Here is a 71,842-nt window from a genome sequence, read left to right as displayed (position 1 = left end):
GTCACCGCAGGAGAGCTTTTCCATTTTGGATCCGGACAAAAGAAACCTGGGAGACTTCGGAGAAAGGTCTTGATGCATGCTCAATCATCCAGGTAATTAAATCTCCAAAAGTTGATTCTGTTCATCTGGACGTAGCGTTTTCAGTGGGAGAAACGTTTCGTCACTCATCTGAGTGACTTCTTCAGTCTCAGCTGACTGCAGGTTTCCCCAAATCTTATAAACAGTAAATTTGCATAATGACTGAAACCAGCCCACTGAGGGAACATTGGCCTTGGAGGTCAGTTCATCATGATCATGCAAATTGTCATGACCATTGATCAGTGGTCAAGAGCACCATTCACAGAGAGTTGGGGAATGGCTGCAATCACAGCATTGTAAGATGGCGAAACATGTACACTTAGACCCTGTTACGTGCCTGTGTTGGTGGGTTATCTGTTTCTTAATGTGTGTATGCAAATTCACCTGTGCAGGGGCTCGACTGTGATTGGTGGACCTAAGGAGCGGCCTGATGTAACTGGTTCCTGCTGTGGACATGGACTATAAAAGGGCGACCGAACAGCTGCGGCGCGGGGGGTGTGGCAGACTTCCCTTTCACTTGCCTCAGGTCCAGACGGAGCAGCCGTAGCAATAGCTATTTGGTTAAAAGGTCGGGCATGTGTGTGAAGTGCGGAGCAAGTAGGGGTGAGCTGCCGATTATTTTGGGAAGCCTTCTTTTCTCCTGTGTTTGTAGACCAGGGAGGTCAGACTGTGTTGTTTCTTTCTTTTCTTTTCCATAAACAGGTCAGAGGGGAACCGAAGATTAGGTTGAGTTTTGTTTGTTGTGTTGGCCTTAGCTCACCCCGAAATTATACACTCCCACTACTGTGAGTGCCATTGTTGTCAATAAACTATTGTTAAAAGTCCGATGCTGTGGCTGTGTCTGTTTTTTTTTTTTTTTTTCTGCCTGTCCCATTTGGTTCTTTAGCCATCAGAATTGTTGTCTGAAGACCAACAAGGATACCCAATGGATTTACTTTGCCAAATGGATCTTCGTGGCTTTGCCGTATTGGTCCATTTGGTCGATCTTTGTTTTTATTATTTATTATATTTTATTTTCAGATTTTACAGACGGGACAGACATGAGTGAGAGATAGGAAAGGGAGAAAGAAAGAGGAAGGAAAGGAAAAACAGAAGGGGAGAGGGACAGTGAGAAAGGGGGGGAGAAAAAAAATAAAAAATCTCCTGGATCACCTGTTGAGAGAAGAATAGAAAACAAGCAAAAAAAACAAAAAAAACAAAGCAACATACTAAACACAACACCATCACATTAATCTAGCTAAGTGTAAACAGCAGTAAATACTAAATATTCAATGTTGTTGTGCAGCACGCAGGACAGATGTGCTTCGAAGTAGCAGCCAAGAAAGGTGTAATTTAAGTCTACGAGCAGTGAACACCCGTGTGCATACCTGTGTGGATCAGCGCGCTTGTATTCCAAAGGTTGGCTGTTTGGGCGTGGGAAGTTACGGGACACCCCGCTCTTGTTACGGTCATTTTGAGCTGGGTCGTAACATGATTTGGGGGCTCGTCCTTGTTGTCTTGTTTTTGTGGTATGTGGTTTGTTCGGTCTGCTTTTCTTTTGTGTGTGGGGAAGAGTGAGGTGCGTGGGAGGATGGAGTTTTCTTTAGATGACTTTGTTACCTCGCCTTCTTGGGATAAGATAGAGTTGTGTAGAAAGGCGGATTTGCTTATTATAGCAAGTTTTTTTGATATCAAAGTGTCCTATAATGCCCGTAAAGCGGAGGTGAGGGATGCTTTGTGTGTAGGCTTGGTGGAGCGGGGCATTCTCCCTTCCCCGACGGCAGCTGTAAAGCGGCCTGGTAGGGGCGGCGTGGAGGTGGCTCCGGAGGCTGAGCTGGAGCCAGATGCCAAAGGACCCGTTGGCATGTTGGCTGAGGTGGAGCCTGATGCGGATGAGGCGGGGTCGGATGTGGCAGAGGTGGGGTCTGGGGCGGCTGAGGAGCCTCAGGCAGTAGGGTCTACGGAGGACCTCTGTTTGACCCTCCGTATAAGGGAGGTAGAGGTTCGCGCTAAAGAGCTTGAGGTGCAAGCTATGCACCTCCGGGTCAGAGCGTTGGAGTTGGAGCGTAAGCCCGCCGCTGTCTCGACACCTGTTTCCGCTGCCTCCACACCTACCTCGAGTCGCCCTGACACATCCACAGTTGCTTCACCAAGTTTTGACATCACCAAACATGTTAAACTAGTACCTCCGTTTCGGGAGTCCGAGGTTGATTCCTATTTTAACGCTTTTGAGCGTATAGCAGCTGCATTGAGTTGGCCTAAGGAGTTCTGGGCGCTGCTACTCCAGTGTAAGTTAATCGGCAAGGCTCAGGAAGTATGTACTAGCCTTTCCGTTAACGAAAGCCTCCAATATGATATCGTAAAAAAAATCTATTCTGCACGCGTATGAATTAGTTCCTGAAGCTTACTGTCAGAAATTTCGTAAAAGTAAAAAGACCGCTGAACAAACCTTTGTGGAGTTTGCCCGTGAGAAACATCACTTGTTTGAACGCTGGATGCAAGCCAGCAAAGTGAAGGATATTGAGGGATTGAAGGAGTTGGTTCTTTTAGAAGAATTTAAAAAGTCTCTCCCAGATCAGTTGGTAGTTTATCTAAATGAGCAGAAGGTGATGTCCCTGGCAAAAGCAGCAGTTTTAGCAGATGAATTCACCCTCACACATAAAATCATTTTCTTTTTTTTTTTTTTTTTTTTTTTTTCTTTAAATGACATCAGAAACAGCAGTATGCGACATTACGTGATGGCAGAGCTTCAGTTCATCCTTTGTCATTTTTTTTATTTTTTATTTTTTTTATTTTATAAATAGGACAGGGGGAATGAATGAGAGAAAGAGGGGGAGAGAAAGAAAGAAAACCAAAGGGGAGAAGAGACGGTGAGAAGGGGGGGGGAAGAGAGAGAGAAAAAAAAAAAAGAACTCCTGGGTCACCTGTATGGAGAAAAAAAAAAACAAACAAAAAAAAAACTAACAGAGGAGACAGCAAACAACAAAGAGTAACATAATAATAGAGAAAACAAAGCACCATCACAATAAACTAGCTAGTCATAGATATCAATATTTACTAAATAATAAACGATATTGTGCAGCACGCAAGATAGACAGCGCACAGTGTGCTTTGAGGCAGCAGCCAAGAAAGCTTTAGTCCGCGTCTGTGAATACCCATGTGTGCATACCTGTGTGGATCAGCATGCTTGCATTCCAAAGGTTTCTCCATGTAATGATCTGCTAGGGAGTGTGGGGGGGCCACAGCCCCGTCCTCCAGGGTGTGAAGCGGGTATGGAGGAGATCAAAACTCCAGACATCCAGAGGCCCCCAGAACACAAAAGACCATGGAAGACCAACAGAGGGGCAGCCGCGCCACTGTCCCAGAAAGAGCTGAGGAGAGTCCCAGATGAGGGCTCGCCCAGCAGCCGCGGAGCAGAAGTCAGGGGGAGTTGCAGTGACGCGCCCGTGAGCTCCGCCGGCCCCCAGCTGTGCCTGAGTGACCGAGCCCCAGGCCGAGAGGCCGGGGGCACCCCACCTCCAAAGGGGCCCGAGCGAGCCCCAGGCCCCAGGCCCCGACAAGCGGCCGCCAAGGAGTGAGCCGGTGTGTACCCGGACGCCCACCCCCAGACACAAAGAACCACCAACACACCGACACCTGAGGGAGTCCGCCACCGGCAGGGGAAGTGGTGGTGGGTGGAGATAGGCCTCCAAACCTTGGAGGGCCTGAGATGTCCCCAGAGAGGTGGCGTCTGATACCCAACCTGACATATAGACACAGACATACACCCACAGACACAAACATCCATTCCCACCCTCATACTCTCATATGCACTTACTCCACACTCAACCAACGTGGAGACAGACATAAAGAGACGCTGTACACACAATCACACTCCCCAAGCGTACTCTACAAACCGGGTCTAGGTACCCTTGCCCCCGGAGGGGGGAATTGCACCCAGACCCAGGTGGTGTTACCCTTTTCCATTTTCAACCGGGGCAGGACGAGAAGTGAGGGGAGAGCAGGAGAAGAGACAAAAATCTCCTAAACAGACCCAAAGGGCGATACAGGAGGAAACCGAAAGGCGGGAATGTTTTTATTGCCGTGAGTCTGGTCACCTGATCGCCAGTTGTCCTGCGCTGTGGAAGAAAGAGCAGCGCAGAGGGTCTAAGGGACCCGTGGGGCTCATTAAAGTAGTTTCCCCACCTATCGGTCCTGATCAGACGCAGGGGTGTGACCCAGAGATGGAGGTAGAGTCCCCACTCCATGCTGCATTAACTCACCTGGAAGAGCATGGTAGCTATGTGCGGATGCTCTTCGTGGATTACTGCTCAGCTTTTAACACCATCCTTCCACACAAACTGGTGGCCAAGCTACAAGACCTGGGGCTTCCATACAGCACCTGCATGTGGATCAACAGCTTCCTCTCGGGCCGTAGACAGAGAGTCAGAGTTGGCCATCACACATCCTCAGCCCTGAGTCTCAGCACTGGCTCACCCCAGGGCTGTGTGCTCAGTCCACTGCTCTACTCTCTCTACACACACGACTGCACTCCTCGCCACCACAGCAACATCTTTGTGAAATTTGCAGATGACACCACAGTGGTGGGGCTCATTTCCAAGGGAGACGAGTCTACGTACAGAGACGAGGTGGAGCAGCTGACGTCATGGTGTAAGGCCAATAACCTCCTCCTCAACACTTCAAAAACCAAAGAACTCATAATAGACTTCAGAAGGAAAAAGGCAGAGATCCAACCACTATTCATAAATGGGGACTGTGTAGAAAGGGTGGCAAGCTTCCGCTTCCTGGGAGTCAATAAAGAGGAGAACCTTTCCTGGAGTGTGAACACCTCCGAGCTGCTGAAAAAGGCCCAACAGAGACTGTACTTCCTGAGAATTCTCAGGAGGAATAACATCACACAGAGACTGCTGGTGTCCTTCTACAGAGCCACCATTGAGAGTGTTCTAACTTACTGCATATGTATTTGGTACACTAGCTGCACAGGGGCTCAGAGGAAAGCACTCCAAGGGATCATTAACACCGCCCAAAAGATCACTGGCTGCCCTCTCCCCACACTGGAAGTTCTACACAACGCCCACTGTTTTAAAAAGGCCCAAAACATCATAAAAGACACCTCACATCCTGGCCACTCCCTGTTCGAACTGTTGCCCTCAGGCAGACGGTACAGGGCAATCAGAGCAAGGACTAATAGACTCAAACACAGCTGTTATCCAACTGCAATAACACATCTGAATACTACAAAAAAATGTCCATCACGCCACTCTTGTGTTAATCTATGCACGGTCTGAAGCATGTGTGTGGGAATGTATGTGAATGTTTTACTGTTATATCTTATTAGTATTTTAAGTATTCTATCTATTTTATTTATTGAATTTTATTGTTTTATTTATATTTTGATATTGCTAGGGATGATGCAATGATCGGGGACCATTCTTAATTTCGTTGTTCTCATGACAATGACAATAAAGTGTCATGGTCCTGGGCCATGTGGGCCCAGTATTCTTAGTTTTCATGTATTTTCGTATTTTGTTCTTTATTTAGGCCATGCTTCCTGGGTTGATCTGTTACGTTGTTCCTTATGTGTTTTCCCTTCGTGACTCTTACCCCCTGTGTGCCCCTCTGTGTATTTATGAGCCCTCGTCTCTCTTCGTGCCTTATTCTATGTTTTCCCCAGCCCGTTATGTCTGCGTTCTTCCCGTGCTCTCTCTCCTCCTGTCTGAACCTCTGTGCCTGTACCCGTCAGCGTTATGTTCACCCCGCCCTGTCTCGTTATGGTTATTTGTGTCACCTGTGTTCCCCGTGTGTTCCCACTTTCCTCGTTAACCCTCTGTGTATTTCTGTCTGCGTCTTCCTCTGTTCGGCGTCGCGTTCTCCCTCATGTTGTGTGGATCTTCCTGTGTCTTCCCGCGAGTGTTAGTTTACTTTTCCCAGTTAGTTCTGTATGTCCTGTATTCTACCGTGCCAGCATTAAAGCTGTGTTCTTTAAGTTTATCCCCGTGTCTGTGAGTCTGCATCTTGGGTCCTTCTCCTGCCTGCCACACAACGAACCATGACATAAAGTTTCTGATTCTGATTCTGATTCTGATTCTTTTAAACCTTTCCTTTCCCAAGGCTTCGTTTCGGTGGCAGGAGAAGAGAAGAACAGGGTTCCTATCACCATTCTCCGAGACACCGGGGCACATCAATCTTTTATGTTAGATGATGTGTTGCCACTGACGGATAAAACCGCCTGCCACACGGATGTGTTGGTGTGGGGAATTGAAATGAGTGTTCTTCAGGCGCCCCTTCACAGAGTATATCTACACTCACCTATCACAACTGGACCTGTGAAGGTCGCCATAAGACGACAGTTGCCGTTCAAAGGTGTGTCGTTTATCTTGGGCAACGATTTGGCCGGGGGGAAAGTGTTTCCACCGCCTGAAGTGATGGATACACCTGTTGCAGCTGATCCAAAAGCGACAGTTTTTCCCGTTTGCGCTGTTACGCGGGCGCAAGCGTGTAAATTTGCTGATGTGGTTAGTATCTCAGATACATTTGTGGCTGGGGAGCAAAAACCTTCTGTACGGGAGAAAGACAGTGTGGGGGATGCTAAGGTTCAAAAATTGAGGAAGGAGAGTACAAACAACCATGGTCCAAGAGCTTGGTCAAACAATTGATTTTAATGAATACACGCGTGGGAAGACCACTCTGTACGCAGACAGGGATTGATCTTCGACTTAATCAAAGCATACACAGATTTTTATAGCATCAGGGTTTGAATTAATGATGCCCCTTCATACGTCACAGACAGAATATATACATACGTCAAATCAAAACCACAATGACTTTTAACACAGTTTAAAAAAACATCATCTTCTATTTTCATGGCCGATTCCTCCAGTCAACCTTTTGACTTCCTGTTCAGCCACTCATCGTGCAAGACCTCGTTCCTTATTTTCAGAGACAACAAGGAACGGTTCCTCTTTTACCGAGACAATTTCGTAGTTACAACCAGACATGACTAACCTCTCACCTATAAATAAATCTAACTAATGTGTGTGTATATGTGTTGACCTCACTCAGCCTCTATGTCACCTCTCGCCTACTAACTGTCTGTGTCTCGTCCTTAAATGCTCTCTCATCTCACCCGTTGCACTTCTGACCTTTCACCAGAACAGAGGCTCCTCCTTATGTACAATAACCTAACTGAAACTACATGTACTATGTTGAATAAATGTTTTAATCAAGAACCTCTAATGAAAGCTTAATAAAAGAATATAAAAGTATAACAGACAATTTGAATAACCTAGTAATTCAAATAGCCTCGTCTAGCCAGCTCCTCAGAATAACTTAGACTCTGCTTTCACTTCTGCAAACTCTCTGCAAGCCTGCAGCTTCCTGTCAGCCTGTGACTTTAGTCTTTCTGAAAGACACACTGTTTAAACCTCTGAATGCAATATACTAAAAGCTTAATATAAAAATGACCTGATATAAGTGTTTTGTAAGCATGTATTGCAATTCCTTCTATGTTCTAATTTCCCTCAGCATGTATCACCTGGACAGTCATGCCAGTGAAGCTTAAGACCCTTAATGAACCGAACATCAACTCAAAATAAGCACAGATATGCAATATGTATAAAATAGTTAAAACTGCATCTGGAATACAAGGTTAATATGATAACCGTATGCATAAACATCTTAAGGCCATCTTAAAGCTATCTGTTACATTGTTAAAGCAATGATCATACTACAGATTATATTATTAATGCAATGGTAATGATGATGATTATTTAACAATAGCAGTAAAATAATTTCCCTGCTCCACAGGGATAAATACAGTGTGCTAAACTTAATACCGGCATTGAGCGGCGATGTGAATAGAGACGCTTTGGTAAGCGCTCAGGAAAACGACAAGTCTTTGAGTTCCTGTTTTGCAGCCGTTGTCACGGCTGGGGAAAGCACCCTTCCCCGTTTTTTCCTGCAGGATGGCGTGTTAATGAGGTGGTGGTCTTCTGATCAGAGTGGAACATCAAGTGTTACACAGGTGCTGGTACCATCTCAGCATCGTGATCAGGTGCTAAGCTTAGCACATGATGCCGGCATGGCTGGGCACCTCAGAATAAATAAAACTTATTACCGAGTGCTGTGCAATTTCTTTTGGCCTGGCTTAAAAAAACATGTAGCTGCTTACTGTCGATCTTGTGCCACCTGCCAGTTGGTGGGCAAACCCAATAAGCCCATTCCACCTGCGCCATTAACTCCTATTCCAATAATGAGTGAACCTTTTGAAAAGGTAATACTAGACTGTGTGGGACCGTTGCCGAGAACAAAAGCCGGTCATCAGTATATTCTTACTGTAATGTGCTCAGCAACGAGATTTCCGGAAGCCATTCCGCTGCGTACGGTGAAAGCCAAAGCAGTAATTAAAGCTTTGATTAAATTCTTTTCTGTGTTTGGGCTGCCGAAAATCATTCAAACGGACCAAGCCACCAACTTCATGTGCAGAATCTTTGCACAGGTTGTTAAAGAACTACATGCTAAGCATGTTACATCCAGTCCATATCACCCTGAAAGTCAAGGTGCTTTGGAAAGGTTCCACCAAACTCTCAAAGTTATGTTACGTAAGTTCTGTTTGGAGTCTGGTAAAGAGTGGGATGAGGGGTTGCCCCTATTGTTGTTTGTCATTAGGGAGGCTAAACAGGAGTCGCTGGGATTTAGCCCCGCGCAGTTGGTTTTCGGACACGTGGTCCGAGGCCCTCTCCGACTTTTGAGGGAAAAATGGCTGTCGGAGGCCCCAGAGGAGCCGTGTAGTGTACATGACTATGTGAGTCAGCTTCGAGATAGGCTTCGCCTAGCGTGGAAAATAGCCGGGGGAAACTTAAAGCAAGTGCAAACTAAAATGAAGGCTCGTTTTGACAAAAAAGCTGTGGATAGAAGTTTTCAACCAGGGGAGAAGGTGTTGATGTTACTGCCTGTGGTAGGGTCCAGTTTACTAACACAGTTTGCTGGTCCTTACAGTATGGAATATAAACTTGACAATAACCATTATGTGATTCGCACTCCAGATCGGCGGCGAAAAACCAGGGTTTGTCATGTGAATACGTTGAAACTGTTCTATCCCCGTAAGCAAAATACAACAGCGCCCCCGGTGTGCGCTGTTGCCATCCTCCCCGCCTACGAACTGTCGGATGACGGATTATCTGGGAGGGATGATGCTGCATTAGGTAGTGGGCTGAAAAATTCAGTAATTTTAAATGATCTTGAATCACTTGTTGCTGATTTACCTGAAACTGCTCAAACTGATATCATTACTCTGATAAAAAACAACTTGTCACTTTTCTCTGATCACCCACGCCAAATGACTGTCTTAAGTCATGACATTGATGTGGAGGGGCATAAGCCAATTAAACAACATGCGTACCGGGTGAATCCAGTAAAAAGGGAAATAATGCAGAGAGAAGTCAATTACCTCCTTGAGCATGGCTTAGCCGTTCCAAGTGCTAGTGCATGGAGCTCCCCATGTGTGTTAGTGCCCAAATCTGACAATACTCCTCGATTCTGCACGGATTATCGAAAGGTGAATGTGGCCACTAAAGCAGACTCTTTCCCATTACCTAGGATGGATGACTGTGTTGATCGGGTGGGATCCGCTACTTATGTGACCAAATTGGATTTATTAAAGGGATATTGGCAGGTCCTTTTAACTGCAAGAGCGTCTGAGATCTTTGGGGGGGTGTTACGTGCCTGTGTTGGTGGGTTATCTGTTTCTTAATGTGTGTATGCAAATTCACCTGTGCAGGGGCTCGACTGTGATTGGTGGACCTAAGGAGCGGCCTGATGTAACTGGTTCCTGCTGTGGACATGGACTATAAAAGGGCGACCGAACAGCTGCGGCGCGGGGGGTGTGGCAGACTTCCCTTTCACTTGCCTCAGGTCCAGACGGAGCAGCCGTAGCAATAGCTATTTGGTTAAAAGGTCGGGCATGTGTGTGAAGTGCGGAGCAAGTAGGGGTGAGCTGCCGATTATTTTGGGAAGCCTTCTTTTCTCCTGTGTTTGTAGACCAGGGAGGTCAGACTGTGTTGTTTCTTTCTTTTCTTTTCCATAAACAGGTCAGAGGGGAACCGAAGATTAGGTTGAGTTTTGTTTGTTGTGTTGGCCTTAGCTCACCCCGAAATTATACACTCCCACTACTGTGAGTGCCATTGTTGTCAATAAACTATTGTTAAAAGTCCGATGCTGTGGCTGTGTCTGTTTGGGCGTGGGAAGTCACGGGACACCCCGCTCTTGTTACGGTCATTTCGAGCCGGGTCGTAACAGACCCCTTCCTCGATTCAAAGGAGGGGGCCTATATTACAAAAATATTTCCCATCAGTGTTAAATGAATTAATATTACTGCTGCATATGTTTAAGGTAGATCTAATTTTAAATACATTCTGTTTAATATCCAGCATCATATTCTATAAATCACATGTTTGTAATAGCTGCCCTGTGAGGACCAGATAGAAGACCTGAGCTCAGAAACACAGGGTTACATCTGGATTTTTAAAAAAACATTTAAAATATTTGAATGACAAAAAAATCGGCTGAATTAAAAGTCTGGAGCAGTGTGTGACATCGATAACTATATGAAAAGAATGAATGATCAGTGATGAATTATGGTCTTTGATCAGTGGTTGTTGATCAATGGTCATGAGAATTATGATGAAAGAACTGACCTCCCAGCCCATTGTTCCTTCAGTGGGTGTCACGGTTGTTAAAGAGTGGACTCAGGCGCGGAGCTCAGAAATGAAGACAGTGCGTTTATTTACAGTGCAGCAAGGTGACAGCAGTGACAACAGATTCTGGGCTGGTTTCAGTCATTATGAAAATGTACTGTTTATAAGACTGGGAAAACCTGTAGTCAGCTGAGACTGAAGAAGTCACTCGGATGAGTGACGAAATGTTTCTCCCACTGAAAACGCTACGTCCAGATGAAGAGAATCAACTTTTGGAGACTGTCGAGAAAGGCTCCCCACCACAAAGGTAACAAACTCACCCCAGCCACATAAGTACCACACACAAGCATGCACACAGTAAAAAGTGGAGATGCAACAATCACCAGTTTCACATCTGCACAGCTGATTTATAGTTAAGCTGGTCTGTAGAGTTCACATGGAGCCGGTGTGGGTGAGGGGACTCGCCCAGCTCTAATGACCAAAGTCCAGGTGTTGTCCCTCTGTCCACTGACAAGAAACAAAGAGCTGAGTAGCCTTGCAGGTCAAATCCTACCAGTCCCCTCAGTATGACAGCTCCCCCCTAGATCGTGGAACTTGTTAGTAACAGGGTTGATGTCAGAGGCCTGAACAGTCAGTCCCAAGAGAGAGTTTGTGGTGGGGCGTGGTCTGCGGTGCCGTGCGGACGCACCTGCACGGCATCCGCAATCATGCCCGCCGTGTTAAAACACGGGGACTCAGGGGTTGGTGTGTGTGTGGTGTGACGTGAATTAAATAAAGTTGGCTCTGAACGTTGCTCCGTGGTCCCGCCGTGCCTTATTCACGCCACAGAGTTATATTTAAAGGCCCGGAGTAACCTCTAAGAACTGTTTATAATAAAATGATTAATATTCTTATATTAGTTTTGCTATTTCACAAAGGTTTAAAAAGGGTATGTCCACAATTTAGACTGTAATTACAGGATATTTTACTTTATTTGGCAGGAGAGAAGCAGAGGCAGAATTAAATGATAATAACAGTCACAGAATAATAAGAAAATCACATCAATCATAATTATCTCATTAACCTACTCTGAGCTAATGCTGATTTTAAAGGATGAGAGAGGTTGGAGGAGAGAATGAGCAGATCTTGTGCTGAATTTTGTTTCATCTCAGTGTTTTGTGCTAATGGAAACAATCCAACAGGAAAGCAGGAATCCTTGAATATTCGATACTTCAGGAAAACAGCGAGACCCCAAATCTTCTCAGTGTTGGGAGAAGCTGCAATCCACCAGGAAAATGATGGGAGTCCAAACCGTTAGAATTATAATCCAACAGAGCAAAGATGATGATGATGATGATGATGATGATGATGATGATGATGAGCAGAGATGGAGCCAAATCCATGATGAATTTGTAAGTCCATTGTCTGGGCAGCTGCTTGATGTCTCTGGTGTCTCTGCCAGAATTTCCAAAGGTGAATTTCTGGTATCCGATCATCTGAACTGCTCATCACACAGAACTGCTGGAAACAGAACCTGAACATCTCTGAGGCTCCAATTTATGCTCTGACAAGTGCTCACTCACCCCACCTCTCCTCCCTCTGGCAGGTCGTCACCAATCACTGTGTTTACAGAAGATCAGCAGTTATTTTACTTACTACATTTATTATTTAACATATTGATCAGGATCATACTTTGATTATAACTTTGATGAAAAATAAAGATGATTTACTACGAGCACATGGGGAAAAAGCTCTTTTCTTACAGTGATGCCACAAATCTGGGTCTAACACATGAGGCTGGATGTTAAATCCTTTTACCCCCTCAAAGATGTGATGACAGGGGAAAGTACTTCAGCCTCTCTGTCTCACTTCTTCCATCAGAAACTTTTTGTTTTTTTATTGAGCTGAGATCAGATTTGTGACGGTCACTCTGATAACTGGATGTTGTTTAAACCATTTTGCCACAGTTTCTGTACAACTGTGTGTTTAAACTTCAAGTTCGTCTCTTGAAGCTCTTCAGCTGCTCATGTTGCAGATCCACTGTGAGCTGAACTTCCAATGAAGCTGTTAGAAAAATCAAAGTGATGTTTCAGATCAGTCAATGAGCTCATTAGTTAATAACTGTGTAAGATGGTGTTATGGTCCCCTGATCCTCTGCTGCCTACCCACCATCGATCTTTCCTCCCTGTTTTCTATCTTTGTCTCTCTGTGAGTGTGGCATTTGTGGTGTGTGTGATGTGTGTCGGTGGGGTTTGGCAGTTCTGCTGGTTCCTGCTCCTCCTCGGCTGGAGCACCTGCAGTAACTGATAATCAGTCCAGCACATCAGTTTGGAAGAATTTGACTCCATTTTTGACACAGAGCAGCTTTAATTCTGACATGTTGGATTTTCTCACATGAACTGCTCGCTTCCAGCTCTTTCACACCATTTCTGTTGGACTCTGTTGGACTCGGTTGTTGCAAAGCTCTATTTTTAACAGCAGGCATGGACGCTGTGTGTTCCTACGAGGCTGCTGGAGCTGATTGAGGCCACTCAGTACAACTCTGATGATTCCAGCAGACATGCCACAGCACATTTCAGAAGCATCCCTGAAGCATCTCTTTGCTCTGCACCGCTAAAAATAACTCTGGATCTATTTTGTACAGAAGCTCCATCAAGCTGCAGAAAACAGAGGAAAATGTGCAGGACAGAAGAAACAGCAAAGGAAATCCTGTCAGTGTTGAAAATAGAAGAGCCTGTGCAGACCAACATGTTTCTCTTCTAAAATACACCAGGTGTGGTTTGAAGGACGCAACAAAACCACATCAGAAAGACATCAGAGACTCATCACATCACTCGCTGGATTCACTGGATTCTTTTTCTGTCACCATTATTTGGAACAAAGAGAACAAACGTGACTGGTTTGTGTCATTGTGGTGCTGCATGGCCCACTTTCTCCTGAGATTCAGTTCACAGACAGATGTTCTGATAGTTTTCTTTACAATTTGCTGCTAGAATTCAAAATTGATTGTGTGATTAATGATGGTGAGCCAGATGGGCCAAACCATGATCCTATCAGCAGCATGTTTCATTGTAGTGGTGCATCATTGATGGGATACATGGACTGGTGCTTATATAGTGATTTTCTGTTTTCACGTGGACTAAAGTAGTGGACTGACCAACAGACTGACATTAACATCAGAGCCGTGCTGCTAGTGTGGCTAAAAGAAAAGAGAAGAAGAGACAGTCATGTTGATATGAACATTAGAGAAACACATCATGGAGCTGAAATATGATCCTGCTTCCTCATTTGGACTCATTCACCTCAGCTGACACGTTCAGCAGCAGACAGGTTTTTGTATTACTCTTTCTCACTGTGGGAGGGTACACATACAGCCACCTCATCTTTGGCTCTGGAACTAAACTGTCTGTAACAGGTAAGAACAAACATTTCTTTTCCTTCAGTTGTTTTATTGTAGAAGCTGAAAATGTGTTTAAAGTCAGTTTGTGCTGCTTCAGGCTTTACATGTTAGTTTTTCATCATTACAACAACAACAATCTTTATTTATAGAGCACATTTAAAAGCCTTGGGCATACCAAAGTGCTTTACATAAAACAATAAAAAATAAAACAGTTCACACATTAACATCAAATTCATAAAAATAACGGATTATGTTCACAGATAAAAGCCACCAATAAGACTAAACTGCAGCACATAGGTTATAGCAAGGTAAGACTGTACCACCATGATAAAAGACACCAATAATGGAAAGATAGCAGAGAATTTAATACAATAGGTCACTGCAAACAAGCCAGCATTTAACTGGTAGAAAAGGCAAGTTTAAAAAGATTTAGTAGAGAATTCATCTGCAGCCATTGTTACATAAGAAAAGCTCAATAATCTCTGAAAACATGTTGAAATCTCACTGAACAACTAAAGTTATTCTTTATTTCTGCAAATATTAGTGATGTTACAAATATTTAGGATTTGATCCTCTCAGTGATTCTGCTGGTTTTCAACACAAGATCATATTTGATGTTAGAAGTAATGTCGAAGCAGTAAATTTGTAAATATAAATAATGCTGAAGTGAAAATGTAGACATGGTTTATGATAATTGTCAAAGAGACATTTTCCTGGTTCAATCAGTCTTTTTTTAAAAAAATATATATATATATATATATATGAATATGTTAATTGTCATAAAAACTGAGACATTTAAAATTTGTGTAAAATGTGATTAAAAAATGCAGGATAAAATATGAGATTGTTACAATCTTTCAGTATTTCTTGCTTGTTTGATTTGTCTTAATTGCAAAATTCAAAGATTTTGGCAGAAAACACAACTTTGTAAAATAATTTCACATTCTTTAGATATTATATCATAAACACGGATTAATAAATTTGTTTTACTCTACTATAAATTTCATATTAATTGCATTTAAATGTGTGCAGTGATACATTCACATATTTTTAAAAAGTATAGCAAAAACAAATAACTAATGTTCTGCTCTTGTTATCATTGTAATAAAATAGTTCAGAATCATTCACTTTGTAAAACAAGTATGTTATTTATTATAATATGTTTTATATATCATTTCAGTTGTATTAGAAAAATTTATATTTATTGCCCAATAATATATAATATATATGAAATCACACCGAGAAAAAGTTGAAGAAATGTCAGTTTGGTTCAGCCGTGTCTCGCTCTTGTGTGCAGTTTCCTTATTTCCCTATATGTATTTATAGTGTGTTTTCTTGAGTTCGTCACTGGTCCGTCTGTGTTACCTCGATGTGTTATTCTGTGTTTCACCCTAGCATTATCCCGCACATCATCCTGCGCGTCATGCTGTCAGGTTTTTGTAGTTAGTTCCTGTCCTTGTGTTACTCTGCATTTTCACCCAGTGTCAATAAAGTGCACTCTTCTCATCTGAGTCAGCGCCTACATCTTTGGGTTCTTCTCTCACTCCACACGGCTCGCCTTAGCTGTAACTCATTTATCAAAGTAGTTTTCTTCATATTTTTGAACTAAAAGAAATAAAGAAAAAACAACATATGGTCTTTAAAATAAATTGTATTATACATGACAAGAATGTGAATTTTCTTGGATGAATTGAATTATGTGGAATTACTTTTTATTTCCTTGTTAGTGCGATATATTATGAATTAAGATTATTGCATTTTTATACAGAAGAGGATCTCTGTTAGAAATCCTGTAAGGGCTAATATGGAAAATACATTTTCACTTGTATCAAGACAAATGGATATATTTTAAAATTGGACTGAACTAAATTTCTATAAAACAATAAAAAGCAAACACATGACGAATTAAACTGAATTTAATTTTAATATAAAAATCATGCTGAGTGTTCCTCATGTGAGCCATGATGACATGAGGTGATGACTGTGTTTGATATGAAGCTGAATCCAGTGTATGTAGTGAACTTTGTGCTGATGAGTAGTTTAGTGATCAGAGTCCATGTAGTTTCCAGGATCAGACTGAATGCAGTGCAGTGCTGGAAGCTGCTGCTGACTGTGTGAATGTGTGTCTGTGCTGCTTGTTGCTGCTGTCAAACTTCAGATGAGCAGGTAGTGAAGCCCGTGGTGAGCGTGTACCCAGCAGCATCCAGAGCCCACCTGGAGGGGAACAGCTCCCTGCTGTGTGTGGCCTCAGCCATGTTTCCTCCTCTGGTCCAGTTCTCCTGGAAAAGACAGAAGAAGAACGGCGGAGAAGCGGAGGAGCTGCCCCCTGCTGAGGGAGAGCAGCTGGAGCTCAGAGAGGCGGGACGCACCATTGCCATCAGGATGGTTGATGGGAGCCATTCTGACACATATAAATACAGCTGCTGGGTGAAGCACGAGGGGGGCACAGTGGAGGCCCGAACACAACAAGGTAATGAAGGCTTGGTGACTGTGTTCAGCAGTGATTCAGCTTCATGTGGAGATGCTGTCAAAGAGAGCAGAGCAGCAGAGGACTGACATTTCTCACTGCAGCTCCAAACATTTGACTCCTTTTCTGTTTCAGAGCTTCCAGCTCCAGCAGCCTCCTGTCCTCCAGAGAGAGAGCCAGCAGACCTGCCAGCTCTGCAGCCAGCTGACTGTAAGATCACCTGCTGCCTCTCTGCATGGACAGCTCCAATGTCCAATGAGGCAGCTGGAACAAGTTTAGGCTCTTAAAGTTGCACTAATTGATCAAATCTTCATCCAACAAGCTCTGATAAAGCCACTGTACACTAGCTGCTCAGCACCAAACAGCAGACAGACCATAATATGTCAGAGATCAGTTTGTTAGCTGCTTGTGGAGTTCTTCTGCCCCCAAGTGGACACAAACACTACATCAATTCATCCACTTGAAGAAGAAGCTGTGACTGTTTCTATTTGGACTTTTTCTCCTTGATCTGAGAGGAATAACCCGACTGTCTGTCTGTCTCTTTGTGTCTGTCTGTCCTTCAGTGTCCTTCCAGTCTCAGTGCAGGGTGAAGCTGCTCTGCCTGCTGTACACAGTGCTGATAGTGAAGAGTCTGGTGTACTGCTGTGGACTCTCTCTGCTGATGATGCTCACAAACAAGGGAGCGTCCACCAACTGCACACATGCTGACTGACTGTTTCCTGCTCGCCTTTTCTCACCATCACATCTCATCAATTCATCTCATTCATCACTTTGATCACAAATGTTAGTTATGATGTGTTGAGCTTATTTTGCCTTTTTCTTCAACAGTTAGAAGATCGTCTGAAATAAATACATCTTTACATGTATTGTTGCTCTGAGTTAGAATTCTTTTTGTGCTTATTGTGACTTTTATTGTAGTAACAAAAACCATCAGGAATATTTTTATCACAAGTTTTTGTTTGATTTTCAAATGTCAAACAGTGTAGTTGTGTTTGTGTGAACAATAAAGATTTGAAGATGAAGAGTTTGATTCTACTTTCATTGTGTGATCAACAACAACCCGTGTGAGTGAAGCACAAACTGACTGTATCCAAACTTGCTCTCCTGCAGCAGACGGGCTGTGTGGGTTTCTGCTCTGCAGCCTCCACACCGTTAGCTGTGGCTTTCACTTTAATAACACAATGACAGTTACAAGCAGGAACTCTGCTTCAAGAATGATTCCAGGAAGGATCTGTGTTCTTCACCTGTGAGAGAAACAGCTCAAATCCTCAACTCACAGCTGACAAATGAACTTTAATGGAATCAAAGGAGAGACCATGAAGCCCCTGCAGTCTGCTCAGCTCCCATTTTATTACCTGAGCTGAGTTTTTCATTCTGGATATCACACACGTAAGAACAGATCAAGTCTGAACAGCAAATGTTGGAGAATCATTTTGAAGTCTTGCTAAATGTCGTTATTATTACAAAAACTACTGAATGATTCAGAAAATCCTTTCCAACAAGCAGAAATATGCAAACAAAGTAGAAACAAGGCAACATGAGTCATTCAGATGCAGATAACATATTCTCCTTATTGTGAAGAACACAGTCATGAAATCTTTCTGTGTGTCATTCATTGAGTTGAAGTGCCTAATAGAAGAGGAAGAGCAGCAATAATCAATGATAGCTGAGACATTGAGAACATGGCTGTATGCCTGCTATCATAACAGCAAACAAAGCACACAAACAGCAAACACACAATAATGTGCTCGCAGCTTGTTGTGTGTTGTGTCATTTTTGACATTTCATGAAGTCACAAAAATGTGTGCGACTCATTAAAGGAGTGTGTACGTGTCAGTCAGTGCTCTGTATTCATGTGTTCACCTCATTAAAGTCACTCAGACACTTTTCTCCTCCAAACTTACAGCACAGCTTCATATTTCACTGACTGATTCTTTCATTACATCCATTAAGGGTCACACAGTGAAATTAGTGCAAACTTACAAATGTGTTGCAACAATTTTGGCCTCCAAACTGAACTTTGAGACAAACAGTGAAGCTGTGAGCAAAAAGAGGCTCCAGTGTGTGTCATGGTGGAGGAAACTGTTGTATTCCCACATTCAAAACATGCTGATCTTATTGGATTTGTCCCTCAAAGTCTTTTTCCTCCTTTTTCTCTTCATCCAAATGTTCTAGCAGGCTGACTGTGAGTCCCTGTTGAACCTGTACAGCAGAAAGTAACAGCAGTCAGCGGCCTCCACTTGACTTCATGACTTCAACGCCTCGCACAGTCACTTTCACTTTCTTCCTTCTGTCTTTTAGTCCTAAAATGTAGAACAACACCAGATCCAAATATTTGTGTCCTTCACTCACATCTTCAAATGATCCCTTCCATATCAGAGATGATACAAAGGCAACATTTGTCTTATTTCTCTTTCAGGAATCAAAAAGTACTTTTGTACTGTTGTGTAAATGTGTGTGTAAAGGTGGATGACTGCCTGCTGCAGATGAAATCTAACCATGGCTACAAATAAATGAAGCTGACGTGAAACACAGCCCTGTTTTTATTACTGTTTATAGATATTAGAATTGATGATCATCATTTGAATGATTCTTAAAACCGTCGTCGATAAAACAGGACAATTAAAAATGAGATGCTGAGAATATTATTTATTCATTTTGATTCACAAAGATAAACATATTTTAAACACACAACCGAACCACATGTAAGTAAGTAAGTAAAACTTTATTTATAGAGCACCTTTCAAGATAAAAATCTCAAAGTGCTTCACAGAAGCTAAAACCTTAAAAACAAAAAAAAGAAAAAAGAATTTGACTATAAATTATGTTTCATGAGATTTTATTCTTTTAAAGTCCTTTGTTTATAATTTATGAACTTTTAAATGATTTTTACAGAATATTATTTTTTATATTTGTATTTTTATTAATAGTTTAGTTATATTTAGTGTTTTCATCACAGCTGTTAAACCACAGATAACAGTGTGTGTTAGTAAATTCACAGCAACATGAATGTTTCTGAGTGTTTGTGCATCATGTGACCCAGATTTTTGGATCTGCTGTCAGATTGAAATGAAGACGATGAAACCACAGCAGCTTCAGCTGAGCTGTCAATCAGCAGCAGCAGTCTTATCTGTGGGCCGCAGGGGCTGATGGGAGCTTTGAGGACCTGTTAGAAACCACGTGGCCCTCGTCTGATCTCACAGCTCGTCCTTGTTTGGCCTCAGCTGCATCAGAGCGCCACTTCTCCCCAGGTTCACCAGAGGAAACACCACTGCACAAAATGCTTTTCCTCCCAGCTGCTGCTCTGTGCTGTCTGTGTTCAGGTGAGTGTTTCCAGCCAATCAGGAGCCAACAAAGTCAACCTGTAACAAACACTGTCACACTAACCTTCATCTATCTGTCTGTGTCTCTACAGCACTGGTTACCATGGCAGCAGAACAGCTGATTCAGGACGATTTAACATTGACCAGGAGAGTTGGAGAAAGTGTCTCCTTCAGCTGTGGAGGGACTGAACAGTGTAGCAGCAGCTATGTATACTGGTACCAGAAGAAGGAAAAAGAAACATTCAGAGTAATTTTTGATATTAATAAAAATAACGGTGACATAGATAGAAGTTACTCTTCTCATCTTCAGCTCGATGACTTCTCTTCTGTAAATACAAATGAAGGCTGGATGTTAGAGATTAAACAAGTGAAATCTGACCATTCAGCCACCTACTACTGTTACTGTCGGTACCCACAGTGAGAAATGATCCCTGCAGCCTGAACAAAAACCAACAGATGAACAGATGTCAAACAGTATCTGTGACAGGAAGAGAGCAGTAAACCACAGCCCAGCTTCACATGTTTCACCTCCATCTCAGAGTCACAAACATACTGAGCTCCATGTTGGTTTACTGCTCTAATAATTAAGATTATTTTATTTTGACAGTTATGTTAGCATGCTCATATGAGCATTGTTTGCTAACTTTGTGAAATAAGCCCTGAAAACAAAACACAGCTCTTTGTGTCGGGGTTGTTATTTAGTGTTCAAGTCCAAGTTGGTTTTTAATCATTCTCGCCTCCTTTAAATGTTTACACGTCAAATTTAGAATTTGCTTTTGGAAAAAGGGTCCTAAGAGCCTTCAGCATGTTTTAACATCTATGCTGTATTTCTTTGAATAGTGGCTCTTTGATTTGTTTTACCTAACGTCTGATTCATGCTGTTGACATTTGGGAAGAGTAGAACTTATTCCAAATAAATCTGTGGCAGCACTCTGAGCCTTGATAAGCTTCCAGACAATCATGACTGTGTATGAGTCTTGTAAAACATTTGTCCTAATGTTGTTCCTGCATCCAAATGAGAAGCTGAAGATTTGAGGTTCAAACCTTTCAAAACTTGAATAAAGCAGAATAAAAGTCATCACAGCTTCTAATCAGGACATTTAGATGATGCAAGCATTAGTTACATTAGGTGTGTTTTTAAATGTTTCAAGTAAAACAGACCAGAGTTGAATAATTCACCCACTACTTACCTTTTTTATTTCTGTTATGTTTTTGGATGGAGGGTAGGACAGCCTCTAAACACTGTTTCACATTTCAGAATAACCTACATGAACATTAAACATAAAAGAAAATCAAATACAGACGTCAGTTAAAACAAAATGATCTTTCGATTGTTAATGGAAGCTAGCTTGACTCTGCTTGAAACTGAGCCATTAGAATCTACAGTCTGTCAATTTTGTGTCTGCGTCCTGTTAACAAAGGCTGAAGATGGCAAGCTGAGAGGCGGTGAGCTTTTCTGGCTGTTTGTACACTGTGAATAAACCTCAACAGCCTTTCCTACCTCAGCGAAGGCGTCACTGTTTTTATCAATTAAATGTCTTCAGATTTCCTCCATCTTTATGCTGACAAAACTGAGGTCCTTGTTTTCAGCCATGACAGCTTCTTTAAGGAGGTCAGTCATTACATCAGCATCAATCAGTTCAGTTAAAACAGCTCTCTTTTAAACAACTGCTGAAAAGTCATTTTTTATGTTAGCGTTTCCTTAAAATGTCACCTGTTATTTTTGGCTATAGTTCCCATTTAACCTGTGTATGGAAATATGCTTGCAGGAGTTGAATATATGCTATGCTTGACTGCGTGTCTCTTTAAGTTTGCTTAACGTGTATTTGTGTATGATGTTTGGTTTTATCCAAACTGTGAAACAGTGGGTCTCTTAAAAGGCTCCTGAAAGCACCGACTCTGCACTTTTTATTGATATTCATTTTGTTAATTCTAGTAATCCAAAGCAATGAGTCACAGCAGTCCGGGGTCTGGAAGAGGAAGGCTGAGAGAGAGTGAATGGACATTTGGTATTTTTAAATTCTTTTATGTTTGCTGTGTTTTTAGCATTTTATGCCATTTGTTTGTATTTTGTTTATTCCATATATGATGTATCACCCACCAGCAAACATACACTGCTCAGCCTTCTTCAAACACCTGAAAAAGCAGGTGTTTGAGGCTTGTACAACATACAGTAAATGTAACAAATCCAGAGGACGGTCTGTTTATTCAGCCTCACCTCTGGTGCTGGTGCCCACCTCCCAAATTAAATGCATGGAGACACTGAGAGTTCCCAGGAGGGCCCGTGCTGACACCAGCTGCTATCTGGCAGAGGGTACCATGCCCCTCCCATCTTTTAAATGCACTTTAGACCAGCACGCAGCAACACCAAATATGAGCAAGAGAAGTGAGGTATGGGGTCTTCACACCCCCGTTCTCTGTTCGTTATCTGGGCCACGGGCCGAGAGCAGGAGCTGGCCGTCTGGCCGTGGTCTGAGCTGGTGGCCTTCCCTGTTGCTGCAGGACTGGGGGTGGTCTGCTTGTCTCCACCCCAGAGTAAAGGGAATCATCTCCTGGGTCTGAGGTTGACAGCCCCTCTGGGAGTGATGGTTCCTGGTCCTGGGAGTATAGAGTATGTTTGGTGAGTGTGAGTACAGTGTTCATTTCTGTGTGTATGTTGGGCGAGTGCTGAGTATTTGTGTATGTGTGCATGAGGGTGGGAATGCATGTTTGTGTCTGTGTTTATGTGTCAGGTCGACTCCACCTCTCAGAACATCTCAGCCTGGTGGTTGCTTGGCAGGGCCTGGCCCTCCTGGCTCGGTCTGACCCCTTCTGGGATGTGGAGGGCCCTCGGGTCTCTGCGCCCGGGGCTCGGTCTGCTAGTCAGATGCTGGCGACGCCTCCTTGGGCTCTCGTGCTCAGTAAACTGTCCCACGTTGTTTTTTTCTTTGTATTTGTAACCAGACCTTAACAAAAAAAATAAAAAAATTCTAAGTTGTGTAAATATTTTTTACACACAAACAAATTCTCATCTATAGAAGCAAATACATAAAACGTTCAGATATTTAGGTTTACAAGGTTACAAAACTCAGCTCACAACTACACATTTAAGATAAGTGCAAAATATTTATGTTGTGGCCATTTTTGTTGAATGTTTATAAAATGCAATTTTTTTGTTTTTTCTTTAAAGTTGTAAGAATATGCTGACCTAGTTTTGTTATGTAAATTCGTAATTAATTTTATTTTTGGAAAAGTTTTTGGAAAGTGATTGGTTTATCAGCTTATGGACCCTCCCATTAATCAAGGGATGAAGCGCACCCTGGAGGGGTGTGGTAAAGTTGTTTTTTGTTTGCCAAATGTCAGATGGGACGACGGGAGGGTTTAAAAATGACTTTTTGACCACTTTTGAAGTTGTGAAAGCAAATTAAGTTAACTTTCATTTAATTTTAAGTTGTAAGAAGTTATTTGGTTGTTGTTTATAATTTTTAAACAATGAAGTCAGAGGTGCGTTCTAAAACAAACCTCCCGCTGCCACCCACGGCCTTTTCTTTGATGTTTTTGGTTTTGGAACTTAAAAGGCCGTGACAATTTATGATCACAATTTGAGGGGGTCATCTGATTGTTTGGGGTTTTCTCTGTAGTATTGTGGGATCTGATTTGGTACTAAATGAAAGTGAATTGAATTACTGACACCTAAAAACAGACATCAACTAATACATACCAAATCGAAAATGATCTCTCCTTCCTTTTCTTTTCTACATTTTTGATTGGATATTGTCAGATAACCATGTCACACGGAGCTCAGGACTTTTAATTCAACTCTGAATTTATATATTTATTATTTCAATCAAGTCAGTTTAAGTCAAGTACAGATTACAAAGTGCTGTGTGTTTCAAACTGGTGGAGTCAGAGAGAACCTCAGAGTTTTAATGTGGAACAGAAAACTCAGTTTCCTTCATGTCAGGATCAACAAAGTCAGAGTTGTTGGCTAAATCTGCTTCCTGGAATAGGGCCCGGGGCGCTATACTATGAAACCTGTTCAGCACACCCAGGATGTCTTTCAGTTATCTGGATTCATGACCCCCACACTGTCGATCAGGATAAACAGCCATACAATCACCTTCGATAACCAATCAATCACCAATCAATCATAAATTGCAAGGCAGGAAATACACATGAATGAATCACAATCTTCATCAGCCAATCAAATCTCTGTAACTGGGAGTTATTCAGGATGTGCTGTTTCCTGAAGTTTTCTGAATAATTGAATAATCAGGTCAGTAATTTCATGACACAAATCAGTGATTCTGATTTAAAACACACTTTAACTGAAATACAGCAAAAGTAAAGTCTCTCCTGATTTTTTGTTTGTTCTCTAAATATTGTAGTATTGGGTAGTTTTAATCTTCTGCTGCTAGTTACCAGTCAAGGAACTGATGTACTTTATTATTATAGCTTGTTAAAGATTTCTCTTCCTGCTCTGGTTTGAGCTTCAGTGTTTATTCAGGTAACATCGCTTTGACAGCAACTCAAAGCGATGTTACCTGTCTGTGTCCAGTAACAGCCTGTATTCAGTTTATTATTGCTATGGGGGCGATCGTGGCTCAAGAGTTGGGAGTTCTCCTTGTAATCGGAAGGTTGCTGGTTCGAGCCCCGGCTTGGACAGTTGTGTCCTTGGGCAAGACACTTCACTCGCTGCCTCCTGGTGGTGGTCAGAGGGCCCGGTGGCGCCAGTGTTCAGCAGCCAGCAACCTCTGTCAGTGTGCCCCAGGGCAGCTGTGGCTACAATGTAGCTGCCATCACAAGTGTGTGTGAATGGGTGGATGACTGGATGTGGAAAGTGCTTTGGGGTCTGTAGGGGCTAGTAAAGTGCTATACAAATACAGGCCATAAACTGGTATGGATCAGTTTGTGTCTTTTATTCAGTGTAACATTAGCTTTTGGTTGTTGGCATAAAGACTTAGAGAGGAGGACAGAAAGGGAGAGAACAGGATGAAGACACCAAAGAGAGCAAAAACAAAAAAGTAAGAGAGGAAATGTGGTCAAATTCACCAAAAATGATAAAGCTGTAACTTCTGTTTACCGACATTCATTCATGATGAGTTCACATAACTAAAGAGTGTTTTGTACTGTTATCAGTTGTGGATCCCCGACCTGCTCCTATAATAATTACTATAAGATTATATTTTTGTCTAATTCAGCTGAGATGTGCAAATATGAAAAGGGCTGATGACATTTGCAAACAGCATATTCCATTAATCATAATTACAAGGCACTGCAAGCATGACATTATGAGTCCCCCTAAAAGTTTGAACCTAGAGTCTCATCTGAGCAAACATAAGACATAAGTTTTTTCATTGATTTCATGGAGGAATTGCATGCTTTCCAGTAGCACTATTAAAATTTGCCAGTGAAGATTATGGACACAGCATATTGATATGAATGATATCATTTTATAGCATTCACTCCAAACATGTCTGAACAGGATAGATGCCACTACATGGAAATCTATTCCCCACTCATGAATCCACACTAATGTTTTTCAAACATTAAGCTTAATTTAGGTCTTTTTTTTTTTTTGCTGCCACTGGTTCAGTGAATTTTTGTCAGTTTGTCAGTCAATTTGTTTTACTTTTATTATAAGTTTTCAGTTGCTGACGACTATTTGAATCGAGTATCTAAGGCGCAACTCTGTTTTGACTTGTTTTCGCAATATTTGCGGGCTTCTATTGCTTGCGCTGCAGCTGTCAGCTGGTTGTTTGGTTCCTCTATTTGTGTTCAGTGCTCGGCCCTGATTAAGATGTGGATCCACAGGGTGTTGGTGTGGCTCGTGCTCACCTGGGTTGTTTTATCCATCATTCATCACCCAACGACAGCTCTTCTCCAGTACTCTGCTAAGGATCTTTTGCGGCTCCGTTTTTGCCTGGCTGTCTCTCCACCTGTGGCTCTATACTTCTACCCGGACATCGCCTTCAAGCCCCGCCACAGGTATATCCACCGAGGGTTTCGGCAGAATTTCAACATCAGTGACACTAACTCAATATTTTCCATCTGGTCAAAAACTCGTCGTCCTCCCCGCAAGACTGACCGGGCTGTCGACCACAATGTGCTGGCCCACCTGGCTTGATCAACTAAGCCTACTGTCAGGCATGGTAACTCCAGCATCAACTTCGGTCTATTAAACATCCGCTCTCTCACTGGTTAGGGAAATCTCGTCCATGATCTCCTCTGTGATCGTAAGTTGGACTTTCTTTGCTTGACTGAAACATGGCAACAGCCCAATGACTTTGTTTCTCTCAATGACTCCACTCCATCTGAGTTTGTTTACACCTGTCAACCTCGCATCTCCGGGAGGGGCGGAGGTCTCGCGATAATTCACTGAAAGCACTTGAAAGTTCTCGCTGTATCTGCCTCTCCCTCCCATTCATTTGAATACATCCCACTACAGCTCCCAGTATCATTAGAAGACATAGCATACATTTTCACTTCTATGCAGATGACACCCAGCTCTATCTGTCCATGAAGCCAGATAACACACACTAATTAGTTAAACTGCAGGAATGTCTTAAAGACATAAAGACCTGGATGGCCGCTAACTTTCTGCTTCTTAATTCAGATCAAACTGAGGTTATTGTACTCGGCCCTGAAAATCTTAGAAATATGGTATCTAACCAGATTCTTACTCTGGATGGCATTACCTTGGCCTCCAGTAACGCTGTGAGGAACCTTGGAGTCATTTTTGACCAGGACATGTCCTTCAACACACATATTAAACAAATATGTAAGACTGCTTTCTTCCATTTGTGCAACATCTCTAAAGTTAGAAATATCCTGTCTCAGAGTGAAGCTGAAAAACTAGTTCATGCATTTATTACTTCCAGGCTGGACGACTGTGATTCATTATTATCAGGAAGTCCTAAAAACTCGCTGAAAAGCCTTCAGCTGATCCAAAATGCTGCAGCAAGAGTCCTGACAGGGACTAGAAAGAGAGAGCAGATTTCTCCTGTATTGGCTTCCTGTTAAATCCAGAATTGAATTCAAAATCCTGCTCCTCACATACAAGGTCTTAAATAATCAGGCCCCATCTTATCTTAATGACCTTGTAGTACCATATCACCCTATTAGAGCACTTCGCTCTCGCTCTGCAGGCCTACTTGTTGTTCCTAGAGTATTTAAAAGTAGAATGGGAGGCAGAGCCTTCAGTTTTCAGGCCCCTCTTCTGTGGAACCAGCTTCCAGTTTGGATTCAGGAGACAGACACTATCTCTACTTTCAAGATTCAAACTTTGCTTTTTGCTAAAGCATATAGTTAGGGCTGGACCAGGTGACCCTGAATCCTCCCTTAGTTATGCTGCAAGAGACGTAAGCTACCGGGGATTCCCATGATGCATTGAGTTTTTCCTTTCCAGTCACCCTTCTCACTCACTATGTGTTAACAGACCTCTCTGCATTGAATCATATCTGTTATTAACCTCTGTCTCTCTTCCACAGCATGTCTTTATCCTGTCTTCCTTCTCTCACCCCAACTGGTCGCAGCAGATGGCCCCGCCCCTTCCTGAGCCTGGTTCTGCCGGAGGTTTCTTCCTGTTAAAAGGGAGTTTTTCCTTCCCACTGTCGCCAAAGTGCTTGCTCATAGGGGGTCATATGATTGTTGGGCTTTTCTCTGTATCTACTGTACAATATAAAGCGCCTTGAGGCGACTTTTGTTGTGATTTGGCGCTATATAAATAAAATTGAATTGAATTGAATCTACCCCCACCATCATATGTACTGTTTTTTCAGCCAGCTAAGCCAAATAAGGAGTTTTTAAATGAATTTTCTGCTCTGCTCACTCATTTCTCTGTACTTTCTCCAAATCTAATAATTGTTGGTGACTTTAATATTCATAAGGACAATGATAAAATCCCTCTTTCCAGAGATTTTACCTCCTGCCTGGAAGGTTTTGGGCTTCTACAGTACATAAAATCCCCTACCCATTCTAAAGGTCATATCCTGGATTTGGTCTGTAGTTCTGGCATTACCCCCACCCATTGTAAAGCCACATTGTTTCCCCAGTCTGATCAAGTGTTTATTTCTTTTGATGCAAACATAACGCTTCCAAAACCTGTATCTCTCATAATATCACTTTTAGGAAAATTAGTAATATTAACCTGTTTTAAGCTGTTTTTTCATCTGCCGTCCATGACCTTCCATCTATCCACAGCTCCTCAACCCCTCATGAACTCGTTTGCCATTATAATGTCAACCTTCATAACCTTCTTAACATATTTGCTCCCCTTAAACATAGAACTGTCTCATTTTCCCGTTCAGCACCATGGTTTACCCCCGACCTGCGTCATCTTAAAGCTAAAGGACGCCAACTCGAACGTCTATTCAAGAAAACCGGACTTACTGTACATAAAGAAGTGTACGACGATAATGTTTTGTTCTATAAGGACTGCATTGCCTCAGCCAAATCTGCTTACTAGTCTGGTTTAATTAGCTCTAATGAAGGTAACTCCAGGTCTCTCTTTTCATTGTTCAGTAAAATTACAAAACCTCCAGACACATTCCCCTCCCACATGTATTCTGTTGATTTTTGCAACTCTCTTATCTCTTTTTTCACTTGTAAAATCTCAGATATCCACCGTCAACTTAACTCTTTAGGAGCTCCTGACTCTGAAGTAGACTTCCTGTTTCCCCCACTGTCTTCCTGTCAGTTATTTTCAAGCTTTACTCTTCCCTCCATAACTGACGTATCTAATCTTATTAAAAAATCTAAGTCATCCACCTGTCAACTTGACCCTCTCCCTACTGTGTTAGTTAAAGCCTGTCTTCCCTCGTTAGCACCAACCAGTATTATTCATTCCTCCCTGAACACTGGAATTGTTCCTGAAGCACTGAAAAAGGCTTCTGTTATCCCAATTCTCAAAAAGCCTGCTGCAGACCCCAATAACTTTGATAATCTTCGCCCTATATCAAATCTCCCCTTTATTTCAAAAATTCTTGAAAACGTTGTCACCGCCCAGCTTCATTTACATCTCAATGACCATAATCTCTATGAACAATTTCAATCTGGTTTCCGCCCCAATCATAGCACAGAAACTGCTTTGTTAAGGATTACCAATGACCTTCTGATGGCAGCTGATTCTGGCCTCCTATCCATCCTCATCCTTCTTGATCTACGGCGGCGTTTGATACCATTTCTCACAATATTCTCCTGAACCGGTGAGCTTCGATTGGCATTAGTCATACCCCGCTTACCTGGTTTACCTCCTATCTCTCAGACCGCACTCAGTTTTTCCAATTTAAATCCCTTTCCTTAACTCTCTATCCTGTTTCTGCTGGTGTGCCCCAGGGTTCAATATTAGGGCCTCTTTTATTCATTACTTACATGCTCCCTCTTGGTCATATATTCCAAAAATATAATATAAATTTTCACTGTTATGTCGATGACACCCAGCTCTACATTTCTTCTAAACCCAATTCATCCCTCCCACCTACCTCCCTCTCAAACTGTCTTATTGAGATTAGATCCTGGTTCTCCTCCAATTTCCTCAAACTCAACTGTAATAAAACTGAAGTTTTACTTGTTGGTTCACCATCTGTCTTAACCAAATCCCACAGTTTTTCCATTGACATTGAAAATTCTCCTACACTTCCCTCCCCTCAGGTTAAGAGTTTGGGTGTCATACTTGATAATACTCTTTCATTCCAGTCTCACATTAATTACATAACCCGGTCTGCATACTTTCACTTACGTAATATTAACCGACTCCGCCCCTTCCTTACTCCCCATGCTGCTGCCATCCTTGTCCAAGGTTTTATTACGTCCCGTATTGATTACTGTAATTCCCTCTTATTTGGTCTCCCTAAAAGGTCCCTTCATAAACTCCAACTCCTTCAAAATTCTGCAGCTTGGGTCATAACTCGTACTCCGTTAAGAGCTCATATTACCCCAGTTCTTCAGCAGCTTCACTGGTTGCCCGTGAAACAAGGGAGCGTCCACCAACTGCACACATGCTGACTGACTGTTTCCTGCTCGCCTTTTCTCACCATCAGATTTCCTCCAGTCAGCAGTCAGAAATGTAAATTAACTTCTGGTTGGTTCAATGTTTCATTACTGAGCATTTGACCTTTTCTCATTTAATCATCTTAAACTGTGTAACATAAATTTACAAATAAACATGTTTGATGTGTTTGTAAAAGTGTAGATTCTTTATGTGAAGATTTCTTTTGTACATCTCTGCAGAAAAACTCAGCTGATGCATTCAGATCCCACCATAACAAAATAACAGTGTAGTTATTTGTCTGAAGTAAAAATAAAGATTTGAATGTTAAGAATATGCATTTCTCATTTCTTCTGTGATACATAACCTGTGTGACTGCAGCATTCACACATCATAAACTTGCTCTCCTGCAGCAGACGGGCTGTGTGGGTTTCTGCTCTGCAGCCTCCACACCGTTAGCTGTGGCTTTCACTTTAATAACACAACGACAGTTACAAACATGAACTCTGCTTCAAGTTGTTCAGGAAGCATCTGTGTTCATGTGTGTGAGAGAAACAAAGTGTGAACTCAGAGCTGTTACACAGTTGATGTTTAGTACGATCACAAAAGACAAATACAAGATGAAGTCTGAACATTAAATCCCACAGAACTCAAGTTGAACCGTTATGATTTAAAAACACTGAAAAAGGGAATAAATTAAGACAAGATTTGTAAAAACAATTTCACAAAACACCATCAGTTCAGATGGATGTTGAGCATCTTTCCATCTTTTTCTAATAATCATAAATATGTAAAATGTTTAATCAAAATGTGTCATTGATTAATCAGCTTAATTATTCAGACTAGTGCAATTTATACAAATAATATAATTGAAATAAAACATAATTATTATAATTAAGAGCAGCACAGAGAAACCAACTCAAACAAAGAACATTCATCAATTTGATGATTGAACCAGTGCTGAATATTTATTAAGTTCACCCACGCTGTGCTGTAAATTCTGTTGATATGAATATTAAGATTTAACCCTCATAATGTCCCGATTTCCACACACCTGTGGTCCTCAGGGTCACAAATGTCCCCACTTCATTTCAGTGTTTTTAAAGTATAAATTGTCGATCAATTCAGTGTAAAAAATACATGAAATGATCAGTTATTGTGATTATTGTTTCACAACCAGAGTCGGTCGCTTTAACAGATGATCACAGACGGCTTTATGTCAAAGTTAATGTAGGAAGCTGTTTTTAAACGACTTCAAGTTTTTTACTGGCAGCAAATAATCAGGTTTTCCTTTGGGCTCAAAAATGACCCCGTCTGCTTTGACTGTTTATAAATGAAAGGTATAAAATATCATCCATCTCTGTGTTTCAAGGTTTGATTCAACTTTATTCCAACTCATTGCCTGACATGTTTCTGTATGTTGGCATGGTAGGAACAGCAGGGCATGGGTCTGAGTGAAGGCAAACCTTCATGAGGACAAAGGCGTGTCCATATTTGACACAAGTGCAGGAGGACAAATTAGAAATTCGCTGAACTTTAGTGACGCTTTTAAAGAATCTGTGATTTTAAAATCTTAAATGCAAATATAAAATCTGATGAGATTTATTCCACAGATTTGTGTTTTATGTCAGGGTAAATAATCTATAACAAGTTAAGTGATTTACTATGAAGTGAAAAAGAGCAAATATGAAACAGATGTTGTCATGGAGGAGTGGACTCAGGCGCAGACAAACTCAGACGCTCGATGGCGAAGAATTAAGTGAAGTTTGTTACAGGAGGTTCGGTGTGACGACAACGAGTGATGAAAACAAACATGAACTAAAGGCGAGAGCCTAAAAATCGGCTCTGAGGTAAATGACTCATTTACAAGGTATCAGGTATCACAGCACGCTGTGAGACGCTGTCAGCAGCACTGAAGGAAACACTGTGAACAGTGTTGAGACCACACCAGCCTCTCCCATCCTTTTGTCTTTTAGAGATCACAGAGATGTTTCCAAATATTCCTACTTTTGTACTGTTGTGTAAATGTGTGTGTAAAGGTGGATGACTGCCTGCTGCAGATGAAATCTAACCATGGCTACAAATAAATGAAGCTGACGTGAAACACAGCCCTGTTTTTATTACTGTTTATAGATATTAGAATTGATGATCATCATTTTAATGATTCTTAAAACCGTCGTCGATAAAACAGGACAATTAAAAATGAGATGCTGTGAATATTATTTATTCATTTTGATTCACAAAGATAAACATATTTTAAACACACAACAGAACCACATGTAAGTAAGTAAGTAAAACTTTATTTATAGAGCACCTTTCAAGATAAAAATCTCAAAGTGCTTCACAGAAGCTAAAACCTTAAAAACAAAAAAAAGAAAAAAGAATTTGACTATAAATTATGTTTCATGAGATTTTATTCTTTTAAAGTCCTTTGTTTATAAATTATGAACTTTTAAATGATTTTTACAGAATATTATTTTTTATGTTTGTATTTTTCTTTATAGTTTCATTATATTTAGTGTTTTCATCACAGCTGTTAAACAACAGATAACAGTGTTTGTTACTAAATTCACAGCAACATGAATGTTTCTGAGTGTTTGTGCATCATGTGACCCAGATTTTTGGATCTGCTGTCAGATTGAAATGAAGACGATGAAACCACAGCAGCTTCAGCTGAGCTGTCAATCAGCAGCAGCAGTCTTATCTGTGGGCCGCAGGGGCTGATGGGAGCTTTGAGGACCTGTTAGAAACCACGTGGCCCTCGTCTGATCTCACAGCTCGTCCTTGTTTGGCCTCAGCTGCATCAGAGCGCCACTTCTCCCCAGGTTCACCAGAGGAAACACCACTGCACAAAATGCTTTTCCTCCCAGCTGCTGCTCTGTGCTGTCTGTGTTCAGGTGAGTGTTTCCAGCCAATCAGGAGCCAACAAAGTCAACCTGTAACAAACACTGTCACACTAACCTTCATCTATCTGTCTGTGTCTCTACAGCACTGGTTACCATGGCAGCAGAACAGCTGATTCAGGAGGATTTAACATTGACCAGGAGAGTTGGAGAAAGTGTCTCCTTCAGCTGTGGAGGGACTGAACAGTGTAGCAGCAGCTATGTGCTCTGGTACCAGAAGAAAGAAAAAGAAACATTCCAATTTATTTTTATTTTTGACAAAGATAACGGCCAAGTCCTATCAGGCTATGATAAAGATGATTTCTCATCTTTGAACAAAGGGAAAGACTGGGAGTTAGAGATTAAGAAAGTTAAACCTGATCATTCAGCCACCTACTACTGCTCCTGTTGGGTGTCTGCTCCCCACAGTGAGAAATGATCCCTGCAGCCTGAACAAAAACCAACAGATGAACAGATGTCAAACAGTGTCTGTGACAGGAAGAGAGCAGTAAACCACAGCCCAGCTTCACATGTTTCACCTCCATCTCAGAGTCACAAACATACTGAGCTCCATGTTGGTTTACTGCTGTAAGAATTAAGATTATTTAATTTTAGCAATTATGTTAGCATGCTAAAATGAGTATTGTTTGTTAACTTTGGCCAATAAGCTTGAAAACAAAACACAGCTTCATGTGACAGTTTTGTTTTTTAGTGTTCAAGTCCAAGTCCCATTTAATCTTTCTTGCTTCCTTAAAGTGTTTACAGTTCAACTTTAGAATTCAAAAGAGCCCTCAGCATATTTTAATATTATATTTATTATATTACTATTAATATATTTCTCCAAAGAATCATGACTGTATATGAGTCTTGTAAAACATTTGTCTTAATGTTGTCTTATGTCAGATTTCAGTCAAGTCAGTTTTTAATTCAATTAATTCAATATCACACTCGCCATCATCCAATCAAGTCTGTGTAACTGGGAAGAAAATAGTCCGTTTAGTGACACAGGATACAAACATGGAAGCAAGATGCATAATTAGGATTATTTATAATAAATATGAATAAATTAGTGCAACTTCTTTAACCATAAAGAATAACAATCCTTTAGGACAGTGTCTCATCAATGCACTGAACTCACTATGTTATCCACCTAACAGCCTCCACATGCTCTCACTGTAATTTCCCCTCATGAATGAATTTATGCTGCACTAATCTGAATGTTTGCAGGGAAATCAAACGCATTTCACTGGCAGTACTCGAGCTGACTTACCTTTGTTTGAATGACGACTTGTATGCGCTGATTCCACAGACAAGGCACGAAAATATGTCAGGCTACGTCAGTAGCGGTTGGTCTTCAGGGTTTCCACTCCACGGCCGTATTTCATACGGGTCCACATTTCCAATGCACGCTATTTTCTGCAAGTACAGCTGCTTTGCCTCTGGACGCAATCGGTCTCTATACTGTTCATTCTCTTTTGAGCTGCTTTTAAGCATCTTTCTTGGAGTCTTCGCTCCAACACTGTCATGGTCTGCGGCCCGGCGTCCGAGGTGCTGGTGGGATGCCCACTCCCGTGGGCGTAGCTGCTAACTCCACACCTGCATCCCATCCCAGGCGATCATCAGGTGGACCATTTAATCCTGCCCAGCCTGCTGCTCCACGCCAGTCTGTAGTCGTCCTTCAGCGGTAACGTACACCTGCGGGAAAGCCCTTATGCAAACCTATCCGTGTGAACTAACACTAACTCTGCCCTGTGTACTCAGATCACTGCTCGGCGTGTTTTGAGTCACCAGCCTGTCCACCTGCCCGTCCGGAATTTGGATCACGATCAGCCCCAGCCGCCTCGACCTTTCTGGAGCTTCTGCCCACGGACCCTCACCCCTCCCTCCGGTTCCCTCGGCCCCGCTATCATCGTAAGACGCGTACTCTACCTCCCTTCGTATGCTGCCGTTTTCCCCGCACCCCAATAATCCTTTTTCCTTTTTCTGTTTCAGCCTCCCACAGTCCCGCTCTCGGCGTTCCAGCGCGACTCGCCTCCCGGTCCCTCGGTTTCTCTGGTTCCGTGCGTTTTTTGCCTTCTACCCTCCCGGGACACCCTCAGTTATAATAAAGTTTATTTTTGTTCTCTCGTACCGCTGTGTGTGTGTTCTGCTCCTGGGTCCAGCTTGTGCGTGGAACTTCAGTTCATGACAAACACAGTGTGTTTGTTTTGATTCGTAGACCCCGAAAATGGCGCTGCGCTCCCACAATGCATTGCGGCGTGACGTCAACTCCAAAGCCCTTATGCTCTGATGCATTGTGGGAGATGGAGTTATTCAGGAGATGCTGTTTCCTGAATAACTGAATAATCAGATCAGTAATTTCGTGACACTAATCAGTCATTTTGATTTAAAACACAGTTTAACTGAAGTGGTCAAACTGTTGTGATGATGTGGGGACTTTGCTGTGACTTATAAAGTGTCTGCTTACTTTTATTTGTTCTGTAAATATTGTAGTAGTGGCTAGTTTTAACCTTCTGATCCACACATCTGCTGCTGGTTACCAGTGAAGGAACTGATGTACTTTATTATAGTTTGTTAAAGATTTCTCTTCTGTTCTGGTCAATTTGAGCTTTAGTGTTTGTTTACAGCACAGCTGCATACAAGTGACAGCAAGTCAAAGTGAAGTTACCTGTCTGTCAGTAGCAGCCTGTATTCTGATTTATGTCTTTATTCAGTGTAAAGTTTAACTTTGGCACAAAGACTTAGAGAGGAGGACAGAGAGGGCGAGAGCAGGATGAAGACAGCAAAGAGAGCAAAAAGAAAAAGTAAGAGAGGACATGTGGTTAAATTCACCAAAAGGATAAAGTTTATGAAGAGTTCACATAACTAAAGAGCGTTTTGTACTGTTATCAGTTGTGGATCCTGACCTGCTGCTATAATAATTACTATGAGATTATATATTTGCTATTTTCTAGTTTGTAGTTGAGTGAGGAGGATGGAGAAAGAGAGGACAGAGAGGTTGTACAAAAACAGGAATAATGATAATCATTTTTATAAAGTTTTTCATGTATTTTATTGATGAATTGCTTTCCAGTAGCACATTTCTAAAAATGCCAGTGAACATTGTGAACAGAGAATATTGATATGAATGATATCAGGAATCACTCCAACCACGGCTGAACAGGATGCCTGCCACTACAAATCTATTCTCCACTCATGGAATTGTAATGTTTGTCTAATTCAGCTGAGATGTGCAAACATGAAAAGGGTTGATTGCATTCACAATCAGCATATTCCATTAATAATAATTACAAGGCACTGCATGCATGACATTATGATTGGGAGGTGAGTCGCCTAAAAGTTGGAACCAAGAGTCTCACCTGAGCAAACATGAGACAGAATTCATGCTGAGGTTTTCAGACATGAAGCATAATTTAGGTCTGATTTTTCTGCTGGTTCAGTGAATTTCTGTCAGAGGATGAAGAAGCTCTCAGTGTTGGAATCTGTGAGATGTCAGCCTTCAACAAAGGCCTTGTTTGTCTGTTTACATGCCGTCGGGTGAACAGGGGATTCTGTGCTTTGTGTTTACATCGTTTGTGGGATTTACTGACCTGCTCTTTTAATTTGTTGTTCTTACGTTTTAATTTTAGCTTTTTGGTGGTTAAAAATAGTTTCTATGAGTTGTAAGATTTATTCAGAAGTTTTTGTGGATACCACACATTTCTATATTTACGTAAAAGAGTCTGGCATCATGTCCTTGAAACTAAAACTTCCCCCTTCTGCCCATTTACATAAAATTAAAAAAATCAATGCTAGCACTTCCACCTGATTTTAAACTTAATCATGAAACATAACCTGCAACTCAACTTTCACTGTTTCTTCTTTCAGATGCAGGCTCAGTGCTGTTGAAGAGCTTGAGAGCAAAAATTAGATTTAAAAACTTTATTCAGTCTCATTCTACATACAAACCTCATATCAGGTCAGCAAGTACAGTGCAGCAGAAGTATCCTGTTTTAGGATCAGATATTAATGCTTGTAGAACAATAAAATTGGTGTAAAATAGTTTACTGCCAACAGAAAAAAATATAAAATCAAGAAACAAAGTTGGATGTATAAATCTATGTTATTTATTATTTATTACTGACGCTCGTTAGGGAAACACAGACCAGGCTATTAAACATCCAAAAAACAAACAAACTTTGGACCCTCCTGTTGTTTGCACACAGAGGTTCAATTATTGTTCTTTATTAGAGATGGGACTTTAATGCGTTAATTGACATTCGTTAATTTGAAAAAATAACACGTTTAAAAAACACGCATTTAATCGCACTTTCCAAGCAAAGGGGAACTTTTGTCAATGCACACTTTTCTGGTACTGTAAACCAATTACACTGATGCACAAACTACAAAAATGGAAGATGCAAATTTCATTTCAAAAGAAATTTGTTAAAAGTGCAGTTTTTGTGCAAACTGGACTTTGGATGCCACCAAAGCACCTCAACCATACGGTACCATCTAAATGCAAAACACGTTGCAGCGAGCACAGAAACTGTGGGAGCTGTTAGCGGTAGCAGTCCCAGTCAGAGTACCAACAAAAAGGTGTCGGCAGCCCAAACTTGATGAAATGACTGGCTTCAGGACCAAAATTAGTAAGTCAGCATCGGACAAACTTACAAATTCTCTCACAAAATGTATTGCTCTGGACTGTAGACCACTATCAGTGGTAGAAGATAGGGGGGTTGGAAAATGTGCTACAGATTCAGATGAGGAAGCCCTGTGTAAGTTTGTACAGAGCAGAATCCACCATCAGCGAGACAGACTGCACACCGCAGTTTGACCCGTCGAGCAGCGACCCACCCACAGCTGTGTGTCCTGGCCCACAAGTATTTGATTTGTCCTGCCACTTCTGCCCCATGTAGGAGACTGTTCTCACTTACAGGTCACATAGGATCAAAACAGAGCTGCTCTGAAAATGTGAACATGTTAGTAGAGAGAGAGTAAATAAGCATGGAGGTCTTGTGAGTCCAATGTGTTTGTTAGTTGTTGCACTAAAATGCTCAATGATCACACTGTTTTAGCCTAATGTACAAAATAATGTTGGCAAAGGTTACTCAGAGTTTAAAGGTGAAGCTGGTCAAGTAACCGTTTATGTTTCCGCCTTTTTACTTTTATACAGAAAACTGCACTTTATGCTGAAATTTGTATTATTATTACTTAAAGACAATACCATTTGAAAATCCACATAAAGTACTTAAAATAACACTTGAATTTTAAGTCTGTCCAACTTTGGCCAGGGATTTTTTTAATGCAGTTTATGTCAGGGCTCTGTGTGCGGGCAGGCAGAGATGAGGATCCAAATGCAGGACTCAAACACAGAATTGAAACTCAAAAAAAACCTCAGCTTTATTGCTGGCAGAAAAACAAACATGGAGTGAGGATGAAACACTGAGACCAAGGACACACAGGCATAATTCTGAGGGTACGACGCGACACTGAGCATGGGAAAACACAGGGCTTATATACACAGGGTAGTGGCGGACCCCCTCAGACATCGGTGCGTTGGTGGTTCTTTGTGTCCGGGGATGGGCGTCCAGGTACACGCCGGCTCACTCCTTGGCGGCCGCTTATCGGGGCCTGGAGCCTGGGGCTCGCTCGGGCCACTTCGGAGGTGGGGTGCCCCCGGCCTCTCGGCCTGGGGCTCGGTCACTCAGGCGCAGCTGGCTGCCGGCGGAGCTCACGGGCGCGTCACTGCAACTCCCCCTGGCTTCTGCTCCGCGGCTGCTGAGTGAGCCCTCATCTGGGACTCTCCTCAGCTCTTTCCGGGACAGTGGCGCAGCTGCCCCTCTGTTGGTCTTCCTTGGTCTCTTGTGTTCTGGGGGCCTCTGGATGTCTGGAGTTTTGATCTCCTCCATACCTGCTTCATGCCCTGGAGGACGGGGCTGTGGCCCCCCCCACACCCTCTAGCAGATCATTACATGAAGGAACCTTTTAAAAAACAAAAAACAAGCGCGTCCATGCTCACAGGTGTACACACGGGTGATCACACCCACAAACTACACCCTTTTTGGCTCCTACCTCAAAGCACACTGTGTTCTGTTGATCTTATGTGCTGCACAATAATGTTTAACATTTAGTATTTACTGTCATATTCCCATATATCATTGTGATGTTGTTTATTCTATTACTCTTGTTCTCTTCTGCTTGCTTTCTTTTTTCTTTCTCAGCAGGTGATCCAGGTGATTGATATATGCATTTTTTTCTCTGCCCGTTCTGTTGGTTTTTGTCTTTTGCCCTTCTCCCCCGTTCCTCTTCTCAGCTGTTTCTCTTTCCCTCTTTCTTTCTCCCCTTCTTTCCCCCAGTCAAGTCTGTCCCGTATTCAGTAAGTGAAAATAAAATAAACAATAAAAAGTGAATCAAATGGACCATTACGGCAAGGCTGGGATGGTCAATTTGGTAAAGTAAATCCGTTGGGCATCTTTCTTTGCCTTTAGACAACAATTCTGATGCAAAAGAGCCAAACGGGACAGGCCAAAAAAAAAAAAAAAAAGGGTAGTAACGGGGGAATCGGCAACAGGAGGGAGACACAGCTGGGAGAGATCAGGGTTAACGAGACGGGGGAGCTAAGCTGCACACACTAACATAAGACAAAGACTTTCACAATAAAACAGGAAACATGAATTACTAAACAAGCATGCAGACTTTACACTGAGAGACAGACAGAATGACACATGGAATCTGAACTAAACTAAACGTGAGATATAACTGAGAACAAATCCTTAAGCATGGATAAACAGAAACAAGAAATAATAATCATCATCATCACTACGAGAAGAAAACAATCCATGAAGCAGAAATAAACCAAAACATAATAAACTCAAAATACTGGGTCCAACGGACCCAGAACCGTGACAGTTTAAATGCTTTTTTCCCCATAAATTGAAAGAGCTTGAGTTATAATATTCATGTGCATGACTATTATTTCATTCTGTCGCCCACTAAAACCCTTTTAAATAAAAAAAAAGTGCTTTGGGGCAAATTTTCATGTGCGATTAAATGTGATTAATCAAGATTAATTAATTACAAAGCCTCTAATTAAGTTGATTTTTTTAATTGAGTCCCACCCTTATTATTTATATAACGCCAAACCCCAACAACAGTCTGCTCAATGAAGTTTTATACCGTAAGTTAAAAACCCTACAATAATACAGAGAAAACCGTAATAAGCACACAAAACCCTACAAGCAAACACTTTGTGGGAAATGGGAAAGAAAAACTCTCTTTCAGCAGGAAGAATCGTCCAGCAAAACCAGGCTCAGGGAGGATTCATCATCTGTCACAGCTGGCTGGAGTGAAGGGAGGTAAACAAGGCTAAAGAAACGCTGTGGAAGAGAGCAAGAGATCAATAAGGATTTATTATAAAATGCAGAGTGCTGTATAAAACATAGTGAGTGAAGAAGAGATGAGAGAAGGAGAAATGTCCAGTGCATCATGGGAATCCCTCAGCAGCCTAAGCCTACTGCAGCATAACTAAGGAAGGATTCGGGGTCTCCTAAATCAAATGAAATCAAATCACTTTTATTGTCACATCACATGTGCAGGTACATTGGTACAGCACATGTGAGTGAAATTCTTGTGTGCGAGCTTCACAAGCAACAGAGTTGTGCAAAATACAATAATGTAAACAAGCAGAATACAAGAATGGCTACATCTGAAACTAATAAATATATGTACAATATATAATAGTATATGCATTTCCTGATCCAGTCATAACTATATGGTTTAGCAAAAAGGATGATGTCATCCTGTATTGAGTGTGGACACAGCAAGCAATATAATGCTGACACAAAGCTGACTGACTGCCATGAATAACTACATTTTAAGCAGACTAAACAGAAGCCTTTAAATTCCAGTTGCATTATGCATGTCAGGTGTTTCAGTCCAGACCTCAAATGCTGACCTGGATCAAAAATTCAGAATCAGTTAATGAAGAATCCATGTGCATTAAAGAAAAGAGAAGAAGAGACAGTCATGTTGATATGAACATTAGAGAAACACATCATGGAGCTGAAATATGATCCTGCTTCCTCATTTGGACTCATTCACCTCAGCTGACACGTTCAGCAGCAGACAGGTTTTTGTAGCAGTCTGTCTCACTGTGGGAGGAAGATGGTGGTACCTCATCTTTGGCTCTGGAACTAAACTGTCTGTAACAGGTAAGAACAAACATTTATTTTCCTTCAGTTGTTTTATTGTAGAAGCTGAAAATGTGTTTAAAGTCAGTTTGTGCTGCTTCAGGCTTTACATGTTAGTTTTTCATCATTAGTAGAGAATTCATCTGCAGCCATTGTTACATAAGAAAAGCTCAATAATCTCTGAAAACATGTTGAAATCTCACTGAACAACTAAAGTTATTCTTTATTTCTGCAAATATTAGTGATGTTACAAATATTTAGGATTTGATCCTCTCAGTGATTCTGCTGGTTTTTAACACAAGATCATATTTGATGTTGTAATAAGTTGCAGCAAACTTGTAAATTAAAAATTATGCTGAAGAGAAAATTAAGATTTAGTTTTCAAAGATGTATCTTCTTCATGAAAAGAGGATTTCTTGCAATTACATTCATCTATAAATTGACATAGATATTGATCAGGGACGTGTAAAACATTTGTAATATGGAATATAAATAATGAGGCTAAAATATGACATTGTTCTTACTGAGGTTTGTTTGATGTGTGAGTCTAAATTTCAAATGAAAAGAAAAACTTGAAAAACGTCACCAGTAAATGATTCTTTAAAAAGAATGAAGAAATAAATAGATATTTTCACATACTTTAAAGTCATAACATAAAGTATGACAATTATTTTATATTATGTTAATAAAAGGTAAAAAATGCTCATTCAAGTTTCTGCTTCATTGGATTTAAATGTAATTATTTATTCACACATATGAAAAGCGCATAATAAAACCAAACAGTAGATGTATTGCTGTTCCAGTTACTGCAGAATAAAACCAAAGAATTATGAAATCTGAAAAAGAAGTATGGTATTAATTCAAACATTTAAAAATCACCTGTTTAAAAGCTGATACAAAAATTTAAATTTCATTGTTGGAATTAAATCATGGTGAAAAATGTTGTGTTATGTTTAGTGCAGAATAATGTCAAAAATGATTAATGTATTTTTGAACAACAGTATCGAGAAAAAACACTACACACACACACACACACACATATATTTATTTATATATATATGTAGTAAATATATATAAATTTTATAAATATACCAAATTACAAAAAAAATACAAAAAATTTGAAATGCATTTTATTTCATGATATAAAATCATGCTGAGTGTTCCTCATGTGAGCCATGATGACATGAGGTGATGACTGTGTTTGATATGAAGCTGAATCCAGTGTATGTAGTGAACTTTGTGCTGATGAGTAGTTTAGTGATCAGAGTCCATGTAGTTTCCAGGATCAGACTGAATGCAGTGCAGTGCTGGAAGCTGCTGCTGACTGTGTGAATGTGTGTCTGTGCTGCTTGTTGCTGCTGTCAAACTTCAGATGAGCAGGTAGTGAAGCCCGTGGTGAGCGTGTACCCAGCAGCATCCAGAGCCCACCTGGAGGGGAACAGCTCCCTGCTGTGTGTGGCCTCAGCCATGTTTCCTCCTCTGGTCCAGTTCTCCTGGAAAAGACAGAAGAAGAACGGCGGAGAAGCGGAGGAGCTGCCCCCTGCTGAGGGAGAGCAGCTGGAGCTCAGAGAGGCGGGACGCACCATTGCCATCAGGATGGTTGATGGGAGCCATTCTGACACATATAAATACAGCTGCTGGGTGAAGCACGAGGGGGGCACAGTGGAGGCCCGAACACAACAAGGTAATGAAGGCTTGGTGACTGTGTTCAGCAGTGATTCAGCTTCATGTGGAGATGCTGTCAAAGAGAGCAGAGCAGCAGAGTACTGACATTTCTCACTGCAGCTCCAAACATTTGACTCCTTTTCTTTATCCACCCACAGATTATCTTCCTTCTCTTCCTTCTATACACGAGGTGAAGCTGCTCTGCCTGCTGTACACAGTGCTGATAGTGAAGAGTCTGGTGTACTGCTGTGGACTCTCTCTGCTGATGATGCTCACAAACAAGGGAGCGTCCACCAACTGCACACATGCTGACTGACTGTTTCCTGCTCGCCTTTTCTCACCATCAGATTTCCTCCAGTCAGCAGTCAGAAATGTAAATTAACTTCTGGTTGGTTCAATGTTTCATTACTGAGCATTTGACCTTTTCTCATTTAATCATCTTAAACTGTGTAACATAAATTTACAGATAAACATGTTTGATGTGTTTGTAAAAGTGTAGATTCTTTATGTGAAGATTTCTTTTGTACATCTCTGCAGAAAAACTCAGCTGATGCATTCAGATCCCACCATAACAAAATAACAGTGTAGTTATTTGTCTGAAGTAAAAATAAAGATTGTGATTTTAAGAATGCATTTCTCATCTCTTCTGTGATACATAACCTGTGTGACTGCAGCATTCACAGATCATAAACTTGCTCTCCTGCAGCAGACGGGCTGTGTGGGTTTCTGCTCTGCAGCCTCCACACCGTTAGCTGTGGCTTTCACTTTAATAACACAACGACAGTTACAAGCATGAACTCTGCTTCAAGTTGTTCAGGAAGCATCTGTGTTCATGTGTGTGAGAGAAACAAAGTGTGAACTCAGAGCTGTTACACAGTTGATGTTTAGTACGATCACAAAAGACAAATACAAGATGAAGTCTGAACATTAAATCCCACAGAACTCAAGTTGAACCGTTATGATTTAAAAACACTGAAAAAGGGAATAAATTAAGACAAGATTTGTAAAAACAATTTCACAAAACACCATCAGTTCAGATGGATGTTGAGCATCTTTCCATCTTTTTCTAATAATCATAAATATGTAAAATGTTTAATCAAAATGTGTCATTGATTAATCAGCTTAATTATTCAGACTAGTACAATTTATACAAATAATATAATTGAAATAAAACATAATTATTATAATTAAGAGCAGCACAGAGAAACAAACTCAAACAAAGAACATTCATCAATTTGATGATTGAACCAGTGCTGAATATTTATTAAGTTCACCCACGCTGTGCTGTAAATTCTGTTGATATTAATATTAATATTTAACCCTCATAATGTCCCGATTTCCACACACCTGTGGTCCTCAGGGTCACAAATGTCCCCACTTCATTTCAGTGTTTTTAAAGTATAAATTGTCGATCAATTCAGTGTAATAAATACATGAAATGATCAGTTATTGTGATCATTGTTTCCCAACCAGAGTCGGTCGCTTTAACAGATGATCACAGACGGCTTTATGTCAAAGTTAATGTAGGAAGCTGTTTTTAAACGACTTCAAGTTTTTTACTGGCAGCAAATAATCAGGTTTTCCTTTGGGCTCAAAAATGACCCCGTCTGCTTTGACTATTTATAAATGAAAGGTATAAAATATCATCCATCTCTGTGTTTCAAGGTTTGATTCAACTTTATTCCAACTCATTGCCTGACATGTTTCTGTATGTTGGCATGGTAGGAACAGCAGGGCATGGGTCTGAGTGAAGGCAAACCTTCATGAGGACAAAGGCGTGTCCATATTTGACACAAGTGCAGGAGGACAAATTAGAAATTCGCTGAACTTTAGTGATGCTTTTAAAGAATCTGTGATTTTAAAATCTTAAATGCAAATATAAAATCTGATGAGATTTATTCCACAGATTTGTGTTTTATGTCAGGGTAAATAATCTATAACAAGTTAAGTGATTTACTATGAAGTGAAAAAGAGCAAATATGAAACAGATGTTGTCATGGAGGAGTGGACTCAGGCGCAGACAAACTCAGACGCTCGATGGCGAAGAATTAAGTGAAGTTTGTTACAGGAGGTTCGGTGTGACGACAACGAGTGATGAAAACAAACATGAACTAAAGGCGAGAGCCTAAAAATCGGCTCTGAGGTAAATGACTCATTTACAAGGTATCAGGTATCACAGCACGCTGTGAGACGCTGTCAGCAGCACTGAAGGAAACACTGTGAACAGTGTTGAGACCACACCAGCCTCTCCCATCCTTTTGTCTTATAGAGATCACAGAGATGTTTCCAAATATTCCTACTTTTGGTAATTTGCAAATTTGACAACTATTGCTGCTAAAGGTAGCAATACCACAGATTTATTCCACCAGCGGAAGAGTCATCTACTGCTAATGAAGACAATTGTAAACATTAACGTGTTTAACGTCTCCCCGCACACCAAAGGAAACATTAAATAAACGAGCTGTGATATCTGTGACTGTTCTACGTCAGTCGGTTTGATAGTCACTGTCTAGACTTCTATTTCTGTCATTTGAGGTCAGAAGAGTTTTTTTTTTTTCTTTTTTTTTACAATTTTACATGTTATAAGCACAAACGAGCACCTTTGTAATTTCAGTTGTTTTCGTTTGTGTCGTCTACCTTGATGTCCATTTTTGTTGATATAGTTTGTGTTTGTTAGTGTCGACCACAGAGAGAGTTTACTGTCAGGTGTTGACATTGGTGAAAAACCTCAGTGAGCAACTGATGGTTAAAAGTGGTTATAATAAAAATGTTCAATTCATTCAGATATTTCTGTATTCAAAGCAAAAAATGGTTGATGTGAATGAGTGTACCAATTTTAGACACGATATGGTTGAAACTAAAACTTGTTATTGGAGCTTATTTAAACATACCGTGATATATATCGTGTATTGTGATATAGCCAAAAAATATTGTGATATTAGATTTTCCTCATATCGCCCGGCCGTACACAGGAGCCCTCAAGCTCCCAGATTAAAGACCGCCCCCGGGGCAAGTGGGGAGTGTAGACTGAAGGCCTTATTTTATTCTCTAAACTACATTTACATCTCTGTGGTGAAAACATGACACAAACACACACTACAAACTTCAGTAACAACTCAAAAAACAGATATAACAAAGAGCAAAGCACTCCCCCAGGTTTTGGGGTGTTTTTTACATTTCTTTTACCGCAGGCAGTAAAAGATCAAGTGCTCGGGGCCTTCAGCGGCTCTCACTTTTATTCATTTAAATTTCTAAAATGTTCCATCTTGGAAAAACAGACTTTTCAGTCTTTGTTTATCAGCATCAGTGGGTCCGACTCACTTGTATTAACACATTATCTCGTGCTACTGTCTGAATGTCATAACCTATTAAAAACCCACACAAAGCCAAAACATGTGGGCATGAAAAAAATCACTTTGTTGTCCCACACAAAATATCACAAACAATGTTCGACTCATGATGTTGATGACTTGAAATATCCACAAGATGTTTTATATAAAGGGCAATAATGTGTCATACAGTGCAGGTCAACATCATATTCTAGTGTCTATCATTTTTCCCCTGAGCTCATATTTCTATTTCAATTCAAAACACCTTAATTCCAGCTGTTTTTCAGCTAGAAGTATGTCCACAAAACACCAAACAGTATCTATAGTTTGTTTATCCCTAAAGTGCTCTGAGGAAAAAGAGAAAAAAATGAATTAAAATTAAAACTTTCATCCAAACAAAATCATTGAATCGCTGAAAATCGTCTCTTTTATTAGTGATTACAGGATATTTATGTTCTTAAATAGAATCTGTATCAAGATAAACACTAAAAATGATTTTGTAAAATCTATTGATTACATTTGCATTTCCATGATGCAGATAACAAATGAACTATGACTGTAGTGAACTTTGTGCTGATGAGTAGTTTAGTGATCAGAGTCCATGTAGTTTCCAGGATCAGACTGAATGCAGTGCAGTGCTGGAAGCTGCTGCTGACTGTGTGAATGTGTGTCTGTGCTGCTTGTTGCTGCTGTCAAACTTCAGATGAGCAGGTAGTGAAGCCCGTGGTGAGCGTGTACCCAGCAGCATCCAGCCGTGTCACAAACCTGTTTTCAGCCTTTACATGTTTGTGATAGGAATCTGAAGTAAAACTGTTAAGGTACAAAATCCAGAATCAACAGTCAAACATAATCCAAGCAAAGTTGTTTGTATTTAATGAGTTGCCCATATGAATGACTACATTGTCGAGCATTATTTTACACATTTATGTAACTGAATGTATTTGATAATTGTAATAAATTGTAATTGTAAAGCAAACGTAACCCAACAACATCTGGAGTTTTGTAAATCACAGTCAGAGTGCAGAAAATGTATTTTGATGAGTCTTAAACTACACAGCGAAACCAGAGTGGCTGTAATTTAAGACTTAAGGTGAAGAATTTGTTTCTTGTTTCCTTCAGTGACACACGCTGACCTGTGTGAATCAAACTTCCTCTCTTACAGCAGACGGGCTGTGTGGGTTTCTGTTCAGCAGCCTCCACTGTCAGCTGTGGCTTTGCATTTCAACACAACAACAGCTGCAACCACCAATTCTAGATAAGAATGATTCCAGTAACGACCTGACATGTGAGAGAAACAGCTCAAGTCCTGGACTCAGAGCTGAGAAATGAACTTTAGTGGAATCAGAGGAGAGACGATGCTCAGGCTCAACACTCGACCTTCGTTCTTACCCATAATTTTCCACTGAGAAGAGCATTTACAGAAGATATTATAAAGTGTGAACGTACAGTGTGTTTGTTGTCTTCCCTAAAATAACAAAACAAAAACTGTGAACATTTGTGCATAACAACGTACAGTAGAGTCAAAATATTTATATTATATTTGTATTTATATTGGTTCCTGAAATAATAACAAACAAGTGTATATTTATTGTAAAGGTCTGTAAGAAATGTATCAACTGATATGTCTCCATGCGTGCTCAATCATCCAGGTCAGTATGAGTTGATATTAAAAAGAAAAAATGATCAGAGAAAAAATGTTTTTATTGCTAATTTCATTCAGCTGTGTGAGACACTGAAAACATAACTGTGTTTTGACATGTGGTTACTAAAATGTTTCCAGTTATTTACTGTGACGTTAAACTTAAATCAGTCAAATAGACGCTTGTTTTCTCCAAATTCATCATGTTACTAAAGACTTAACACATTTATTTTAATGCATTTTAAGCACATAAGCACCACCAGTCTTGTCTTTTGTCCAATAGGAAGTCTGAAGACTCGTTACATTTCAGCTCGTCCTTGTTTGGCCTCAGCTGCATCAGAGCGCCACTTCTCCCCAGGTTCACCAGAGGAAACACCACTGCACAAAATGCTTTTCCTCCCAGCTGCTGCTCTGTGCTGTCTGTGTTCAGGTGAGTGTTTCCAGCCAATCAGGAGACATCCAATTTTAACAAAGACCATGAAAACAACCGTGTGTGTGTGTGTGTGTGTGTGTGTGTGTGTGTGTCCACAGTGCTGGTTACTGTGGCAGCAGAGCTGACTCAGGGTGATTTAACATTGACCAGGAATGTTGGAGAAAATTCCTCCTTCAGCTGAGGAGGGACTGAACAGCGTGATGGAAGATTAGTATTCTGGTACCAGAAACCAGACAAATAAGTTTTTACAGCGATTCTTAACATAGATAAACTCGACAGTCAAGTTGAATCAAGTTGTAATCTTCCTCAGAAAGATGATTTCTCAATGTGAATAAACAGAATGGATGTGAGCTTCAGAGAGACAAAGTTAAACCTGTTCAAGCAGCCACACACTACAGCTCCTGTTTCAAAACTGATCATCACAATAACAAATGATCCCTGCAGCCTGAACAAAAACCAACAGATGAACAGATGTCAGACAGTGTCTGTGACAGGAAGAGAGCAGTAAACCACAGCCCAGCTTCACATGTTTCACCTCCATCTCAGAGTCACAAACATACTGAGCTCACAGACTTAATTACCACAATCAGAAGTTGCTGCAGAAATGAAACTTTTTCAGATTAATATTTCAGCAGCTGTCAGCAAGAAATCACAGACACAACAAAAGAAATCATTTATTAACTTCTGCAATAAGTAACTCTTGTAAAATGATGCAATAATAAAAATGTCTTTTGATGACAAGTTTGGAAACACTTCCTGTGGCTCAATCGCAGGACAATAAAAACTGTTTTGACTGAATATAGTTGAGGTTCGGTTTTAGTAAATGTTAGTATATTAATAAATTAAGGTGTCTCTTTATAATACCAAACATCTGGATTGCAATAAACTTTGAAGCTAATGCAGCACTACTGTTATTGATCTTGGTTGGATCACATGTCTTATTTGGAGAGGAATCTCTACAGAAGTGTTTCAATATTGGAATAGAACATTGTTTAACCTGTAATGATTGTAAAGTAGAAATAAACAGCTCTGGGATGTGGTCAAACAGCAAATTCACATCATGTGTGTGCAGCTAACATGTCAAACTGTGTGACGCTGTCATCATCAATGTGGACATGAACCTCTGAGGAAGGTTTGCAACGCTGTGTTCAATCTATGCCCCAAAGAATGAAAGTAAAACGAGGTTCAACCTGGTGAAAGCAAAATGAACCTTAGAAAGCAAATGAGTGAAAGTTAGTTTTTTTCTTTTGCCTATAGCAGCACGACGAACGGGGTTTAGTAACTGCTCAGATTAACTATCATTTAAATATTGATTACATATTAAACTCACATGTGCTGATTCAGTGCAGCAGCACATGTGATGTGACAGTAAAAGTGATTTGATTAAACACAACGATGAGCATTTAGACTGATTTCAGCCTCAGACATAAATGTTTGCAAAAGCTTCACGTGAAATATTTCATCTGTAAAATTATTATTGTTGTTATATTGTAACTAGTGCTGTAACGAATTAACGCGGATCGCCTCGTGCGTGGGGCTGCACGGTGCTAACGCGTTAATGAGCTAACCGTGCTAACGCGTTGACGCCGTGCAGCCCCACGCACGAGGCGATCCGCGTTAACTCGTTACAGCAGATTTGCCGTCTTAATGCGGTTATGGTGGCCTCAGCCATGTTTCCTCCTCTGGTCCAGTTCTCCTGGAAAAGACAGAAGAAGAACGGCGGAGAAGCGGAGGAGCTGCCCCCTGCTGAGGGAGAGCAGCTGGAGCTCAGAGAGGCGGGATGGACAACTTCTATTTTAGTAGATTATACAGATGATCTCTACACGTACAGATACAGCTGCTATGTCAAGCATGAGGGGGAACATGGAGGGTCAACCAGAAAAAGGCCCTTAAGCCTTGGTGCCTGTTCCACTGTGAATCCCCTTAAAGACACGGACAACACACGTCTTTTGTGTTTCACTTCCAGGCTCCACAGGCCTCTCTTCCAGTCTCAGTGCAGGGTGAAGCTGCTCTGCCTGCTGTACACAGTGCTGATAGTGAAGAGTCTGGTGTACTGCTGTGGACTCTCTCTGCTGATGATGCTCACAAACAAGGGAGCGTCCACCAACTGCACACATGCTGACTGACTGTTTCCTCACACTCTTAGTAGGTGAAAATAAAAGCGATGTGTTGTGGCTCAATGTGGGGGGTTTATGGGGAGGGGGGCAAGTTTGTTTTTGGTTTTTTGTACTTACCCTGACATTCATGTTCATTTAATTCTTTACTTGGACTCAACAGTTTTCTAGTAGATGGACTCCTTTTCATTTAATATTCTAAAAGTTTTTATAAATAATAAAAATCAGCATCTGCTTCATGTTTAGTCCGTTTTAATTCACTGCAGTTCATCAGAAAATCAATAAGAGTTTTAATCAAAATTTTATTCTGCATATTTTGTCTTAGAGCTTCGGTCTCTCACATGAACGTACAAGAAGAAACAGAAGTTTCTCAAATGTAACATTTACATGTCAGCTGACAGAGGAGTTCAAATACATCTGTTTGAAATTTCATCAGTAAATAAACATTTTCATGTTTGGAGGAAACGGGTCTCTCTTGTACATGAGACATGAGTCTCAATGGGACTAAATGTATAAATAAAGGTTAAATAAACTAAAAATGATGCTCAAAATATTGATATTCTTGCACGTTTCACATGCGCTATAATCTATTATGTCACCAGGGTCAGACTAAATAATTAAATAATTTTTACAATTAGCAGAGTCAGGCGCAGAAATGTTTAAATGTGATAACTGATTATATGTTCAGAGTTGCATTTAATACTGATCCTCAACTACAACAGACTTTATTTTTTCAGTTACTATTTCATTTTTAAATTAATAAAAAGTCTGAATAATTAACCAGATCAAAGACACAATGTACTACTGACTGTTGGCTTCTGTGACTGTTTTTACAAGTGTCATTGTCTTGATTTATCCACTTCTTCAGTTAAAACTCCAGCAATGATTCTGTGAGATAATATTTAGACATTTTGTATTTTTCTTTTGTGATGAAACCAAATTAAAAGTGCATTTCATCACCCTGTATTTACACATGTATAATGATAAAGTTCAAATAAGTTCATTTGTCAGCTGTGAGTTGAGGATTTGAGCTGTTTCTCTCACAGGTGAAGAACACAGATCCTTCCTGGAATCATTCTTGAAGCAGAGTTCCTGCTTGTAACTGTCATTGTGTTATTAAAGTGAAAGCCACAGCTAACGGTGTGGAGGCTGCAGAGCAGAAACCCACACAGCCCGTCTGCTGCAGGAGAGCAAGTTTGATATGTGAATGCTACATTCATATACGTCGTTATGCATCAAAGACTGAAACGAGAAACACGTTCATCAGAATCAAGTCTTTATTTTTACATAAAACAACTACACTGTTACGGTAGGTTTCAAGCATCAACCCACATGAATGGCACAGCTGCATGATCCTGGAGTGAAGCCAAGAGGCACCATTACTTTTTCTGTAACGTTTAAAGAGGAAAAGATTTTGAATGTTTGAAACCCGAAACTGAATAACTGGTTCAAACACAGATGTGCTGGACTGCTCTGCTCACTGAAAACGTCATTATTTTCTCCAAGCGCTAGATGATGTTTTTTTAAACCTGTGCTGAATCTGTACAGAACGAGTTTGTGATTGTAAGAATAAAACTCACATATTCACTATACAAGGACCCAGAACTGAGAAAGAATATATCTTTCATTTCATTTTTTTCATTTCATTTATTTATTCATTTTCAGGCACAACAAATACCTATATTGAACATAAAATACACAAAACAAAAAACAAAACTTGCCTGAAAAAGGAGTGGGATGAAGAAAACTTATTAAATCCCACCCCTATACTCACTCATCAACAAAAAAAAAACAATAAACTTCCCGCAGCTACGCCCATCATTGCAAACAGACCCATCAACAGCCCCGGGCAGATACAAGCATCTAAGCGGCAGCTCGCAACCAACAATTAGAGCCTTCATAACTGAATACAGAATATATAAATTATAAATTGCATTACCACAGGTAACAGGCAGTAATAACTACAAGTAACAGACACACATACATATACATACATATATATCTACACACACAAGTACATATATGTACATACATACGCACACTTTATTTTTTATTTTTTATTTTGGAATCCATACCAGCAATGGTAAGAGGACAGACATTACAGAGCACACTAAAAGCATCACTGAGTATACTGTGACCAGACCAACTGTTTGTAGAGAAATTTAAATCTATGAATATTTTTGCATTGTTTCAATTGTAAACTCAGACTGTTCCAGATTTTCACACCACATACAGACACACAAAAACCTTTACGGGTTGTTCGAGTTCTGGGTAATTTGAATTCTCCAAAGCCTCTCACATTATAAACCTTTTCTCGAATTTCAAATCTAGTTTGTAAATTTGCCGGTAAAAGTTTAGTAAAAGCTTTATACAAAATTATGGATATATTGTAATTAACCAGATCCTGGAATTTAAGTAACTTTGCCTGAAGAAAGAATTTGTGAGTATGATCTAGATAACCAGCCTGTGAATAATACGCAGTGCTCGTTTCTGTACTGTGACTAATGGATTAGTTGTATTTTTATATGTGTTTCCCCACACTTCCACACAATATGTAAGATATGGAAGAACCAGGGTACAGTACAGAGTACGAAGTGCATCTTTATCAAGGAATTGTTTCACTTTGTTCAAAACTGCGAGGCTTCTGGAAATTTTGGTTTTTATGTGTCTGACGTGGGGTTTCCATGAAATTTTGTTATCAATTATAACTCCCAAAAATTTGTTTTCACTCACATTATCAATTGGTACACCTTCAATGATAATTGGTAATTCTATATTATATTTTAAATTACCAAAAAACATTGCATTTGGATTGGTGGAAAAGGGAACAAGCCACCTTCTCGTTATATACAAAGTGCAACAAATGTCATGTAAAGAAAAAAACCTTTCCTCTTGTGTTATCAGTCAAGAAGAAAAATATACATTCCTTAAAAAAAACCAAGCAGCTCTTTACTATAATGATCATAGCACACGTATGTTCCCCGTCTTTCTGCAGGGTTTTGATAGTTTGCATACCTGACTGAGAAAAAAAACAAAACCTTATACAAAAGAAAGAAGACTCCATATGAAACATTTACACTTTAAAAAAACGACTGTTTTAATATTTGCATATCTATTTTATACTTTCAGGTGGTTATATTTAAGAAGGGTATAAATGATAAACATTTCTCCAAACCACCAGGCATGTCCCAGCGGGAGGTGGTCCCGGGGCATGACCCAGGATACGTTGGAGAGATTATCTCTTTCGGCTGGCCTGGGAACGCCTTGGTGTTCCTCCGGACAAGCTGGAGGAGGTGACTGGAGAGAGGGAGGTCTGGGCTTCTCTGCTTAAGCTGCTGCCCCTGCGACTCGGCCCCGAATAGGAGGAAGAAGATGGATGGATTTTAGCAGCCACAACTTAATTTATATGTCTGCCTGCTCATGTGGGGAAATCTGAGTGTGAAAGATGCCAATCAGAAAGCAGTCAGCATGTGTGCAGTTGGTGGACGCTCCCTTGTTTGTGAGCATCATCAGCAGAGAGAGTCCACAGCAGTACACCAGACTCTTCACTATCAGCACTGTGTACAGCAGGCAGAGCAGCTTCACCTCGTGTATAGAAGGAAGAGAAGGAAGATAATCTGTGGGTGGATAAAGAAAAGGAGTCAAATGTTTGGAGCTGCAGTGAGAAATGTCAGTCCTCTGCTGCTCTGCTCTCTTTGACAGCATCTCCACATGAAGCTGAATCACTGCTGAACACAGTCACCAAGCCTTCATTACCTTGTTGTGTTTGGGCCTCCACTGTGCCCCCCTCGTGCTTCACCCAGCAGCTGTATTTATATGTGTCAGAATGGCTCCCATCAACCATCCTGATGGCAATGGTGCGTCCCGCCTCTCTGAGCTCCAGCTGCTCTCCCTCAGCAGGGGGCAGCTCCTCCGCTTCTCCGCCGTTCTTCTTCTGTCTTTTCCAGGAGAACTGGACCAGAGGAGGAAACATGGCTGAGGCCACACACAGCAGGGAGCTGTTCCCCTCCAGGTGGGCTCTGGATGCTGCTGGGTACACGCTCACCACGGGCTTCACTACCTGCTCATCTGAAGTTTGACAGCAGCAACAAGCAGCACAGACACACATTCACACAGTCAGCAGCAGCTTCCAGCACTGCACTGCATTCAGTCTGATCCTGGAAACTACATGGACTCTGATCACTAAACTACTCATCAGCACAAAGTTCACTACATACACTGGATTCAGTCTGATCTGGAAACTACATGGAAAAACATCACATGGAAACTGAAAAACACTTTTAAAAACAGAAATACAGTTAAATGGCAACTGTGTTTGCTCGCTTTTTTTTTGTTTTTTTGAGATTTCTATAAAGTACCAGTTTGCGGAAAAACATAATTACAATTAAATTGAATGAATTCAATAAGATTTTTACATATTTAAATAACATATTTATCTTCACATAAAATTACAGGATTATGCTCAGCACTGTACTTATCTAAAGATATAAAGACAAGAATGTCTTGTAATGCTTCAGCCTTCATTCAAGTTTCATTTTGCCTCTTACCTGTATTTAATTTTATTTAATTTTAATAACTGTACACTCTGTTTTTGGTAACTATTGTCCATGATGTAAATAAGTTTTAAAAAAAAAAGTGCTGTTTGTTTGTATTTGTGTTTTTCTGGCTGCTGTTACAACCAAATTTCCCCTTGTGGGACAAATAAAGGATGTTAGTATATAGCCTTAACTTTATCCCCCGTTTATGTTTTGCTTTCAGAGGAAAAATAAACACAAAGAAAACATTTTCATAAAAGAACACAGCACACGTGCATCTGTATTATCTGCATCACGGGTTATATAAATGTTCTTTACAACAATGTATCCTACTAGAAAATGTTTATTATAGTTTACAACAGACATTTTGATCAATATATATTTCAGTCTCATTCCAAGAAAAAAGTGTAAATAACTATTTTAAACATTTTGTTTCAACTTTAAAAGTTAAACACTTTATTCCATGTTTGGGAAATTCTTTGTTATAGCAGCCGACATGAAATAATCCACTATGGTCACATGATTAACAATAAACAATCTGAAGAGGAAGTTTTAAATTGTGCGCTATGTCACTCTCATTAAACCCGTTTGCATATTCTACAAAAGCTTTTCATTATTAGATTAACTTTTCTCATGTACTTTTCATTTACTATACATCCAACATGCGTGCCAATATGAATTACTTTGTGCCAATCCAATTTTCTATCAAATGTATAAAATTATAGTAATTAGCATATGCAAATTACTTTTAACATTCTTTAAAATTTTGAGACTATATATGCACAATTATATTTAACCTTTAAAAAATGCTCTTAAGAACAAAGACGCTGTGGAGATTCTGAGTAAATAAGCTGAATTTTATAGATCAGGATATTCACTGTGTAGCTAAGATTGGACTTTTAGGACTCAATTTCCTGCAACACTGAATTAATTTTATTTTCTTCTTAATTCTCGATTACTTACAGAAGAACAGAAAGTATTTGAGGAAAATAAATGTTTGATCTTACCTGTTACATACAGTTTAGTTCCAGAGCCGAAGATGTCGTAATCATAGCCTCCTTCCACAGTGAGAAACACTCATACAAAAACCTGCCTGCTGTTCAATGATCAGCTGAGATGGAAGAGTCCAGATGATGCCAGAATGCCATTTTTCCATCCATCCACTTTCTTGTTTTTCATGACAGCTAGGATAGGTAAATTTTTTTCAATCTAATATTTATATCAACACGTCTCTTCTCCTGTTTTTAGCCATAACCAGGGATGCACTGGTTGTAAGTAAGTCCTCCTACTAGGATTAAAAACCTGGCACTATTGATCATGTGCCTTATCACATGAGCCAAGGTTTCATGTGAAACTACCTTGCCATGCGATCAAGTGATGCAAGATTTGAGTGGATGTTAAGGTGCCTGGGACAGGATCTCAAAACTGTACTGTAGGTGGCAGACTGTTGATGTTGTTGGCCACCGCCTGTGTTCAAGGATGGTCATTCACAATGGACATAGATGGTTTATTTCACTCTTTCTGCCTTCTGTGTCCAAAATGTGAACATTGGTATCCTTGAAATGCGACCTTTGTCCTTTAGATGCAGATGGACTGCTGAGTCTTGTCCTGTAGGGGTGGCTCTTCTATCGTCGTCAAAGTAAACTTTATTGTCTCTCTGCTATATACAGTGTAGTATATAGCGAGACGAGACGATGAGGCTCCAGTTACAGCAGTGCAAAAGAACAACAATAAATATAGGAAGAGTAAGAATAAATATACACTTTACACTGAACACCGGTAGAGAGTTCAGGAGTCTGATGGCTGGCGGGAAAAAGCTGTCTCACAGTCTGGAGGATCTGGCCCCGATGCTGGGGTAGCATCTGCCGGACGGGAGGAGGGAGAAAAGCCCATGTGAGGGGTGTGAGGGGTCAAGCACGATGCTGAAGGCCTTGCTGATGCAGCGCTTATGGAAGGTGTAGTCGAGAGAGAGATGTTCTGATGATCATAGCAGCTGATGTGACGATCTGATGTAGCTGGCTGAGGTTGCCAACTTTTCAGTTTCTAAACCACACGGGGATGCAGGTGGTCAGAACACTCTCTATGGTGCCCCTGTAGAACATGGTGAGCGTGGGACAAGGATGGTTGGCCCGCCTTAGGCATCTCAGGAAGGGGAGGCACTACTGGGCCTTTTTGGTGATGGAGGCGGTGTTGATGGTCCAGGTAAGGTCGTCTGAGATGTGAACTCACAGGAACTTGGTGCTATTAACAGTCTCTACCGTGGAACCGTGGATGCTGAGTGGTGTATGGGTGGAGCCAGTCTTCCTGAAGTCGACAGTCATCTCCTTGGTTTTGTCCACATTCAGTGACAGGTTGCTCTCACTGCACCAGAACGCCAGCTGCTGAACCTCATCTCTGTACGCTGACTCGTCGTTGCTGCTGATGAGTCCAACCATGTTTGTGTCGTCAGCGAACTTGATGATGTGGTTAGAGCTGTGCAGGGCAGGGAAGTCGTGTTTCAGGAGGGTGAACAACAGTGGGCTGAGAACACGGCCCTGAGGAGCTCCTGGGCTCAGCCTGATGATGCGGGAGATGTTGCAAACAATTCGGACGGACTGAGGCCTCTCTGACATGAAATCCATGTGCCATCCGTTCATGAAGTGGCTGTTTGGTTTCTCCAATGTAGAGGTCTGAGCATTCCTCGCTACACTGTACAGCAAACACCACGTTGTTAAGTTTGTGTTTGGGAGTTTTGTCTTTGGGATGAACCAGTTTCTGTCTGAGTGTATGGCTGGGTCGGCAGTAAACTGGGATGTCATGCTGGGAGAAGACTCTCCTGAGTTTCGCTGATAAACCGTTTCCATAAGGAGTGAAAAACTCAGGAGTCTTCTACGAGTACGACATCCCAGTGCACTTCAAACTTAAAGAAGTCCAGTCACTTTTCTTCCCAAGCTCCCTAGATAAATTACTATAAAGGCCCCCAAATAATGAATATTTCTGAAAATGTGATTTTTCAGCTTTGGCTAAAACAACATGTTCAGTACTATATTAAGGTTTGCATTATATTTATTTGGGCGATCGTGGCTCAAAAGTTGGGAGTTCGCCTTGTAATCGGAAGGATGCCGATTTGAGCCCCGGCTCGGACAGTCTCGGTCGTTGTGTCCTTGGGCAAGACACTTCACCCGTTGCCTACTGGTGGTGGTCAGAGGGTGACGCCAGCGTTCAGCAGCCTCGCCTCTGTCAGTGCGCCCCAGGGCTCCCCACAATGTAGCTTGTTCCATCACACCAGTGTGTGAATGGGTGGATGACTCAATGTGTAAAGCGCTTTGGGGTCCTTAGGGACTAGTAAAGCGCTATACAAATACAGGCCATTTACTGTTTATTATATTGAGTTACTGTATGACTTCAGAGGCACAACTTAGAAAATAAGAATGTTAATTTAAGAGAAATCCAAGAATTTACTTACGAATCAAAAATGTGAACAAATCTACTTTAGGCGATAACACTTAACACTTCGTGTCAGACACGCTGGGAGGGAGTGAACGCTGGTGCGTTTTAGCTGCCGCTGCTCTCTTTCTATACTTATTGCTTAGTATAGTTGCACAAGTTTGTTTTACTCTATGAACCTGTATTGTCTGCCAGGTAAAGTGTTTCTCTGCGTTACCTGTTCGGCCATATTTACTGTCAGCTATTAGCTTCAGCTGTTAGCCGCTGGGCTGTTTTTGGACAGCTGGCTTTCAGACATTATAACATCATGACTGTTAAGGTCCTCCAGATCTCCAGACTTCAGACTCTTGCTCTACTTTTAAATCATGTCTTAAAACCCATCTATTCAGAATTGCATATTCTTCATCATGACTGTCTTAGTCTATTTTTACCTTTTTTAGCCTTTATGCTTTTTTTTTTAATTTTTTGTTTACCTTATGTTTTTATTTTGTTGCACTGATGTAAGGTGACCTTGAGGACCTTTAAAGATGCCGATAAATAAAGTGTAAGCAATGAGCTCAATTCTGTCAGATCCACAGAACATCTACCATCACTTCAATATGACAAGCAATCATGGGGAAGCAAAAGCTTCATTACCAAGTGCTGCCTGTGATGTGTTTTTAAACTTGTCTTTGATCTCCCCTGAGTATCTCTTTTTATCCTACTTCAGACAATCTCACTTTTAGTACTGCCGGACAGTAGCACAGTTCTATTCTCAGTCTTTTTTCTAGATCCTTCTCCACAGCTCACACATTCTCCATTTCTTGTCTACATCCTTGTTCTTTTCTTGCAGTTTATCCACAGACTGCATTGCAGTCAAGGAACCTAGTAGAAGAAAACAGAAGACCTGAAATTATTCATCGTATCAGCTTTGCTCATTAAAAGCAGAAGTCCCTACATGGGCCACTACTACTATCTCTAAACATTTCTGCCCTATCAGTAATCTCTACATCAGTTTTCAGGCTGAATTTAATCAAATTTAGTTAAATCTTTATGGTTCGTGTTTGTCTTAGGTAAACAGTGCATAATGGTGTATGATAACCCATGTTTTTGCTCCAAAAACGTGTGGTGTAAAACCTAAAAGTACAAAAAGAAGTTCTCCCAGCTCCACGGCCCATTGGTTGCCGCTTTGTAATATTCTAGGAGTTCAGTATTTGTTGAAGACATCTGAGAGGGAATCTTGGGCCTCAGTCAATACAGGCCCCCACCATACTAAGAAAATTGAATATGAAAAGTACCTAAGGGTTAAGATGCAAACACACATTCATCCATCCGTTTATTTTCCTCTGCTTTAACCGGGGCCAGGTTGTGGGGGCAGCAGCCCAAGCAGAGAAGCCCAGACCTTCCTCTCCCCAGCCACCTCCTCCAGCTTATCCAGGGGAACACCCAGGCGTTCCCAGTCCAGCTGAGAGATATAATCTTTCCAACATGTCCTGGGTCTGCCCCAGGACCTCCTCCCGGTGGGACAGGCCCAGAACACCTCACCCAAGAGGAGCCCAGGAGGCATCCTTGTCAGATCCCCGAAACACCTCAGCTGGCTCCTTTCGATGTGGAAGAGCAGCGGCTCTACTCTGAGCCCCACCCAAATGGCTGAACCTCTCGCCCTATCTCTAAGGGAGATGCCATTCAACCTTCGGAGGAAGCTAATTTCCACCGCTTGTATCCGCGATCTCCTTCTTTTAGCCACTACCCACAGCTCGTAACCATAGGTGAGGGCAGGGATGTAGATCGGCCAGTAAATTGAGAGCTTTGCTCTCAATCAATCAGTTTTGCCAACACACATTCCTTTCCCTATTTAGTAACACAACCAACTTGTAGCTCTAATTGAAAAAGATACGTAAGATTGTAATAGCTGCTTGAAACAACAGCAACAACAAAGAAACGGCTTTCCATTTCTGGAGCAGGACAGCCTCAGTATGGTTGTGATTGTGAAGAAATACATACACCTGGGCTGTGGTTTACTGCTCTCTTCCTGTCACAAACTCTGATTGACATCTCTGTATGCTTTGGTTTTTGCTCAGGCTGCAGGCATCATTTCTCACTGTGGGGTGCGTCCTTCCAACAGGCACAGTAATAAGTGGCCGAATGCTCAAGTTTAACTTTCTCTATCTTCAACTGGTATCTGTTCTGTTTAATCTCAACTGAAAAATCATCTTTCTGGGAATGATTAGAACTTGACTCAACTCTACCATCATCAGTATCCACGACAAGAACTAGCCTAAATGGTTCAGTATCTTTCTTCTGGTACCAGATCAAACCAGTATAGTCACATTCATCATCTCCACAGCTGAAGGAGACACTTTCTCCAACTCTCCTGGTCAATGTTAAATCCTCCTGAATCATCTGTGCTGCCATGGTAACCAGTGCTGTAGAGACACAGACAGATAGATGAAGGTTAGTGTGACAGTGTTTGTTACAGGTTGACTTTGTTGGCTCCTGATTGGCTGGAAACACTCACCTGAACACAGACAGCACAGAGCAGCAGCTGGGAGGAAAAGCATTTTGTGCAGTGGTGTTTCCTCTGGTGAACCTGGGGAGAAGTGGCGCTCTGATGCAGCTGAGGCCAAACAAGGATGAGCTGTGAGATCAGACGGGTCTTCCCCCTCCGCTGATATGCAGCAGTTCTTCAAAGCTCCCATCAGCCCCTGCAGTCCACAGAGGAACGTACCGCTCCTGACTGACAGCTCAGCCAAAGCTGCTGTGGTTTGATCATCTTGTGTTGAATACCACAGCATGTAAACACCATCTGGGTGGCATAATTTACAAACATTTAGGTATTTACTAAAACACGAACTTGATTTTTTTTTTAATTATTACAGACCTAAAATGCTCTACTGCATCTTTTTTAATTGCGCTCAAAACTCTGTAACCAAATAAAATTCTGCTCCTCTCCACATTCCTGATTAAGCTCGATTTTTGTCTAACAACTCTCTGTAATTCCCGTGTTATACCACAGGATGATATTTCTTTGTGTTTGCTAATTTATTTAAACCACGCTTCAATTACTTGTATAACTCTACACTCATGACACCCAAAAAAGAAATCAAATCTGAATAAAGACACGATTTATCATCAAGAACTTCACATTTATGTTTATATCCACATTTACATGTTCACACATACATGCCTCACTCCTCTGACTTTAAAATCTTATTAGAAAATGACTTCCATCCTCTGCACACTCTGTATCAACGAAGTGTTGCAGTTCAGTGAAGGCGAACAGCTGATTAAAGTCAGGAATAAGAATCCTTTTTATTGTGCTGTGGTGCATCATCAGCCTTTAACGGACACACAGCGTATAGTTGGGGATTTTAACATTCACATAGCCGATGACTCTGACCACTTTGGTTTTATCAACATCATAGATTGTTTTCATTTAACCAGCCATGTGTCACATACCAAAGGAGACACTGGCACCTGATTTTACATTGGGTTTAAGTGCAGTTAAAGCCACTTGGCAACACATGTGTTACAGAATTGTGAATTAATATGATTGTCATTGTGCAAGATGATTAGATCTTTAACAAGACCTAACAACAAGAACCCACAAACATAGAATAAAAAAATTAAAAATAAATAAATAAAAAGCTCACTTACCGTTTGTAGATATAGAGCCCAAAACGGTGGTAGCTGTAGCTGTTGGTAGACCGAGAAATATACCAGTCGGAAGGTTCATGGTTCAATCACTGGCTGTTCCAGGATATTTGTCATGCCCAATATCCTCGATATCTGAGCTCTCCGATGCGTATATCTGAATATAATTATGTGTGATTTTAGATAGAAAGCTCTTAAGTAGAAAAAAGTGCTTGGGTGAATGAAGCATGTTTTATAAAGAGCTTTGAGTGCTCAGGTCGAGTAGAACAGGGCTATAAGGGAACCAGTCAATTTACCAAAAATCATATTTGAATGAAAGGTGGACAAACAAAAACAAATATGAACAGTAATGCTGAATAAAATAATCAAACTTTACACGGCAGCTACATTTTCAAAAAAAACAGCAGTTGGCATGGCAACAAAATGAAGGCAGACTCACAGCTTGGCAGCCATCACAAACCACAACACAAAATTAGAGAAATTACATGGCATTTACCATTAACATAAGTTAGTGCATAATCAACAAAGACAGTTCATCACTAAGTTGCGTTGCACTTGCCTTTGTAAAGTAAAATGAAAAAGATTTCTCCTACAAAAAGCACAGACGGGTGCCCAAATTTGATGGACAGGAAACTGGTTTCGATTAAGCACAGTGGCCGCACAAAAACATAAATATAATAATATAAAGCACGCACCTTTTGTAGGTCTACATGTTAACATGCTCCAAATCAAAAAAGTACGCTGAGGGACAGACGAGCAGCTATCTTCAAAGTACAGGTGAACAAATATGCGCTGCAACATCTCACCCTATGTCCCCTGGGATAGACCCCCCCCCCCCCCCACACACACACACACACACACACTTTAAAGCACCACTTTAGTTTTCTTTTGTCTTCCTCCGTACATATTGACCATAAATGTATCACTCCTTAAAGCCTGTTCTAGTGATTTAAACCAGAAGCCGAAATGCTGTAGGTGAGGTCAGAGGCTGGAGACATGGCTCAGAAAGCTCAACATTAAACAAATTAAACAAGCACTTTTTAAAGCTTAAATTACACCAAACAATTGACGGACAACACACATCTGCATTAATCATTTCCGAAACCCTGGAGAACAGCAAGAAGAATTTATATGCTCTCCAGGAATACAGTGACTGGTGTTTCAACACTAGTCATTAAGAAGGCCTGAGTTCCTCTTCCCCAGCCAAGAACAAGATGCTGTCTTCTAGGAGAAGTCACCCAGCATCTCCCCCAGAACAACACCACCGACTAAGGAATTTGCCAACATCCAGAGGCTCACTCACTAAGGGACTTTGTCAAGTCTCTAACTGAGAATGTGACCCAGCTCAATGAAGGGAGCCGAAAGAAACAGACTTTAGTATACACGACCAGTTCCCCAAAGAGGTCCTGGAGCGATGCAAGCTCCTGTTCCCAGTCCAACACAGCTTCGTTCAAAAGGGCTCCTGTGCTGTTAACCCCATAGACCAGCTCTACAGACAAATTACAGTAGATAACATGGACGACGCGACAGCTCCCCAAAAATGAAGCCAAAACGTTTCTATCGAGGTCATAAACCCCGCCTCCTCCATGTTAGCGGATGGGACTGGGGTCAGATTCTAATTCTAATGATTCTAATTCCTACCGCGGCGATGTTAAATTGGGGTGAAACGTCATCATGACAGCTTTGACTGACAGCTGCAGTCACGGAGAAACTTGCGTATCTCTGTTCGGGAATAGCAGATAGAGCGTAGGCTCTGAGAGGAGGGCCAGCGTTTACGCTTCGAAAACACGACCGAGTGTTTTAACCTGACAGCCTGAGGTGTTCTTCAGTAAACTGGACTACCCGACAGAAGGACCCGAGGCCGCGCTGCACTTTTTCGGTAGTGATGTGCGATACCACTGATTTTCTTTCCGATCCGATACCAAGTAATATTCAGGGTGGTATCAACGATACTGATCCGATACCCATACTTTGTACAAAAACTTATTTTATTTATTGTATCTCAAATTATAGCATCATAATGATTACAGGATTACTTGTTCTTATCACTTAATAATGCAGAGTTCATCATATAGAAATAAAAAAACTGAAGTTGTGCGCTATTTGAACAGCTTGCCTGCCTGCAGCACTAAAGGACTCCGTGAGAGACGTCTGTCTCGCCCTAGCAGCACCTGTCCCTCTCCTCCTCTTCAGTTCGTCTCAACATAGGCTCATCATATTCTGTGATATGATTTACTCTGAGGTGTTTGACAAGGTTAGTGATGTTGCCACAACCATACATGCCAACCCTCCCGATTTTTCCAGGAGAATACCGAATTTCAGTGCCCCTCCCGAAAATCTCCCGGAGCCACCATTCTCCCGAATTTCTCCCGATTGTCCACCCGGACAACAAAATAGAAAAACCATATCGCAGAATTCATAGCGCGGCCCAGCCAATTCTGGTTTCCAACAACGGCGGCAGCGACTTAGTTTTAATATCACTCTTATTTCTCTTTCTGGGTCGCAAAAATTTTTTTAACATATTTTCAGGTGAGAATGTAGCTGTGTGAACTTCAAACATCTGAGCCGACACATCGTCTTCAAACCCCCGCGGGCTTTCACTACTCAGGTTAAACATGATATATAAGTCACTCTGATAACTTAAGAATGTTATTGTTTGGCTTTTTCAGTGTTTTATTTGTTGTGAGAATCGATTCTAGATTGGTATCAGAGGAATCGATATTTCAGGATCGATCCGCACATTACTATTTTTCGGTAAGTTAAATGTGTTTGTAAACTAATCCATAACTACCTAAGCTAAGTCCTGAGACCTAGCTAGCTAAGATGAGCACTCGGCTGTCGGGGAAACTTGTTTTGTAAAGTTAGTTTAGCTAATCTGTGCAGGTGAATGGATTTACCCTGACAAAAGAAAACAAGAGAAACGCCCCGAGCTGCTCAGTCACTAATTATCATTACTGTACTTTTATCACAAGTATTATACTGTAAATGCAACAGGCTGCATCCTGCTTCAGCTCATGTGCAGAGCTGAATATTAAACATGTGCAAACAACAGCATGTTTTCAGTCTCCACATGATTTAAGAGATAAACTTTATATTTGAGTTTGTGATGGTTCTGTTCTCTTTGTGATTACAGGAGCTGCCCTCAGATTCAGACCTCAGCACCACCAGTGACAGCAGACAGATCATCCAACATGTTCACATGTTAACTGCAAAATGAACTGATGGAAACAGTGCAAAGGTTAAAGTACCACACGTGCTGTAGTGAAAGCTGCAGCTGTTTTATTGATAAAGTTAAAGACAAAAAAACAAAAGGATTACTCACCCCTGTAACTGTGTCACTATAGATCAGCATTAACAGGACCTCAGTTTGGTGTTTCAGAGAGCTGCTGATCTCAGACCTGCACAGCTTCTGTTTTAAACGCTTGATGTACTCAGCTACATGAAGAGCACGTTTGAGTTTCTCTGACACAATTAAATAAAACCTGGTGAAGGTCAAAGGTCGTCACTTGTATGGTGAACTACAAACTTGTCATCTGGAATTCCTTCAGTGTTTTGCAGATAGTGTTATTTACCATGAAGTGATTCAGAGTTATTCATACCAGAGTAACCAGAGAGGTTTTTAAATATATAACTTTCTTATAACAGCTTATTCTGCTGTTGACTTTGTCGTTTATTGGACTGGATGAAGTCTGACGAGACAAAACACGTTTGCCTTTGGCAAATAAACAGCATTTTTGGCAAGTCAGCCAACAACTACATTGGCTACCATCCCATGGCAGGTTTGACCAAGCTGGTGACCAGAATGATTACCCTGTGTTGATCTGTAACGAGCAATAACCACAGTATTGTCCCAAAGTGTTTTTTTTTTTTTAGTTTTGCTCATGAGCTCACAGCTTACAGCTCAGACACTGAATCACAGTTAAATTCTTACTTAAACTGGTGCATAAAAAGATTAACTTTCCACGACGTCACTGTTGTCAGGAAATCTAATATTTATCTTACTAATAAACAAAAATCTACACATAATCACAAAAAGTTGTTCTAAGAATAACACTCACTATATATTGAACATCACTGTTAAATGGGAACTCCATGTGTGTTCCACCATTTCATAATTAGTGAGTGATTCTGGACTCAGCCTTCATCGGCCTCCTTTGTCAGCAAATATGTTACTGTTTACTCTGCTGCCACCTGCTGCTCACAACCGCACACTGCCTCAATCTGAATTTGAATTGAAACTTCAGTACAACTCCTCTGGTCCCTGTTTATTAATTAATCTGTCATGATTGATTGTATCAAATGCTTTCTTGAGATCCAGAAATAGTGCAGCTGCATACCGTTTCTGATCTGTAGCATTTGTAATCTCCTCGATTGATTCGATTGATGCCAGTGATGTTGATCTTGGTAGTAAAGAAACAGGCCTGTAATTTGTGAAGTGGTGTCTATCCTCAGTTTTATTCAGCGGCACAACTTTAGCCATTTTAATTTTGTTTGAAACTTTTCCAGTCGGAAATGATAAGTTGCAGATGTATGTTAGTGGTTCCTTCAATGACCTTCTTGATGATTTTCATGTCAATATCATTACAATCAGTTGATGTTTTATATTTCCACACATTTACATTGTCAGTTATTTCTTTTTCCTCCACTGCTGTGACGAACATCGAGTTAGGGTTCGTATCACTCAGGCTTTCACTAAAAGTCTACAGATGGCAGAAGTTGTTCTGCCAGATTTGGTCCAATATTTACAAATTAATGATTAAAGCTGTTGATCACATCAGCAGTGTTTTTCATTATATTGCCACTGTCAATAAAATAATGAGGATAACTTTGTTATCAGAATTATTTTTAATGATACTGTTTAAAACATCCTATATTCCCTTCATATTATGTTTATTATTTATCAGTGTTTTACTATAATACTCCTTTCTACATATGCGTATAATATTGGTCAACTTAGTTTTGTATTTTTTATATTTATTTTCATATCGTTTATTATCGTTCTTGGGTGCATTCAGTTTCTTCTGTCCTTACACGTCTGTATCTCAGTTGTTCTTCATGCTGATTTCTATTGTAATTAGTGTCATATAACTGCAAAAACTGGTAGTTGATCACTGATATCATTAGCTAATAATCCGCTCACAATGTTGTTTTCTATATTATTAGTGAAAATATTGTCAATTTAAAGTGGCACAATGAGGTGTAAGTCTGCTAGGCCTGGTTATTTTAGGACGTAAACTCAAATTGTACGCAGAGTTTAGAAATTCTGCAGTCATTTTATGCTTTTTTTGGATTCAACAAGTCAATGTTAGAATCACCACAGACAAACATAAGTTTTTGATTTGTTTTAGAGAATACATCTTCTATGAAGTCATTAAATACTTAAATACTAGATCCAGGTGTTTTTTTCTCTTTTTCCTTAGAAATTTCAATTGCTATACATTCTAAGTTCACATCATATCCCTCCAGTGCAAAGTCCAGTCCTTTCTCAGCATTTTCAAACAATAATTCCAAATGGATTTGTCAACCGATTTAAGTATTCTTTTATATTGTTGAAGCTGGCATACAGACTTGTACAGGGCGACCGTGGTTCAGGAGGTTGGGAAGGTCGCCGGTTCGATCCCTGGGCTCTCTGTCCTGGTCGTTGTGTCCTTGGGCAAGACACTTTACCCTACTTGCCCTCTGGTGTTGGCCAGAGGGGCCGATGGCGCGATATGGCAGCCTCGCTTCTGTCAGTCTGCCCCAGGGCAGCTGTGGCTACAACTGTAGCTGCCTCCACCAGTGTGTGAATGTGAGAGTGAATGAATAGTGGAATTGTAAAGCGCTTTGGGTGCCTTGAAAAGCGCTATATAAATCCACTCCATTATTATTATGCTATTAAAATGGATTATTGATCATTTGTTTTCCGTGTTGATGGTGTGTTTAAACTGTTCATCATTGAAGTAGCAGCAGTTATTGCTGATGTTGTAGAAGAAATTATTTTCTGGGTTTAAATCTTTTTCTAAGTCGTGAACATTATTGAAATGTTGTCTGTTCCAGATGATCAGAAACAGAATTCCAAGGAGTTATATTGATATTGTTGCTGGATGCAGATGAAGTTCTTTTAGACTGAGCCATGTGTTGTGTTGTGTGTCACATCACATGAATACTCATACCTCCAGTGTCAGTTGAACCTCAGTATTTGTCCAGCTCCTCCATGTTTCTGAAGTAACGTGCTTTCCTGGCCATGTCCTCATTTCATTTTGTCAGATGTTCACTCATGAAGACATCATATCCGTTCAGTTTCTTTCCTTGTTTCATCAGTGCTGTTTTGTGTTTTCTGTTAGCTGATCTCATAATGACAGCCGATTTGTCACTGTCATTTGTTCAGGGTAGAGGGTGGCAAGCCTCAATGTTGTTGTGGTCCACTTCCACACCTATGGACCGAAGAAAGGTTTTGAAGGTTCTTTTTTTAACTTTGTACTTGACATTTTTCCAGTTTTTAACATTTTCTTCATTCTTCTTTATATGATTCTACCTGTTTTAGGTAACACGTGGCTGATGGATGTAGGTGAATACAGTAAATCATGTGATTTGTGTGAAAACTAGTGAGGGAGACCATCAAGGCCAAGCTGGGGTTCTTGGATCCAGAGAGTTGGAGAAACTTCCTTTCTCTCTTTTATCACAGCTGCCCTGTGGCAGTTGTTCTATTGACCCAGTGAGAGAGACATTGTTTGGATCGCTCATCTTAGGGTTTCTGTCTTTCGCTGTTATTGTAGATGAAAAAGAAAAAAAACACGAGTTTTTTGCATGCGGCACACAAAGAGTCGCCACTGCTAACCCTAACGTTTCCATTTGTTCAGAGAAATTGCAAGTATCCACTGTCGCTGGGACACTGGACCACTCACTTCAGATATAAATGTATCAATTGCATGCAGTGTTGTAACTGCAGTCAAGCATGTGATAGCACTAGTGTGTACATGGAAACAGAAGGATGTTGATAAAGTATATGTAGAGGGGTTACTCACTTCTATAGCTAAGACAGGACAGTGACAGTAAACAGAAGTTGTCTAAGCTGACTGAACAGCACACAGTGTTAGGGTAAAACTGGAAAGCAGAGATAGGCCAACCAGTTTACAGATTTTGGGCTATTGGATGATGACGCTGTGTTGGACGAAAAGCTGCAGGAACATATGTTGAGGGATGGATTGTGTTTGTTGGATCATGTGATGCATCTGAGCTTGTGACCTCAAAAGCATCATTGCAGTAAAGTAAAATTTGTCATGGTCAAAGATTTGCAAAAAAAAAAGATTGCTGCAAAATATAGTAAGATTTTGAGAATAGAGTATTTGTGAGTGGCAGAGCACATTTAGAAAACTAGAATGTGAAATGAAACTTCTGAGCTACAGAAGTTCAAATCCAAGCAACTGCAAATTATTTGGGAGTTAATTAATTTACATTTTATGTTGGCAGCTGGCTAATGTTCAGCTGTAGGGATAAGCTTTTTTTCCTGAAGAAAGGATCCATTTAGAAAATTGCCATGAAACAGCTGTTATGAAACAGTGGTTTCACTTCATGAGCCTGAACTGCAGACATGTTATGGCTACAGCGAAACCAGAGCACCTGCTATTAAAGGGTAGAATACTAGGCCTGAGAGGAGGGACAATACAAAAGTAGAAAACAAAGAAAGATCCCACGTTGGCAGATGCATAGCATTAGATACAAAAGCTTATGAGCTGGTTTTGAATGATACCGTGAAGTTAAACTTGGAGCATAAAGTTTGTTATTGTGTCTCTCAAAATAAGCCTTGAACACAGTGCACATGATGTATGGGTGTCAAGATTGTCAAGGCCCAGAGAATCAGCAGGGCGCTGATCAGTAGTTTTTGCCTTTCGCTCTCTCTTTCTTTCTCTCTTGGCCCGCGCTCTGAAGAACAAACACCTGGGCCTCATTAGTGCAGCCAGCATTTAAGCCAGGGAGTGACTGCTATTCATCGCTGTGTGTGTGACTCACGTTAGCGAAGTCAAGTTCTCAGCAAAGTTACTCTCGTGTCTCACATTTTTGTACTAATGTGCACTTGCTCTGTTTATCGATTCCCTGGACCAATTCCCGTGTTTCCCGAGTGGTGAGTGTTGGAAAGACAGACCGGTCACGAGGGTGGATTAAAAGAACAGGAGCAAGTGTTTTTTTTCCCAGCTGGATTCCCTGGAGCCCCGTCCCCCATCACAACTTGTATGTAGCACTACCCCAGCAATCTTTGTATATACACCTGGTGAAGATTGTAAATAAATTCCCCTGTGTCCATCTGAGTTTTGGAGTCCTGTGCGTCAGTCTTCAAAAGTGAACTGTAACAGTAACAATCCAGCCATACCATGGACTCAGCAGACTCCGCCCAGCAGCCTGTCTTTTCTCCGGAAGTAATATTGGAACGCCGCTAGCCACGTTTACCCAAGCCCTCGCTCAGGACGTGGCAAGCCCACCCACATCACCTCCGTCTAGCTATCCAAAATTACCGGTTCCAGAACCTCCGGCATGAGAGAGGTTATATGTGGAAAACTCTGACATTAAACTGACCTGTTCCTTTTTTTTTTTTTTTTTTTTTTTTTTTTGCCTGTCCCGTTTGGCTCTTTTGCCATCAGAATTGTTGTCTAAAGGCAAAGAAAGATGCCCAACGGATTTACTTTACCAAACTGACCATCCCAGCCTTGCCGTAATGGTCCATTTGATTCACCTTTTATTGTTCATTTTATTTTCACTTACTGAATACGGGACAGACTTGACTGGGGGAAAGAAGGGGAGAAAGAAAGAGGGAAAGAGAAACAGCTGAGAAGAGGGACGGGGGAGAAGGGCAAAAACCAAAAACCAACAGAATGAGCAGGAAAAAAAAGAAGAAAAAAATGCATATATCAATCACCTGGATCACCTGCTGAGAAAGAAAAAAGAAAACAAGCAGAAGAGAACAAGAGTAATAGAATAAACAACATCACAATGATATATGGGAATATGACAGTAAATACTAAATGTTAAACATTATTGTGCAGCACATAAGATCAACAGAACACAGTGTGCTTTGAGGTAGGAGCCAAAAAGGGTGTAGTTTGTGGGTGTGATCACCCGTGTGTACACCTGTGAGCATGGACGCGCTTGTTTTTTGTTTTTTTTAAAAGGTTCCTTCATGTAATGATCTGCTAGAGGGTGTGGGGGGGCCACAGCCCCGTCCTCCAGGGCATGAAGCAGGTATGGAGGAGATCAAAACTCCAGACATCCAGAGGCCCCCAGAACACAAGAGACCGAGGAAGACCAACCCCCTCGTTCCTTCCACACCTGCTTCCTCGGAGCAACAATCTCTGCCTGCACCGGAAACTTTTTCGGGTGAGTTCCATAAACGTGCAGAGTTTCTGACTCAAATAACGTCACGGTTTAGACAGTTGCAGAGGACTTATGAGAGTAATGGGGCTTAACTTGGGGGGGGGTTGACATAAAAAAAAAAAACAACAACAACATCACACTAAGCAATCTGAGCCAAGTAAAAGAAAAATAGCAACAGTACAGTAAATAATTGTGTCTACCACCCGTTTACACATTTGACTTGACAAACCTAACCTGCCATTCGAGTAGGCTTGCCCCTCTCACTGTAGTTTGCCTCAGATCATCAGGTAAGTATTCCATTAGAGAGGGCGCCGTATATCATGGCACTTTTCATTCCAGGTGTAAAGTGCCGATTATTTATAAAAGCTGTTACTTAACTCATTATAGGCTTACTTTCAGTGTATTTGTTAACATCACGCCATGATTTTATATAAGTATCAATCATTACGTTATGTTTTTTTTCATATATTTGCTCACTAGTAGAGCAGCAATATGACCAAAAATATTTATCACGATATACATTTGAAAATTTGCGATGACGATATAACTGACGATATAATTGACACGAGACAAAATACTTTACAACTCCTCAACTTTATTAGTGCAAAGAAAAACCATCAATGTATTTTCACTTAAAGAAGCAGCTGTTTTTTATGTGCATTAAAGTTATATAAAAATGTAACAGTGCAAATGCAAATTCCTCGCTGACAGTTTAACCAAAAGGCATTTTCAGTGGAAATTACACGACATATCCTCAGCATAACCATGTATAATATCCACAAA

The 71,842-nt window shown here is 40.9% G+C and overlaps 3 protein-coding genes across 5 annotated transcripts; 2 read left to right on the top strand and 1 right to left on the bottom strand.

Moving 5' to 3' along the window:
• The first annotated feature begins 13,870 nt into the window (after positions 1 to 13,870).
• LOC113010329 (uncharacterized) lies at positions 13,871 to 30,056 on the top strand. 2 transcript variants are annotated; one of them, XM_026149369.1, is made up of 5 exons: positions 13,871 to 14,145; positions 16,289 to 16,600; positions 16,733 to 16,807; positions 17,161 to 17,276; positions 29,876 to 30,056. In XM_026149369.1, exons 1-5 carry the CDS (start codon positions 14,001 to 14,003, stop codon positions 29,906 to 29,908), a joined length of 681 nt encoding a protein of 226 aa, XP_026005154.1. In that variant the 5' UTR covers positions 13,871 to 14,000; the 3' UTR covers positions 29,909 to 30,056. The 2 variants fall into 2 exon arrangements, with proteins under 2 accessions (XP_026005154.1, XP_026005153.1); XM_026149368.1 differs by lacking the exon at positions 29,876 to 30,056 and having other exon boundaries at positions 13,876 to 14,145; positions 17,161 to 17,468.
• Positions 30,057 to 40,688: 10,632 nt separating this feature from the next.
• LOC113010328 (immunoglobulin lambda-1 light chain-like) lies at positions 40,689 to 50,135 on the top strand. 2 transcript variants are annotated; one of them, XM_026149366.1, is made up of 3 exons: positions 40,689 to 40,961; positions 42,313 to 42,395; positions 49,665 to 50,135. In XM_026149366.1, exons 1-3 carry the CDS (start codon positions 40,820 to 40,822, stop codon positions 50,130 to 50,132), a joined length of 693 nt encoding a protein of 230 aa, XP_026005151.1. In that variant the 5' UTR covers positions 40,689 to 40,819; the 3' UTR covers positions 50,133 to 50,135. The 2 variants fall into 2 exon arrangements, with proteins under 2 accessions (XP_026005151.1, XP_026005152.1); XM_026149367.1 differs by lacking the exon at positions 49,665 to 50,135 and adding an exon at positions 42,764 to 43,234 and having other exon boundaries at positions 40,735 to 40,961; positions 42,313 to 42,624.
• A 3,372-nt stretch (positions 50,136 to 53,507) lies between these two features.
• LOC113010309 (immunoglobulin lambda-1 light chain-like) lies at positions 53,508 to 60,659 on the bottom strand. Its single transcript, XM_026149339.1, has 5 exons — positions 60,579 to 60,659; positions 60,163 to 60,486; positions 55,663 to 55,710; positions 53,863 to 54,188; positions 53,508 to 53,801 (listed from the first exon to the last, which is right to left on the bottom strand). The coding sequence occupies exons 1-5, from the start codon at positions 60,619 to 60,621 to the stop codon at positions 53,523 to 53,525; spliced, it is 1,020 nt and encodes a 339-aa protein (XP_026005124.1). The 5' UTR covers positions 60,622 to 60,659; the 3' UTR covers positions 53,508 to 53,522.
• Between the last annotated feature and the right edge of the window lie 11,183 nt (positions 60,660 to 71,842).

This window comes from Astatotilapia calliptera, chromosome 18, assembly GCF_900246225.1.
Source record: "Astatotilapia calliptera chromosome 18, fAstCal1.2, whole genome shotgun sequence".
Taxonomy (NCBI): Eukaryota; Metazoa; Chordata; class Actinopteri; order Cichliformes; family Cichlidae; genus Astatotilapia; species Astatotilapia calliptera.
This window is presented reverse-complemented; position numbering and strand designations above follow the sequence as displayed.

Bases quoted from the DNA above. Each gene is read 5' to 3' on its own strand.
- LOC113010309 (XM_026149339.1), bottom strand. From the start codon at position 60,621: ATGCTTTTCCTCCCAGCTGCTGCTCTGTGCTGTCTGTGTTCAG. The intron at 55,711-60,162 runs GTGAGAAATGAT...CTGTGGAAGGAG, and splicing joins TTGGAAGGACGCACCCCACA to GCTATGATTACGACATCTTC. The intron at 53,802-53,862 runs GTGACTGTGTTC...AGAGCAGAGCAG, and splicing joins AACAAGGTAATGAAGGCTTG to CAGAGGACTGACATTTCTCA.
- LOC113010328 (XM_026149366.1), top strand. From the start codon at position 40,820: ATGATCCTGCTTCCTCATTTGGACTCATTCACCTCAGCTGACACGTTC. The intron at 40,962-42,312 runs GTAAGAACAAAC...GTCAAACTTCAG, and splicing joins AACTAAACTGTCTGTAACAG to ATGAGCAGGTAGTGAAGCCC. The intron at 42,396-49,664 runs GTGGCCTCAGCC...AATGCGGTTATG, and splicing joins GGAACAGCTCCCTGCTGTGT to GTGGCCTCAGCCATGTTTCC.
- LOC113010329 (XM_026149369.1), top strand. From the start codon at position 14,001: ATGATCCTGCTTCCTCATTTGGACTCATTCACCTCAGCTGACACGTTC. The intron at 14,146-16,288 runs GTAAGAACAAAC...GTCAAACTTCAG, and splicing joins AACTAAACTGTCTGTAACAG to ATGAGCAGGTAGTGAAGCCC. The intron at 16,601-16,732 runs GTAATGAAGGCT...TTTCTGTTTCAG, and splicing joins GGAGGCCCGAACACAACAAG to AGCTTCCAGCTCCAGCAGCC.